A 62,946-nucleotide genomic window follows, 5' to 3' on the forward strand; every position below is an offset into this window, starting at 1 on the left:
TTCCTGTCTGTCAGGGGGTTCTGTTTCCTGTCTGTCAAGGTGCTCTGTTTCCTGTCTGTCAGGGGGTTCTGTTTCCTGTCTGTCAGGGGGTTCTGTTTCCTGTCTGTCAAGGTGCTCTGTTTCCTGTCTGTCAGGGGGTTTTGTTTCCTGTCTGTCAAGGTGCTCTGTTTCCTGTCTGTCAGGGGGTTCTGTTTCCTGTCTGTCAGGGGGTTCTGTTTCCTGTCTGTCAGGGGGTTCTGTTTCCTGTGTGGCTCTGCAACAATTCTATAATGTTGTTTCAATTGTCTTCTGATGTGACTACAATTAACACATGAAATACATCATCATAATCTTACATTACATGAAATACATCATAAACATACATTACACATTACCATAATCATGTATTACATTAAAGCGTCCCACATCCTCAGAATCCCAAATTTCCACTAGAACTACAGCATATATGTCAACCACATCAGCCCTTACACTAACCTTCACACCAAATGGCTTGATGAAAATTTACGTGGGGATTTGAACCTGGGACCTCTGAACTACCTCTATTTGCCCCATGTTGTATTTGAGATTGTGTTAATACACTGTCTGGCAGTAGAAGGGTTTGATGCACTTTTGATATGATGTTTTTCAGCTGCATCGTAGTTAAGATACTGTTGTTGTTGTTGTTATTATTGTTGCACTGTGTCTTGTAGCTGAGATGTTACTTTACACTGTGTCTGGTAGCTGATATGTTACTTTACACTGTGTCTGGTAGCTGAGATGTTACTTTACACTGTGTCTGGTAGCTGAGATGTTACTTTACACTGTGTCTGGTAGCTGAGATGTTACTTTACACTGTGTCTGGTAGCTGAGATGTTACTTTACACTGTGTCTGGTAGCTGTGGTTACTTTTCACTGCGTCTGGTAGCTGAGATGGTACTGTACACTGTGTCTGGTAGCTGAGATGTTACTTTACACTGCTAATGCAAACTGTTAGTGTATTTACTGTGTATGAACTTTGTGTGTGTGTGCTACCTGCACCCCCAGTATTCCAAACACGATGAAGAATGCACAGCAGATGAGGACGATGTTTCCTATGGGCCTGAGAGATGTGATGAGAGTCTCCACCACCAGCTTCAGACCTGGAGCTCTGCTGATCACCCTGGAAACACACAGATATGTATAAACACATACATACACACACATATAAACCCCCCCCTCTCCTCGCTACCTGAGGGGGCGCAGGGTGCGCAGCAGTCGCAGGACTCTGAGGATTCCCAGGATGCGGTTGCCCCCGGCGGATGCTATGGAAACCAGGATGTCCAGCAGGGACACCAGCACCAGCACGCCATCCAGAACATTCCAGCTGCTGCTCAGGTACCCACCCTCACCTGGGGAGAACCCCAGAGCTACCACCTACACACACCAAGAACACAAACACGCAAACATGCACAAACACCATATATACACACACTCATACACAAATACCATGAACATACACACACAACATTTGATAAATGTATCTTCTAATATCAAAAAATATTAATGAGATTTAGAGATAAAACAGAAGAGATGCTTATAGGTGAAACAGAATGAGAAGTTTGGAGACATTAAATTATGTCATTGATAATCTAAAAAGAGATTTGAGATGAATCATAATAATCTGAGATGTTTTAGTCTTTACCTTGACAGTCATCTCTGCTACGAAGATCACAGTGAAGATGCAGTTGGACACACTCAGGAACACTCTTTCCTAAACACATATACACACACACATACATATACACACACACATATATATATACACACATATATATATACACACACACACATATAGCATGTGTACTCACAAAGACACACACATATACATAGACACACTACTATAGATACTGTGTCTGTGTGTGTGTGTGTGAGTGTGTGTGTGTGTATGTGTGTGTGTGTGTGTGTGTGTGTGTGAGAGACAATATGTAAGTGTGTATATGTGAGAGAATGTGTTTGTGCATGTGAGTGTGTGTGAGAGTGCATGTGTGTATATCTGTATGTGTGTGTGTCAAAGTGTGTGTGTGTGTTACCGTGCTGTGGGGCTGGATGTGGGGTCTCTCCAGAGCGATGGTGATGCAGTTGAGGAAGATGAAGAGGAGGGTGACATGATCAAACATCTTGTGACTGATCACCCTGTGACACCACACTCGGAACCTGACACACACACACAGAAGGGTGACATGGAAAGGTGTGTACATGTGTGTGTTCACATGTGTGTGTGTGTTCATGTGTGTGTAGGGTGTGTATGGTGTGTGTGTGTGTACCTGTGCTGGGGAGAGAACACATAGAGGGAGCAGTCTTCGTGGTCTCTGCACCACTGAGGCTTGTATGGCTCCAGCTTCATCTTCAGCTTGGTACACACACTCTGGAACACACACACCACACACATCATGCCCACACAGATACAAACACACACACCAAACACCCCCCCACACACCCACACAGACACAAAGACACACAGACACATGCACACAGACCACATACACACACACACAGTTGAAAAACTTAATAAACACATCTATACATTTTTTACATGTCCATAAACTAAACACACTCACCTCCTCAACCTCCTCTTCCTCCTCCTGATCGTCATAATAACGTGGCGGTTGGGGCAGGTCGCCGTGGTAACACTCTGCAAGGTGATGGGCTGTCCCATTGCAGTCCGGGGGGTGGAGCATGGGCACCTGCAGATACTCTGATTGGTCGAGAGACGGCTCTCGCGTGCTGTAACTGGACCAGCCAGACCATGCATCCTCTGACAGCAGAGACTCTCTCTCTCCTGATTGGCTCCTTCTCTGGAGGCTGGACCAACTGGAGCGACGACTGTCCCACTGAAGCAACAAAAGTCAATATATATATATATATATATATATATTAATATTTGTATTATTTTTGTTGTCTATATATGTGTATACACACATAAACAGTACTTACACAATACATACACACATACATTCACACATATATACAATAGATACACACATTTGTGTGTGTGGATGTTTGTGTGTATGCGTGTGTGCTGACTTACCGGAGATCTTGGCTCTAAACCATTAATCTCTGCGGAGATGATGCTGGCACGTCGTGATTGGCTGTGATTGGTGGTGGGCGTGGCAGCAGTGTGCATAATAAGTGGCGGAGGCCGTGGCGACGGGGTCGGGGGGCGGGGCATGGATGCGCGGGGGTTGAGGAGGCCATTAGGGGCCAGCATCATCATCTGGAGCTTGAGCTCTGAACACACACACACACGCTTATATACAATGTGTACATACAATGTGTTATATATGTGTGTGTGTGTGTATAAGTGTGTGTGTGATATCTGATATAAATGTTTGAGTATACCTGCTTCATGCAGCTCCCTCATCTTCTCCTCCTCCTCGTAGCTCAGAGACTGTTTATCTTCATCTGATTCAGTCCTACTGGCATCTCCCTACAACACATCACCATCACCTTCATCATCATCACCACCACCTTCATCATCATCACCACCACCTTCATTATCATCACCACCACCTTCATTATCCTCACCATCACCTTCATCATCATCCCTACCACCTTCATTATCCTCACCACCACCTTCATCATCATCCCTACCACCTTCATCATCATCACCACCACCTTCATTATCATCACCACCACCTTCATTATCCTCACCATCACCTTCATCATCATCCCTACCACCTTCATTATCATCACCACCATCTTCATTATCATCACCACCACCTTCATTATCATCCCTACCACCTTCATTATCATCACCACCACCTTCATCATCATCACCACCAACTTCATTATCATCACCACCACCTTCATTATCATCCCTACCACCTTCATTATCATCACCACCACCTTCATTATCATCCCTACCACCTTCATTATCATCACCACCACCTTCATTATCATCCCTACCACCTTCATTATCATCCCTACCACCTTCATTATCATCACCACCACCTTCATTATCATCACCACTAGAGATGCTCCGATCAGGTTTTTTGGTGCCGATCACCGATCACCGATCACTGAAATCAGTATCTGCCGATCCGATAATACCGATCACCGATCACGGTGTCGATTGAAGCATTCTATTTATTGTGTAGCATTATTTATTAAATTAATTATTCTTAACAACATTGGTATTGTATTTTAAGTATTTATATTACAAGACGAGAGAGTATCATGAATTGACAACCATCCGTTCTATTGCAGGGAACGTGCAACATTCCTGTGTAGAAGCTCTCTCGCTTACTATAAAATGTGTAAATAATATTAAATAATAATAAAAATATAAATCTTTAAATAAAAATCACAACAATAGAATCACCTGTGCAACATTCCTCTCTCTAGAGGCTCTCAAGAGAACTTGGAGCTTATACAGTAACTTTCCTGTGGAAAAATAATACAAACTTAACTGCAACATATACAGGCTATAGCCAAATATCCAATATGTTTCAAGTCAGTCAGTTTCAAGTCAATTTGTCTGCATTTAGGAGGAGATAACAGACAGAACTAGAGAGGGTACAATTTCTGGGGAAATTGTAGGGTGTGCTTGCTTGCGTTGGTTGCACAGGGGTCCGTTTTATAATGACATTTTTACAACTGATATTTCTGTATATTTTATATAAAAATGCATAGGACCTACTTATTATTTATAAATATTACATAGATTTAAAAGCATCTTTTTTTTGCTGCTCATTTACAACTCAAAATACGAGTGAAGTGTAGAATGAAATGTCTTCTCATTTCCCCTGCAAGAGGCAGCCTCATAGCTGAATCAAAACGAAGAAATTTGGCAGACCGGTGTTAAAATTGACCTAATCTCTATGACTTAAACGTCCTTTTAAGTTTTCCCTTCTCGTGATATTTTCAGGCATTTAGTTCCCTTCTCGTGATATTTTCAGGCATTTAGCCTACTCATATTGCATTCATTCATTAATAAAGAACCCCCTTTGAAGATTATTCGCCTTATATAGCCCTGTGTGGAGAAGCTGCCCCGTAAATTGTACTACTACAGTACAGTACTAGACTACTGCTGTGTTCGTCTTGGTAGCGATTGCATTGGTTGAATTGGATTTAACGTTCCGTTGTACGGTTTAGGCTGAAATTAATTATTTTCATGAACAGATTGACAAAGTTTAGGCTCGGGCAACAGAGGCTAATGTCATGATGCTAATACTTCAGTGAAATAGTAGACTACTGTTTCCGAAAGTAGACGTACTTCCTTAATAAAATCAGCTGATATTGTACATTACACATCACAATTGTGTGTAATATCACAAAGTAAAATTAGTAAATAGTTATCACCCTGGATTCTTTGCTTGTGGCGTTTCTGCAGCTGCCTTGCAGTAAAGCAGTTAGCTTAGCTATCTCCCAGAAGTTAACGAGCTGCTAAACTAATGTTCTGCTGGAGGTAGTCACGCGAGTTTTCGTGACGTTAGTGACGTAAGTAGCGTCATTGACTGTGGCTAGCAAGTTAGCCACCGTTAGCTTCACTTTTCGCCACAAAAACGTAATTTCCACTTAAACCATGCAACGGAACGTAAATCCCAATAGAAGCAACTCAATCGCTACCAAGACAAAACTTTTGACACCTAGGTTGTCTATGTAGGCCAAATATTGACTGAGTTTTAGGGGGGCAAAAAGAATAATAAAAATAAAAAGAATAATAATATATATGTGAGAGAACAAAGGTTGTGCCCTTGCCGAAGTCAAAGCACACCCAATAAAGATAAAAGGTGCACAGGAAGTCAGCAATTAAACAAAAAAACAAAACATGTATATCTATCTGTATAGTGTCCCACTCACTCTCACATCCTTTACTCACTCTCTCACTTCATGCACTCACTCACTCACTCGGAGAGGGGGCATACTAGAGTATTCAAACCTTACTTCTGATTAAGCAGCATCACTGGAAGATTAGCCTTGATAAATATAAGCAACCTGTTTCTCTTGTCATCTAAAATATGTCCTGCTGTGCTGAAAAGTCGCTCGCTATCTACACGTGTGCAAGGTGCGGAGAGGAAGACTCGTGCTGCTTGTGCGAGAGCAGGAAAGAGGTCTTTATTGGCCTTCCAAAAAGCAGTGGATGTCCGTGACTGTTTTCGTTCGAATGCGGGTCTCACAGAGTAACGTCGCACATGTGCGATTCTGAAAATTCCAACCGACTATTTTCCGATAGGCAAAAACAATGACAAACGCTATAGTATGGCTTCAAAATGTACAATTAGAGGCAACTACAAACAAGTAACACTAGCAGGTAGTAGCATTGCTACGAGTATTATGCTAGGTTGCTAGGTAACGGAAGCTAACTAAAGCTAGCTAGCTTCCGTTTTGGAAAACAAACTCTGGTGGAAGGGTCGGAAATATTTAGAACTCACGCATCTAAAGGTTAAAGAATCATTTCTTACCATTGGCGGCCTGAAATGCCTATCTAACGTTTTGTTGAAACGTCTCTGATAGTAGTTCTCGCAGATATTATGTCATCTGATCGGCCATGTTTGATCGGCCGTTTTGAGAACGCCGATCAAAACCGATAATGGGAATATCGGCCGATATGGATCGGCGCCGATCAGATCGGAGCATCCCTAATCACCACCACCTTCCTCCTCTCCCTGCAACACACACCCTCATCACTCACAGATCTACAGAGGAGGGAAGAGAGATCTACAGAGAGGAGAGATCTACAGAGAGGAGAGGGCTCCTGGTAGCCCTCCTCACCTCCTGGTAGCCCTCCTCACCTCTTGGTAGCCCTCCTCACCTCAGCCTGGAAGCCCTCCACCAAGATGGCCACCAGCAGGTTGAAGAGGACGTAATTCCCGAAGGTCATGAGAGCTACGAAGTAGAGAGCAGCCAGGGGAGAGGTGGAGGCCATGCCGTTATACAACACCACATTCCAGTCCTCCTGAGTCAGGATCTGCAGGGAACATCATCATCACCACCACCATCACCACCACCATCATCATCATCCTCATCACCATCATCATCATCACCATCATCCTCATCATCATCACCATCAAGGTGAGTGTGTGTGTGTGGGAGAGTGTACCTGGAACACAGTGACGATGGCCCAGAGCAGAGAGTCGAAGTTCTTCCTGTCTGGCAGCGTCTCTCCTGAGTCCTGCTGAAGGCCGAACTTACAGCCAAACAGGTGCATCCCCAGGATGCTGGAACAAACACACACGTGAAGGCCATGGAGATGGCCAATCAGATTAACTTCCTACTTCTTAGCCAGATGAACCAGGTGTGGTGTGTGTGTGTACCTGGAGGATGTGTGTGTGTGTGTGTGTACCTGGAGGATGTGTGTGCGTGTACATGGAGGATGTGTGTGTGTGTACCTGGAGGATGTGTGTGTGTGTGTACCTGGAGGATGTGTGTGTGTGTACCTGGAGGATGTATGTGGGTGTACCTGGAGATGTGTGTGTGTGTGTACCTGGAGGATGTGTGTGTACCTGAAGGTGAAGATGAAGAGCATGAGCAGCATGCAGAAGGTGGCCACGTTGTCCATGGTCCTGACTAGCACCAGCAGCTGCCTCCTCAGAGCGGGCAGGAACCTGACCAGCTTCAGCACACGCAGGAGACGGAACGTCCGCAGCACTGAGAGCCCTCCGTCCGCCTGGCCAGCGATCTCACATACACTGCAACACACACACACAGTCAGTACACACACATATAGGTTAGGATACACACACTAGCCATCCGGTCATGAAGGTGATGCCTAAGGTACCTGATGATGACCACCACACTGTCAAAGGTGTTGTAGGGGTTGGTGAGGTAGCCGCAGGGTCCTAGAGCCAGCAGCTTCAGCAGCATCTCCAGGGAGAACACGCTGGTGAACACCATGTTACTGACCTCCAGGATTAAGGTTAGCTCCTCAGGCTGCACACACACACACACACACACACACACCACTCTGGTGAACACCATGTTACTGACCTCCAGGATTAAGATCAGCTAATTACACACACACATACACTCTCTCGAAAGGACACTCTCTCTGTCAGCATACACACACGTGCCCCTTCAAACAGCTCACACACAGTGTGCAGGACACCTGACTGCAAGTGTTGATTGGAAAATGAATCACATGATTAACACCCTTTAAATAATACCCACGACACACACACACACCAGATACCAGACACAAACCAGACACACACATATACACTCAGACAGCTCACACACACACACCAGACACATCACACACACACACCACACACACACCAGACACACACACCAGACACCACACACACACCAGACACACCACACACACACACACACACCACACACACACCAGACACACCACACACACACACCAGACACAGTCACCCACCCTACCTGCTGGTGGTGCTCTATGCCCATACTCAGAGTGTTGATGAGGATGGCGATCATGATGCCTCTGTTGAAGTATCTGCTGTTGACCACAACCTGTAGAGAGTCCTGCAGCTCCGCCCACACACACACACCGCGGCCCGCCACTGGCCCAGAGTCCTGTCCGTCAGCACGCCTGCGGCTGCTGATTGGCTCAAGAGCTTCGTCTCCCGGCTCCGAGTCGGCATTGTCGCTGTTGCTATGCTGGTTGTCATGGAGGCAGTAGGGACATGGCAACAGCTGTCCTGGCAGCTCCCCTGGCAACGCCAGGTTACCCACACACACACCTGTAAGACACCTGGGGAGGTTAGCATACACACACTAACACACACACTAACACACACACACTCCCCATGAGGTGACTGTGTAAACAGACTGATGTCCCCACAAAGATAGGATTACCAGAACACACACACTAATACACACACACACACCGGAGAGCTCACCATGCTCCAGCACCAGCTGAGGCAGTCTGTCGTTGTCCTGCCTCTGGCCACGCCCCCTGCTGGTCATGTGACTGTAGACACTGGAAGGGAAGATTCCGGGGTAGTTGAGGCCCCGCCCTGTGTGGCTGGCCCTGCCCAGATGATGATGATGAAGGTGGAAGACATCCATCGGAGGGGCATGCCCTGAGTGCCGGTGGGCGTGGCCGTTCACCTCTCCGGCCCCACCCCCTTTGGAAGGCTCTGCACTGGCGAGTGTGTTTCTACGACAGCCGCAAGGGACAAGTGTGAGCAGGCGGGCCAGGCGGCGCATGGTGCGGCGCAGCAGGTGAGCCAGGTAGCGGAGTGTCTCCTCGTAGCAGGACCCTGGCTCCCGCTCGCTGGCCAGCGTGGATGCGTCAGAGCGGTACCTCCGAGCGCTGCGCTCCGAACGCATCAGCGCACTCTCTCGCTGCTTCGTCTCTGAGAACTGGGTCGCTATGACAACCAGGCACAGGTTGATCATAAAGAAGGAGCCTACCTGGAGAGACAGGAAGTACCTGTCATACACACACCTGAGATACAGGAAGTACCTGTCATACACACACCTGAGATACAGGAAGTACCTGTCATACATACACCTGAGATACAGGAAGTACCTGTCATACACACACCTGAGATACAGGAAGTACCTGTCATACACACACCTGAGATACAGGAAGTGAAATACTACTCACACCTCCCGTTTACTCATACAATCGGTACAGTACTCTTGAAGTATTTGTGTAGTATTTGTGTAGTCCTCTGGTACTTACGATGATCAGGAAGATGAAGTAGATGAAGTTGTAGAAGGAGTGAGCGTCCATCACATAATACATGATGTCCACCCAGCCCTCCAGAGTGATCACCTGGAACAGACACACCTGTCAGGACTACCCATAATGTCTACCCAGCCCTCCAGAGTGATCACCTGGAACACACACACCTGTCAGGACTACCCATAATGTCCACCCAGCCCTCCAGAGTGATCACCTGGAACACACACACCTGTCAGGACTACCCATAATGTCCACCCAGCCCTCCAGAGTGATCACCTGGAACACACACACCTGTCAGGACTACACATAATGTCCACCCAGCCCTCCAGAGTGATCACCTGGAACACACACACCTGTCAGGACTACCCATAATGTCCACCCAGCCCTCCAGAGTGATCACCTGGAACACACACACCTGTCAGGACTCCCCATAATGTCCACCCAGCCCTCCAGAGTGATCACCTGGAACACACACACCTGTCAGGACTACACATAATGTCCACCCAGCCCTCCAGAGTGATCACCTGGAACACACACACCAGTCAGGACTACACATATAAATACATACACACACACCTGTCAAGGTGATCCCTAAAACACACACACACCTGAAAGATGGCGATCCAAGCATATCCAATGTTGTCAAAGTTGATGGCTCCTTTGTGAGGATTCAGGTTTCCAGGGCGACACACGTTATAGAACTGGAACCAGTTTACACAGCCTCCTATTGGCTCTGCCAGCCCAGACCCCTCCCCCTCCTCCCTAGGGAAGGTGGAGTCACCAGGCAGCCAGCAGGAGGCCCCGTCCACACGGCGGCGAGGAACGTCGGAACAGCGAAGCATTCCGTTCTCCCGATTGGTGGAGCAGATGAAGGGAAGATCCTCTGACTGCTCTGGACGGTAGTACGAGTTCAGGAAGGACAGATTATACATCCTGGAGGACACAGACATGGAATGGTGACGCAGTGTGTGTGTGTGTGTGTGTGTGTGTGTGTGTGTGTGTGTGTGAGAGAGAAAGCGCACAAGCATGTGTGTGTGCACGTGTCAGAAGTGATAGAATCTGACATGATGGAGGTGATGAGTGAATACTAGTGACAGGAAGATTAGCAGCTTGGTCAGTTCTGTCACACATATATACAGAACACACACACAAATACACATGTACAAACATACAGAACACACACATACACACACATACATACAGATCACACACACACAAACATACACAACACACACACACAAACATACAGAACACACACAAACATACAGAACACACAGACACATGCACACACATCCTAGGCTTTCACCTGAATGGGTGGCTGGCACTCTCTCAGACTTGCAGCTGATTGGATACTCACATACGGATGTCCTCCCCCATGAAGCAGCGGTTCCTCAGAAGCCCCGCCCACAGCTGCACGCCCACAATGCCGAAGATGAAGAAGATGAAGAAGCAGAGCAGCAGCACGTTCCCCAGCATGGGCAGAGTGTCCAGCAGCAGGGTCACCAGGATACGCATGCCTGGAGACACACACAGAGAGACACACCATACACATACCACACACACAGAGACACACACATATATACATATGTGACCAAATATATGATACGTTATTCAGAGAAAGGAGTGTGTGTTTGTGAGAGTAGGTAGAAGTGCTCACTGGGAACTCTGTTGATGGCTCGTAGTGGGCGGAGCACCCGGACGGTCCTGATAGCTGATAGGCTGACGTTGTGTCCGTCAAGAGAATACTCCAGCATCCTGAGGGGGGGGGGGGAAACCAGCATGACATCATCACACCATCTACTAACCCTAACCCAGCGTGACATCATCACACCATCTACTAACCCTAACCCAGCGTGACATCATCACACCATCTACTAACCCTAACCCAGCGTGACATCATCACACCATCTACTAACCCTAACCCAGCGTGACATCATCACACCATCTACTAACCCTAACCCAGCGTGACATCATCACACCATCTACTAACCCTAACCCAGCATGACATCATCACACCATCTACTAACCCTAACCCAGCGTGACATCATCACACCATCTACTAACCCTAACCCAGCATGACATCATCACACCATCTACTAACCCTAACCCATCTACAGTCATCATAGCTGCTTACATCTCGTAGTTTTAAATTATATGATATACAGTATATATTACATATCTTTCAATCCACAGCTGTTGTTATTATACAGTTTAATTTCCATGATTTAATGTAATTTGTCATGCTTGACAAGAGTAGTAAAAATACATACATGTATACATACACACATACATACATGCATTCAAACACACATACATGCATACACATGTACATGCATAAACACATACATGCATGCACACATACATGCATTCAAACACACATACATACATACATACATGTAAACATACATGCACACACATGTACATGTCTGAAGCTGTCTATTTCAATCATTTGGTTGAAGTTGAAGCATGGACCCCACAACCCTTCTGTGACATCACCAGTCCTCTGGTCTCCTAGGAGACGACAGTGTTTTGGCATCTCTGGTCTCCTAGGAGACGACAGTGTGCTTGACATTCCGTCACACACCCTGACATTCAGCTGGCATTAAACATGTGGTCAACCTTTACACACACGCCTGAGTGTGTGTGTATGGTTTGTGTGTGTGTGTGTATGTGTGTGTGTGTAGGGTGTGTGTAGGGTGTGTGTGTGTGTAGGGTGTGTGTGTGTGTGTAGGGTGTGTGTGGGTGTATGTGTGTGTGTGTGTGTGTGTGTGTGTGTGTGTGTGTGTGTGTGTGTGAGACACTGACCCCACCATGACGATGAAGAAGTCCAGCCGGTTCCATGTGTCGCCAAGGTAACCCTTCTGCCCCATCACCCCCAGAGCCAGCATCTTGACAACCATCTCCACAGCGAAGAACATAAAGATACCATCGTCCAGCGCCTGGGACATAGCCACAAACACCATACACACACATACTGGGGTAACCTATGGTCGGAAAATGTTAAATAAAACACACTTGTAGATGTGAAGTGAAAGGTTGTGTGGTCAGATATTGTGTGTGTGAGTGTGTGTGCGTGTACCTGGAGCAGAGTGCAGTGTGTGGAGAGGCAATGTGTGTGAGTGTGTGTGTACCTGGAGCAGAGTGCAGTGTGTGGAGAGGCAGTGTGTGTGAGTGTGAGTGTGTGAGTGAGTGTGTGTGTACCTGGAGCAGAGTGCAGCGTGTGGAGAGGCAGTGTGTGTGAGTGTGTGAGTGAGTGTGTGTGTGTACCTGGAGCAGAGTGCAGCGTGTGGAGAGGCAGTGTGTGTCGTCGCAGGGCTGGAACATCCCCAGAGTCACACAGTTCAGCAGGATGACCAGCATGCTCACACGCTCAAACCAGGTGGTCAGGGGTCAGGTCAAGGGTCAGCAACATCAGCCTCAACCCACGCACAAGGTATAGTTATACACACACACACACACACACACAGACACAGACAGACACACACACACACACATACACACCATCTCTTCACACACACACAGACACACACACACAGACACACACAGACACACACACACAGACACACACAGAGAGAAGTGATCCTCAGTAGTCTGTATCCAAAGCTCTATTCATAAGCCAAGGACAGAGAACAGAGCTATGACCAAACACACACACACACCGCCACTCATAGATGCACACATACACCACACACTCATAGATGCACACACACACACACACTCATGGATGCACACACACAATCATGGATGCACACACACACACTCATGGATGCACACCCACACACAGGACACAGTAGGTGTCCTACCCGGACACAGACTCTCAGGGGGCAGACCATTTAATGAGTTCAATCCCTAATCACCCTACAGAGAGATAGAGTGTGTGTGTGTGTGTGTGTGTGTGTGTAACAGACCAAACAGAGAGTAATCCAATTTCTTCCTGTAGAAGAGGTTGTCATGGGAACACTCGTCTCTCACCGTGGGAACAGACTCAAGATTCCATCCTACCCACAATACTACACTGCATCCTGTCTGGACCTCAAACACTCCCCACTACCTACTCCCTAGCTCAATACAACAGCAAAAAGCTAAGAATGTTCAACACACACACATGCTGATGGAACATGGGAACGCCTGCCCCACAGCATTCTAGGAGAGGGGGGGTCAAGGCCAGGTGTGTGTGATGGATGAGAGGGGATGTTACCATGGTTGCCCCATTACTCAACATCACCACGGAAACGCACAGGAAACATCCTCTCCCCTCTTCTGTTCATTCGTCTGTCTGTGTCACTCCATCCCTCCCTCTCTCTCTCTCTTTCTCTCTCTCTCTCTCCTCTCCTCCCCCTCTCTCTCTTTCCTCTCCTTCATCCCTCCCTCTCTCCTCTCCTCCCTCTCTCCTTCTCTCCTCCATCCCTCCCTCTGTCCTCCCCCTCTCTTGCTCTCTCTCCCCTCTCCTTCATCCCTCCCTCTCTCCTCTCTTCTCTCTCTTGCTCTGTCTTTCCTCTCCTACATCCCTCCCTCTCTCCTCTCCCCCCTCCTTCTCGCTCTCTCTCTCTCCTCTCCATCCCACCCTCTCTCCTCTCCTCCACCTCTCTCGCTCTCTCTCTCCTCTCCTCCATCCCTCCCTCTCTCCTCTCGTCCCTCTCTCCTTCTCTCCTCTCCATCCCACACTCTCTCCTTTCCTCCCTCTCTCTCTCTTCTCTCCTTCATCCCTCTCTCTCTCCTCTCCTCCATCCCTCCCTCTCTCCTCTCCTTCATCCCACCCTCTCTCCTCTCCTCCATCCCTCCCTCTCTCCTTCATCCCATCCTCTGTCCTCTCCTCCCTCTCTCCTTCTCTCCTCCATCCCTCACTGTCTCCACTTTCTGTACTGTCTTTTCTACTCTTCTCCTTGTCAGAAAGCTAAAGGTGAGTTAGCAGACCACTGGAGTTTAAGTAACAGATTTACAGGCTTTACACATCCAAACACAATCCTCCCTCTTCCTCTCTGTACCTTTGAATGATCAAATAAATGTATACTGTAAAGCTTTTAAACAGAAATATAACACTAGTGAGATTTATATTTTGGTTATTTTTCTCTCTACCTCCCTCCCCTCCTCCTCCAGCTCCTCCCCTTCCCCCACCCTCTTAAAAGTGATGAAGGTCAGCCAGACAGTATTAATCAAATCAGATAATCTCTCTGTCATCTACCTTCACCCTGGGTGGCCGTACCAGGAAGTGTAGCCTCTTAGGACCATATATGAGTGTAGGTAATTACCACATGGACACCTCATTAGCATATCAGGACACACAGAAACACCCTAGCTTTCACCTCAGCAGCCTGGTCACGACCACCCGGACCAGTGTGTTGGTGTGTGTGGTTTATGTGTGTGTAGGTGTGTGTAAGAGTGTATAAGTGTGTGTGGGGTGTGTGTGCGTGTGTATGAGCATGTGTAGGTGTGTGTAAGTGTGTGTGTGCATGAGTGTGTGGGTGGGTGGTGTGTGTTGTTTGAGTGTGTGTGAGTGTTTGTGTGTGTCAGAGTGATGTCATAAGGTAGCCCTTCTGTCCTGCTCCAGTAACAGTAGTTCTACTCCAGTAACAATAGTTCTACTCCAGTAACAGTACTCCAGTAACAATAGTTCTACTTCAATAACAATCGTTCTACTTCAGTAACAATAGTTCTACTCCAGTAACAATAGTTCTACTCCAGTAACAGTACTCCAGTAACAATAGTTCTACTTCAGTAACAATCGTTATACTCCAGTAACAGTACTCCAGTAACAATAGTTCTACTCCAGTAACAATAGTTCTACTTCAGTAACAATAGTTCTACTCCAGTAACAGTACTCCAGTAACAATAGTTCTACTTCAGTAACAATCGTTATACTCCAGTAACAGTACTCCAGTAACAATAGTTATACTCCAGTAACAATAGTTCTACTTCAGTAACAATAGTTATACTCCAGTAACAGTACTCCAGTAACAATAGTTCTACTTCAGTAACAATCGTTATACTCCAGTAACAGTACTCCAGTAACAATAGTTCTACTCCAGTAACAATAGTTCTACTCCAGTAACAATAGTTCTACTCCAGTAACAGTACTCCAGTAACAGTACTCCAGTAACAATAGTTCTACTCCAGTAACAATAGTTCTACTCCAGTAACAGTACTCCAGTAACAATAGTTCTACTCCAGTAACAATAGTTCTACTTCAGTAACAATAGTTATACTCCAGTAACAGTACGCCAGTAACAATAGTTCTACTTCAGTAACAGTAGTTCTACTTCAGTAACAATGGTTATACTCCAGTAACAGTACGCCAGTACAATAGTTCTACTTCAGTAACAATAGTTATACACCAGTAACAGTAGTTCTTCTCCAGTAACAGTACGCCAGTAACAATACGCCAGTAACAATAGTTCTACTCCAGTAACAATAGTTCTACTCCAGTAACAGTACTCCAGTAACAGTACTTCTACATTTACATTACATTTATATAAATGATGTTATAATTGTATAATTATGATTACTAACACCCTCCATCTACCTCTCCTCTATCCTTCTCTCTCTATCCCTCTCTCTCCAACAGTTGCTGTAAATTCACATTAATGTTCCCTGTACAATATCTACTACAAACACTTCTCTGCAGGAGCCAGAGGGAACACACACACCTTCCAACGGACACTCTCTCTCTCACACACACCTGCTACAAGACACAAACCTTCACGCACACACATTCTCTCACACTCTCACACACACACTCTCTCTCTCTCTGCCAAACAAGAAAAAGCAGGCCATCAGGGTAGCGCTCCACTGTTGCCTAGCAACCAGGTGATTCCTCTGAAAAAACTTCTCCCTGGGATATTCCCTTGATTAACAATGTGTGTGTATATGTGTGAGAGTATGTGTGTGTGCGTGAGAGAGACAGAGTATGTGTGTGTCTTTAGTGCTGACGCAGAGAGGCTTTGATGTTCCACGATGCGACCATGGAAACAGCCCTGCAGGAACAACAGGAACTCTGGCATTTGTAGTTTTATTTTCTTCTTGATGTAGTTTTTATTTATTCAGCAATTATGTATTTATATTTCATGGAGTGTACAGAGTGCTGACAATGGCCTACACAGACTCACACGCTTCACTCATGCACAGTACTAACAAGTACAGACAGAGGGACGGAGAATAGAGGGAGGGAGAAGGAGTGGGATTAGGAGAAGAGAGAGGGGGGGGTTAGCAGGAGAAGAGAGAGAGGGGGGGGTTAGGAGGAGAAGAGAGAGAGGTTAGGAGAAGAGAGAGAGGGGGGGTTAGGAGGAGAAGAGAGAGAGAGGGGTTAGGAGAAGAGAGAGAGAGAGGGGTTAGGAGGAGAAGAGAGAGGGGGGATTAGGAGAAGAGAGAGAGAGGTTAGGAGGTGAAATGACGCTTGTTGCCAGGGCAACTGCTCCTGTTAGAGATGCAGATGACAGGCAACTGTAACCCTGGAGATTCATTAGCCACCGTCACTATGGAAACGCCCAATAAGAGAAACATTTTACTTGTATTTTTCCTGAGGATGATGACAGGATATGCCTCCTGAACCCAACACACACACGTGTCTGTTTCTGCTAGAGCCAATGTTTAGCCACTCTGTAAACATCTAAAAACAAGGTGAATTCTGGGAATACCAGCTTGAGCCACTTAATGATACACAGTACATCTGTCTCTCTCACACACACACACTTACCATCTATCAGTCTGTCTGTCTCTCTCACACTCAAACATTTGCTGTGTCTGCAGCACAACTCCTAGAACTTCTAGAACAGAAGTGCTCCAGTAGAACTCCTAGAACAGTAGAACTACTACATTAACTGTGATAACAAAATAAATAATAGAACAGCAGAACTCCTAGAACAGTAGAACTGCTACATTAACTGTGATAACAAAATAAATAATAGAACAGTAGAACTCCTAGAACAGAAGTGCTCCAGTAGAACAGTAGAATCCGGACAAAGTTGATGATCTGTGATGTTATATTGGCCCAAGAGGTCCCGCCCCTGGGTTTCTAATCAGCCAATCACTGGACAAGTACAGGAGCTCATAAATCTGTTACATATCTCTCCCTCCTCTCAATCTATGTTTTTCTCCTCCTCTCCATCTCTTCCCTTCCATAAGTGCACACACTCACACATACACACACTCTAACTCTCTCTCTCTCTCCCTCCCCAATTGCCATAAACTCTCTGGACTGGAACACAGCGTGGGTTGTGGAGGTCTTGCAAGGATTCTTTATGTCACACTCACACACTCACACTCACTAACACTCACACTAACACAAGGGTTCCAGGTAAAGGATATGGATGGCAGACGGCCAGCAGACACCAGCAGCGCGGGCGGGAGGTCTGGGTCAGACGGAACAGGACCACGGGAGCCAGGGTCGGGTACGGGAGCTCTCCGGCGCCCTCCTCCTCTCCCGGGATCGGCACCCGCGCCCCCTCCCCCTCCTCAAGCCCCACCGGATTCGCTCGCGAGTATCTCTCCTCGCCATCAGTCATGACCGCAAGGCGGGCAGCACGAGCCTATACGGGAAACCGTTGTTTAGTGCACGAGCATTTACGAACGACGTTGAGGCTCCAGTTCCTGCTGAGTGACTTGACAGTGGCGCAAGCCAACAGAAACAGCTGAAGTTGTTTCGTTTCTGCTCAATCAATAATGTTAGTAAGTCGCACGCTCACTTTTTTCTACAATACAATAAACTGTGACTGGACATAATCTAACTCCGGACAAGACATGATTGAAACCATTACCACACGGAGCCCTACAACCCCCTTCAGAGATAATCTTATATCTCCTCGAACACCCGCAACCCCCAGTAACACTGAACACGGAGGAGAAGTGAGAGGATGCCGAGACCAGTACTCAGACTCACTGGAAAGAGAAAAAACTGAAACTTTGCAGTCACGTTACCAGAAAGGTGGTTCTAGAGAAGAGTCCATCCGCGAGTTTCACTCCCGCCTGGTCATGCGACCCAAACTCCCCTAGCCCCGGTATTCCAGATGCGTGAAGACGTTTTTCCCGATACCCCTTCCTGTCTTCCCGCTGTTTCTGGGTTTGCGGGAGCAAAGAGGCAGTTCCACTCCCGTCACGCGCTGAACACACCCAGACCGAGAAGCACAGCAACTTTACCAGAGACACAAACAAACACAGGCTCCTCTTCCGACTTTACTGGGGACATGAATAAACACAGGCTCCTCTTCCGACTGGGCAGGAGCGGATGTGTTCCCCGCGGCAGCTTGGCTTGCTCTGATAGCGCAAGGTACCAGAGTTCAGGCGCACTGGGGGAAGAGAAGCACGTGACTGCACTCTTCTTTCTCACCTCCCGGAGCTCGCTCCGTGTTGACTAAACATGAATCTCGCTGGTCTCTCGGTCCGCACACAGAGGTCAGAAAGCTCGGCGACGCGAGCGGTTGGCGGGGGGCGTCTTAAAGCAAGATGACTTCTCCTCGCACTGCACGGCGCTATCATAACCCGGTACACTGCAGATTTCATCAAACATTTAGAAGATTTGACAAACACGGTTAATGTCCAGTGCAGAGAGGAGACAGACACGCCCCATACACACACGCGCTCACACACTTTAAAACACACTCACACACTCTAAAACACACTCACACACCAAGGAAACAACCAGGCAAAGCTGGAGCTGTTTTATAATTAAGCTCCACTCCTGTCTCTGTATGGTAAAGGGGTGGGGGGAGGGCGCTGTTGGTCTTTCAGGACTTTGTTCATCTTGTACTCCTCCTCTCTCTCGTCTCCTCTCTCTCTCCTCCTCCTCCTACCTCTCTCCTCCTTCCCTCTCCTCCTCCTCTCTCTCCTCCCTCTCTCCTCCTCCTCCCTCCCTCTCCTCCCTCTCCTCCCTTTCCTCCCTCTCCTCCCTCTCTCCCTTCACATCAGTGTGGCTGCAGTTCAGTCTTTCTGCATGTTCTACTCACACTCATGAAGCTGTGATCACTTCCTCACCCTGTCCCTCTGTCCACACACATTCACACACCCAGGCCTGTGTTATCGATGGGTGATCACTATCTAGGCCAGGCTCCATTACCGGGGTCTGATAGGCTGGCCTGGAGCCTGTTGCTATGGTGACCAGTACATAATGTAATCCATGAGGAAGGGTTTTATACCACGGACCTGACCTGAACACACACACACATACAGACACTCACACTGTTGTAACTGTGTCAATCAGTGATCAATAGCTCTAATCAGTCATTTCCATCACCATGACGACAGCTTAGTGTAATCTAAACTATTCACACACTCTCACACACAGTCTCTCTCTCTCTCGCTCTCTCTCTCTCTCGCTCTCTCTCTCTCTCTCTCTCTCTCTCTCTCTCTACCACACTACTGTACACCTCTCTCACCCTAACCCAGTGGTTTACAACCCTGGTCCTAAAGGACCCCCTGCCCTGCATGTTCTAGATGTTTCCCTGCTCCAACACATCTTATTGTAATGAATGTTCGTCATCAGGCTTCTGCTGGGCTAGATAACAACCCAGTCATTAGAATCAGGAGTATTGGAGCAGGGAAACATCTAGAACATGCAGGACAGTCACCCCTGAGGACCAGGATTGAACACCCCATATCTAACCTTTTTAGGGTAGGGAACAAAGGACACCACTAACCCTAACTCTCTTCTCCCTCACTAGACGGTGTGTGTGTGTGTGTGTGTGTGTGTGTGTAAGACTTAAGGTTTTGTGGAGGAGCAAGAGACAAAAGAAGAGAGAGAGACAAAGAGAGGGAGATGAATAAAGTTGCCTCGCAACATTTGGCCTTGACCACTGGAAATGATGTAATTCTTTAAAAGACCAGACACACAAACACCTCGACAGACACACACACACTGACAGACACACACAATCTGGCAAACACACACACACCCCAACAGACAGACACACACACTCTGCCGGCCAGAGAGAGAGACAAGGTTGGTAGGGTTAGAAACTGACACCAGGAGATTATGCAGATCATAAAGATCAACATGAACACAATCTGCTGTTTCATTTTTAGTCAGACTTTTGATTCCAGAAGTGCATACACACACACACAAAACACAAAAGTGCTTTTGTGCTTTTTCTGTTACGGGAAATAACTGAAAAAGTTATCTTTGTTATCTTCTGTGAATACCTCCACTAACCCTAAACACCAGTATTCTCTACCCCTCTACCCTCCACCTTTCTACCCTCTACATCAGAATCAGAATGGGATTTATTCGCCATGAAAGTTCTACCCTCTCTACCCTCTACCCTCCACCTCTCTAACCTCTACCCCTCTACCCCTCCACCTCTCTAACCTCTACCCCTCTACCCCTCCACCTCTCTAACCTCTACCCCTCTACCCCTCCACCTCTCTAACCTCTACCTCTCTAACCCTCTACCCTCCACCTCTCTACCCCTCCACCTCTCTACCCATCCACCTCTCTACCTCTCTACCCCTCTACCCTCCACCTCTCTAACCCTCCACCTCTCTACCCTCCACCTCTCTACCCCTCCACCTCTCTACCCTCCACCTCTCTACCCCTCTACCTCTCCATCCTTCCATCTCCCCTCTTCCTCTCCAGCCCTCAACTCCATCCTCTATCCCTTCAGGGAGTCTTAAAAGGAGGAGGGGGAAGGGGGAAGGGGAATCTAAGAATAACGGCAGCAGTGAGTTACACTCCATCTTTATTGTTGTTAAGTCTCAGTCAAGTGTAGAACTCCCCCTGGTGGTCAGGCCTCATTACTGCAGCTCTCCCTAGTGGCCAGGCCTCATCCTTTGTTAATTGTCAAACACAAGATAACGTAGTGAGTCCCCAACAGTGCAGACAAGTTAAACGCAGGGTAGGTAAGCCACACATGAACACGCTTCCAGTCCCACCTTAATGGCATAATAAAACCCCTTTATTATGTAACTAGTACTAACCCTAACCCTTTATTATGTAACTAGTACTAACCCTAACCCTTTATTATGTAACTAGTACTAACCCAAAACCTTTATTATGTAACTAGTACTAACCCTAACCCTTTATTATGTAACTAGTACTAACCCTAACCCTTTATTATGTAACTAGTACTAACCCTAACCCTTTATTATGTAACTAGTACTAACCCTAACCCTTTATTATGTAACTAGTACTAACCCTAACCCTTTATTATGTAACTAGTACTAACCCTAACCCTTTATTATGTAACTAGTACTAACCCTAACCCTTTATTATGTAACTAGTACTAACCCTAACCCTTTATTATGTAACTCCAGTACCTCCTGATGGCCTTAACCTTAATGACTGGTCATGTTTATTACATTCCTGCGACACCCACAGATATAGGACTGATTTCATGTTACTGTCAGATCTTTAGATGTACTGGGCTATCAGGATGTGAAATTTATTTCAGCAAATATGATAAAAAGTGCTTCTCAACAACATTAATTATCCCGCCTTTAACCTAAAATATATATTTTTTAAATATAAAATATCTAGAAAGTTAGACTAGAACACAGAAATACACACAACCTGATCTCACACACAAATACTCCACACACCCGTATAACACACACACAAGAATTTCAGTTAGTGTGTGTGTGTTTCAGAAAGGAGAGTTCATTTCCGTTAGTGTGTGTGTGTTTCAGAGAGGAGAGTTCATTTCAGTTAGTGTATGTGTGTTTCAGAAAGGAGAGTTCATTTCAGTTAGTGTGTGTGTGTTTCAGAAAGGAGAGTTCATTTCAGTTAGTGTATGTGTGTTTCAGAAAGGAGAGTTCATTTCAGTTAGTGTGTGTGTGTTTCAGAAAGGAGAGTTCATTTCAGTTAGTGTATGTGTGTTTCAGAAAGGAGAGTTCATTTCAGTTAGTGTGTGTGTGTTTCAGAAAGGAGATGTGTGTGTTTCAGAAAGGAGATGTGTGTGTTTCAGAAAGGAGAGTTCATTCCAGTTAGTGTATGTGTGTTTCAGAAAGGAGAGTTCATTCCCAGCTTTGTGTCAAACTGCAACTTCTGTCTCTTCTGGTACCGGACTCTGAGTCTGCAACACACACACAGAAGGTCCTGAACATGCTAAAGATGGGATGTCTGAAATACAAGATAAAAAATGGGAGGTCTGTCCATCCTAGTGTGTGTGCAAGTGTGTGTGTGGTGTGAGTGTGTGTGTGTGTACCTGATCTCGTGAAGTTTGATGGCTTCGTTGATGCAGAGAAGGGGGGGCAGCCAGAGCCCCCCCAACAGCCACGTCTCCATGGCAACGTCCCCCAGGGAAAAGGGGGAGAGGTCAGACCCTAGAAGCCGGGGACCCGTAGTCACGGTGATGTGGAGAAGGGGTCTGGGAGGCCAGTAGGACAGGGTCAGATAGTGTGTCTGCCTGTATGAGGTGTGTGTGTGTGTGTGTGAGTGAGCGACAGTGTGTAGTGTAAAGTGTATAGTGTATAGTGTACAGTGTACAGTGTACAGTGTACAGTGTACAGTGTACAGTGTATAGTGTACAGTGTATAGTGTACAGTGTACAGTGTACAGTGTACAGTGTACAGTGTACAGTGTACAGTGTATAGTGTATAGTGTACAGTGTATAGTGTATAGTGTATAGTGTATAGTGTATAGTGTATAGTGTATAGTGTACAGTGTACAGTGTATAGTGTATAGTGTATAGTGTATAGTGTACAGTGTATAGTGTACAGTGTACAGTATAGTTTAGTGTCTCACAGCAGCAGCAGTGTTAGGGTCCAGTAGTGGTTCTTCAGGGGACTCTGCTTCCAGAGGGGGGCGGAGTGATGCACATGACTCAGAGATGTACACACTGTACACACCCACACACAAACATGCACACACACACAATTTGACAAGACATGCATGTCATAAACTGTAGACTACAGAAACAAATATGTGAATAAAAAAAAAAAAAAAATGTATTTTTTTGTATTTCTACCTGTGTGTGTAGATGTGTGTGTGTAGATGTGTTTGTGTAGATGTGTGTGTGTAGATGTGTGTGTGTCTTACTAGCAGTGAGCAGAGTAAAGAAAGATGTGACATGCTGGGCCAGAGAGAGACCATCTGATTGGAGACCAAACCAGTCAGGTGACCAGGAAGAAGAATTGCTGCAGGAGACAAGTAAGTAGCTAGTTATCTCTGGGGACAGGGTGTGTGTGTGTGTACCACTGGGGACAGGGTGTGTGTGTGTGTGTGTACCACTGGGGACAGGGTGTGTGTGTGTACCTCTGGGGACAGGGTGTGTGTGGTCTCAGGGCAGCGTGGACGCAGAGACCATGCAGAGTGATGGTGAAGCAGGCCAGGAGGATAAACACACTCAGGCCAAACCTGCCAAGAAAACACACCACAAACACACGCTGGGTCTGCACACACACTCATCATACACACACACACACAGACATTCACACACACATGCACACACACACATACATTCACACACACACATGTTTAAATAAAATGTAATCAAACTTTTTTTATATAGCGCATTTCATACCAGGAGGCAACACAATGTGCTTCACAGAGGGAAAGAAAGGGGGGGGGGGCGGGGGATACAAACACTTGACACTCATTTTCCACAGGGAGGCAAAACACCAGGGGCCTCATGTATAAGATTAGCAGAACACCAGAGATAGGGTTATCCTCATGTATAAAGAGTTGATTCCAGTGGTGGAATCAACTCCCCACCTCCATCAGAGATACTGACTGTCTCTCCACCTTCAAGAAAAGGCTCAAGACGCACTTGTTCCGGGAGTACAACGGTACTTAGGAATGGTTCGCTTGACCCGATGTTAGTTTCCTCAAGGATCACAATGACTCTTGCTTAGAGACTTGTTGCTCTTGTGGTTAGTGGTAACTGATTTAAATTTTTGTTCTCGCTGTGATATATTGTTTTTATTACTGTTGCTTGCTTTTTTCCACAGGTACACTTGCACTTATAGCGATTCATGTTGTTTAATTGTAACTTGTTTAACTACATGCTCTTATGGTTCTTCCCTTTGGCACTTACTTTGGTTGTTCACAATGTGTGCTTCATGTTTTGGCTACTCGCAATGTTTTTGGCTATCTTGTTGTTATGATCAGTGACCTATGCACTTTGTAAAGCTTTCTCTTGGAAGTCGCTTTGGATGAAAGCGTCTGCTAAATGAATAAATGTAAATGTAAATGTAAAGAGAACACCAGAGATAGGGTTATCCTCATGTATAAAGAGAACACCAGAGATAGGGTTATCCTCATGTATAAAGAGAACACCAGAGATAGGGTTATCCTCATGTATAAAGAGAACACCAGAGATAGGGTTATCCTCATGTATAAAGAGAACACCAGAGGTTAGGGTTATCCTCATGTATAAAAGATTGTGTCATGGTCATAGTTGTCACAGTTGAATAAGGACAGTTCGGTGGGGTAGAGAGGTAGTGGGTAAAATGGACATACAGTGAACCTCAATGTCCAATGACAACTCTTTCCTATGCAAATCTCACAATTTGAAACTGCCACTGTAAAACGGTTGGTTTCCAAAAAGCCGCATTTGTGACATCACAAATGTGGCTCCACCTTTTTTGGCTATGGTCTGTACCTCTGTCACACCCCAAAATGTAGTTAAGCTAAGACACTAGTTTAGTTGCGCACTGCTCTGTGTATTTTCACAGGAATTACAAAGAAGAAAATTTGGAAGTTTTTCAAGGATATTGAAATTGGACCACGGTCGTAAATGCCGTGTTCCAGGCTGTACTGGGAATGCTGACACTGTTCAGAGTCTTCCCAAGGAACCAGACACTCGACTGGCATGGCTGATGTTTGTCTATGAGAAGATAGAAGGGTAGGTAGAGGGTAGATAGGGGTAGGTGGGGGTAGTCAGGGGTAGTAGGGGTAGATAAGGGTAGGTAGAGGGTAGATAGGGGTAGGTGGGGGTAGTCAGGGGTAGTAGGGGTAGGTAAAGGGTAGATAAGCGTAGGTAGAGGTAGATAAGGGTATGTAGAGGTAGATAAGGGTAGGTAGAGGTAGATAAGGGTAGGTAGAGGGTAGATAGGGGTAGGTGGGGGTAGTCAGGGATAGTAGGGGTAGGTAGAGGTAGATAAGGGTAGGTAGAGGGTAGATAAGGGTAGGTAGAGGGTAGATAGGGGTAGGTGGGGGTAGTCAGGGATAGTAGGGGTAGATAAGGGTAGGTAGAGGGTAGATAAGGGTAGGTAGAGGTTGATAAGGGTAGGTAGAGGGTAGATAAGGGTAGGTAGAGGGTAGATAAGGGTAGGTAGAGGGTAGATAGGGGTAGGTGGGGGTAGTCAGGGATAGTAGGGGTAGATAAGGGTAGGTAGAGGGTAGATAAGGGTAGGTAGAGGTAGATAGGGGTAGGTAGAGGTAGATAGGGGTAGGTAGAGGGTAGATAAGGGTAGGTAGAGGTAGATAGGGGTAGGTAGAGGTTAGATAGGGGTAGGTAGAGGGTAGATAAGGGTAGGTAGAGGGTAGATAAGGGTAGGTAGAGGTAGATAGGGGTAGGTAGAGGGTAGATAGGGGTAGGTAGAGGGTAGATAAGGGTAGGTAGAGGGTAGATAAGGGTAGGTAGAGGTAGATAGGGGTAGGTAGAGGGTAGATAAGGGTAGGTAGAGGTAGATAGGGGTAGGTAGAGGGTAGATAGGGGTAGGTAGAGGGTAGATAAGGGTAGATAAGGGTAGGTAGAGGGTAGATAAGGGTAGGTAGAGGGTAGATAAGGGCAGGTAGAGGGTAGATAAGGGCAGGTAGAGGGTAGATAAGGGTAGGTAGAGGGTAGATAAGGGTAGGTAGAGGGTAGATAAGGGTAGGTAGAGGGTAGATAGGGGTAGGTAGAGGGTAGATAAGGGTAGGTAGAGGGTAGATAAGGGTAGGTAGAGGTAGATAGGGGTAGGTAGAGGGTAGATAAGGGTAGGTAGAGGTAGATAGGGGTAGGTAGAGGGTAGATAGGGGTAGGTAGAGGGTAGATAAGGGTAGATAAGGGTAGGTAGAGGGTAGATAAGGGTAGGTAGAGGGTAGATAAGGGTAGGTAGAGGGTAGATAAGGGTAGGTAGAGGGTAGATAGGGGTAGGTAGAGGGTAGATAAGGGTAGGTAGAGGGTAGATAAGGGTAGGTAGAGGGTAGATAAGGGTAGGTAGAGGGTAGATAAGGGTAGATAAGGGTAGGTAGAGGGTAGATAAGGGTAGGTAGAGGGTAGATAAGGGTAGGTAGAGGGTAGATAAGGGTAGGTAGAGGTAGATAAGGGTAGGTAGAGGGTAGATAAGGGAAGGTAGAGGGTAGATAAGGGTAGGTAGAGGGTAGATAAGGGTAGGTAGAGGGTAGATAAGGGTAGGTAGAGGTAGATAGGGGTAGGTAGAGGGTAGATAAGGGCAGGTAGAGGGTAGATAAGGGTAGGTAGAGGGTAGATAAGGGTAGGTAGAGAGTAGATAAGGGTAGGTAGAGGGTAGATAAGGGCAGGTAGAGGGTAGATAAGGGTAGGTAGAGGGTAGATAAGGGTAGGTAGAGGGTAGATAAGGGCAGGTAGAGGGTAGATAAGGGTAGGTAGAGGGTAGATAAGGGCAGGTAGAGGGTAGATAAGGGTAGGTAGAGGGTAGATAAGGGCAGGTAGAGGGTAGATAAGGGTAGGTAGAGGGTAGATAAGGGCAGGTAGAGGGTAGATAAGGGTAGGTAGAGGGTAGATAAGGGTAGGTAGAGGGTAGATAAGGGCAGGTAGAGGGTAGATAAGGGTAGGTAGAGGGTAGATAAGGGCAGGTAGAGGGTAGATAAGGGTAGGTAGAGGGTAGATAAGGGCAGGTAGAGGGTAGATAAGGGTAGGTAGACGGTAGATAAGGGCAGGTAGAGGGTAGATAAGGGCAGGTAGAGGGTAGATAAGGGCAGGTAGAGGGTAGATAAGGGTAGGTAGAAAGAGTTACCTTCCTCGGCAGGCCATGCAGGTTTTTCCCAGTGGGAAGCGTCATTATGGAACTGTCAAATGGCTTTCCCAGGAGAGACAAACTGCAAACACATACACACACACAAACAAACATACACATAGACACACACAACACACACACACATTAGTTAACTATAATAATTTAAAGAAGTGTGTGGGTTGGTGTGTGTGTGTGTGTGTGTGTGTGTGTGAGTATGTGAGTATTTGTACCTGAGACTGTGTGTGTGTGAGTATGGGTACCTGAGTATGGGAAAATAGAAGCAGGACAGAGAGAGGATGTCTGTGGTTCCCAGAGGAGGGGGAAGCTGACACACACACCCCAGTACCTGAAACACACACACACCCCAGTACCTGAAACACACACACACCCCAGTACCTGAAACACACACACACCCCAGTACCTGAAACACACACAGACCCCAGTACCTGAAACACACACACACCCCAGTACCAGAAACACACACAGACCCCAGTACCTGAAACACACACACACACACCCCAGTACCTGAAACACACACACACACCCTTGTACCAGAAACACACACAGACCCCAGTACCTAAAACACACACACACCCCAGTACCAGAAACACACACACACCCCAGTACCTGAAACACAGACACACACCCTAGTACCAGAAACACACACAGACCCCAGTGCCTGAAACACACACACACCCCAGTACCTGAAACACACACACACCCCAGTACCTGAAACACACACACCCCAGTACCTGAAACACACACACTCCAGGACCTGAAACATACACTGTAGTGTCCTCTACTAAGTAACTTCCATTGAAGCCGTAGGAGTTTTCAATAGTTCAGTATGTTTATTAAACGTAGGTGTTGTCACAAAAGAAATGATAAAGTAAACGATGCAAATAAAACAGATAGAAGCACCATGAGCCTGCTAGCGTCTCTAAACCATGCGCCTGCTAGCGTCTCTAAACCATGCGCCTGCTAGTGTCTCTAAACCATGCGCCTGCTAGCGTCTCTAAACCATGCGCCTGCTAGCGTCTCTAAACCATGCGCCTGCTAGCGTCTCTAAACCATGCGCCTGCTAGCGTCTCTAAACCGTGTGCCTGCTAGCGTCTCTAAACCGTGCGCCTGGTAGCGTCTCTAAACCGTGCGCCTGCTAGCGTCTCTAAACCGTGCGCCTGCTAGCGTCTCTAAACCGTGCGCCTGCTAGCGTCTCTAAACCGTGCGCCTGCTAGCGTCTCTAAACCGTGTGCCTGCTAGCGTCTCTAAACCGTGTGCCTGCTAGCGTCTCTAAACCATGTGCCTGCTAGCGTCTCTAAACCGTGTGCCTGCTAGCGTCTCTAAACCGTGTGCCTGCTAGCGTCTCTAAACCGTGTGCCTGCTAAAGTCTCTAAGGTTTCACCATTCCACACGTCAGGCTCTCACCAAACACAATGCTCAATGCCTTTTTCTAGTAAGTAGTCACCTCCTAATTAACACAGGTGAGGCGACAACAATCAATCATTCTAGGTGTCAATACTTGGTACCTAAAACACACACACACACTCCAGGACCTGAAACACACAGACACACTCCAGGACCTGAAACACACACACATAGATACACACATACTCGCCTCTGTATATGTATATGTGTGTGTGTGTGTATGTATGTGTGTATATATGGGTGTGTATGTATATGTGTGTTACCTGTATGAGGACCAAGTACAGCTGACACTGAAGTAGGAAAAGGAAGCATTTCCTAATACCAGCAGTAGTGTGACGTGCCTGTATAGACACACATTCATTCACACACACACACACACACACACACACACACACACACACACACACACACACACACACACACACACACACACACACACACACACACAGTATGAGGTTTGAGAGAGTGGACAGATGCATGTTTATATGTGGGGCCTATACCTGTTTGAAGAGCTGTAAAAGAGTGAGGTTTGTGTGTGTGTATGTGTGCAAGTGCGTTTATGTGTATGTGTGTGTGTAACCGTGTACCTGTCTGATGAGCTGGATGAGAGTGAGGTTTGTGGGGCTGAGGTGCAGAGAGCAGGACAGCCCACAGAGAGCGCTGGACAGGCTGGAGAGAGAGGGGGAGGAGGGGGAGGAGGGGGAGGAGAGGGAGGAGGGGGAGGAGAGGGGAGGTGACGGTGGCCTCATAGGGGCAGGTGTTTCTGTTTCTTTTAGTGTTTCTGGTGTTTCTGCACTTCCATCAATCGGGCAGCAGGGAAGGAGGGGCTCGAGACAGATACTAGAGCAGGAGAGGAGAGAGGGTTTGGGTTAGAGAGAGAGGAGAGGAGAGAGGAGAGAGGAGAGGGTTAGGATTAGAGAGAGAGGAGAGAGGGTTAGGGTTAGAGGGAGAGGAGAGGAGAGAGGGTTATGGTTAGAGAGAGAGGAGAGGAGAGGAGAGAGGGTTATGGTTAGAGAGAGAGGAGAGGAGAGAGGAAGGGGGATGGAGTAGAGGAGAGAGGGAGGGGGAGGAGAGAGGGAGGGGGAGGAGAGAGGAAGGGAGCAGAGGTTGAGTAGGAGGGAGCACCCTGACTCCACCCTGACTCCACCCTGACTCCACCCTGACTCCACCCTACCTGATGTCACTCTGGAGGAAGACGTTGTTGTTGTTGATGTTCTGACTGCTGCCAAGACAACACACCACCTCTCCATAGTCCTGCATCACCTTTACCATCTCACACACCGCTACACACACACACAAACACACATACATTACAATATGCTGTGATGAGATTGGTCATGGATCAGGGGTCAGGGTCTGGGTTACTCTGTGGGGTGCAGTCTGTGAAGAGAGGAACCAGGAGAGGAACATTGTCGATGTTCTCCAGATGAGGACGCACGTTCTCTATCCCTCTAGGAAGCTTGGCCTGCAGACACAGTACATTACACAGTGTTTGTGAGAGTATGTGAGTGTGTTTGTGTGTGTGTATGTGTGTATGTGTGTCTTACCCTGTTCAAGTCCTCCATTATATATGCCCCTTCTTGGTCCAACCTGAGGTCGTCTCCGCCCACTGATCTTTGCTCATCCAGGAGACACACCTCTGAAGGGTCAGAGGTCAGAGGTCAGCAGCCAGCTACAGCATGCAGATATCTCTTTCTCACTCACCTCCCTCCCTCTCTGTTTCTCTTACCTTCCTCCTCTCTATCTAACCCTCTTTCTCTCTCACCTTCCTCCTCTCCTCTCCTCCCCCTCTCCTCTTCTCTGCTGGACAGGGGGTGTCCCTCCCTGTCTCTCTCTCTCTCTATCTCTCTCTCTCTCTCTCTCTCTCTCTCTCTCTCTCACCTTCATCCTCTCCTCCCCCTCTCCTCTTGTCTGCTGGACAGGGGGTGTCCAGAGGGAAGCTACGTTCTGATTGGAGGGAGATGTGGCAGTTCCAGCCAGTCTCCAATCCCATCTTCTCTGCAAACACCTGCAAAATCCAATCATAAATCAGATTGCCTCTTGCAACAACCAATAACACATAAGTTCACAACAGCACACTCAACTATATGCAGAGCTAAATATTTCAGTCCAGAAGGATCTGATCTTGGCTATAGCCTTGATGCTAGACCCTACTTGCTTCGGGGGGAATGTCCCTGTACTTACTGTAAGTCGCTCTGGATAAGAGCGTCTGCTAAATGACTAAATGTAATGTGTAGATGTGAGTGTGTGTGAGTGTGTGGATGTGAGTGTGTAGATGTGAGTGTGTGTGTGTGTGTGTGTGTGTGTGTGTAAGAGTGTGTGTGTGTAGATGTGTGTGTGTGTGTGTGATCACCTTGCTCTTGATCTCCTGCTCAGTAGAGAAGTAGACCAGGCGGATGCATGCGGAGTCCAGCCCAGACACCAGCCTCACCATCACAGGACGAGCACCAAACACACTGGACACTGCACCCAGAAACACCTGGCCTGCAGGAACACACACACACACACACACACTCATACACACACACACACATACAGTACATATATGTGTGTGTGTGTGTGTGTATATGGGTGTGTGTATTTGTGTTACCTGACAGCTCAGGTGAGTCCAGGTTGTGTGTGGGGGGAAGCTCCAGACAGGTGCTGTCCAGGTGAGGATGGAGGTGTGTGTCTTCATTAGGGTGTGTGTCGTGGAGAGTGTGTTGTGTGTCCAGCAGCGGTTTGAAGGACAGGGTCAGACACTGGCCGGACACACAGGAACGCTCGTAGAAATCTAGAACCTTCTTCCTGGGAGACACAGATATGGATGTAGCTCTCTCTCTCTCTCACACACACACACACACACACCTCTACATGCATCTACACGTAGACTAGTATCACACACACACCTCTACATGCATCTACACGTAGACTAGTATCACACACACACACCTCTACATGCATCTACACATAGACTAGTATCACACACACACCCACACACTTCTTCTCTCTCTCCTACCTGTCGGCGTCGGTGAGAGGCTGCAGCTCCTCTCCGTCCCAGACCTCTGAGCAGCCGGCCAGGATCAACTCAGCAGAGCCGTACGAGAACACACACTCTGACCCTGGAGAAGAACACACACTCTGACCCTGGAGAAGAACACACACTCTGACCCTGGAGAAGAACACACACTCTGACCCTGGAGAAGAACACACACTCTGACCATGTACAGTGTGTGTGTGTGTGTGTTACCTCATAGTGTGTGTGGGTGTGTGTTACCTGTGAGAGTGTGTTGGACCTGTAAGGCAATGAGGTGTGGGAAGGGCAGCCGACCAGCCAATGGTGGGCGAGGGGGCATGTTCTGTGTGGAGCAGGGGGTTGTGGGTAGGAAGTAGGCTGCAACACTCTTCCTTCTCTGGAACACCTGCTGAGCTGATGGACAGAACCCTGCACACACAGACATACCATACACACACACCGTACACATGAACATACACACACACAATGGATTGGTATAACAATGTAAAGTTGAATTATTTATGTTTTATATAACATTAACAATACAATTATATCTAACTACAAAGACAGGAATATGTGTGCAAGTGGTTGTGTGTCTGTCTGTGGCTCAATTATCTGTATGATATGAAATTCATCAGGTGTATTGCTCTGAAGTTGTTTGGATGAGCGGTTTGTTGTCCAGTATGTTTCCCTCATGGCAGGATACTCTCAGTCTAACAAGCACCACACCAGCAGTATTACAAATGTACAGTGTTATCATTGATGTGTTTTCCTCCTAATTACCCAGAATCCTTGGCAGCTCCCAGACTCCCCAGGGGGGCGTTGCCTCCAGGTGCTGGGGCCGGGCCTTCTGGGTCAGGTGATCAAAAAGGCGGAGCATCACTGGCAGGGTGGAGTGGCCACAAAGCATCATTGCCAATCCCATTGGTCTGAGAGAGGAGGTGTGTCTACACCAGGACGAATCATCAAACACCACTCTAGAGTTCCCGCCCCTTCCTCTGGACATGGAGAGCACCTCCACCTGGGACAAGCAGGGAGGGAGGGAGTGTGAGTGAGTGTGTGTGTGTGTGAGTCTGTGTGTGTGAGTGTGTTACCTGTGTGTGCTTCTCCTTCCCACAGGCCTGTTGTGTGTGTTTGCTGAAGAACAGAACCTTGTCTGGGTTCGGACTGGGCCAGGAGAGAACCCCCTGCTTATCCACACAGCACAGCACCTACACACACATCACAAATACCCCACTCACACACAGGTAACACACTAGTCCCTGTTTGTATGTTAACACAATCACTCACACACACTCACAGTGACGGAGCCCAGGCTGTGCAGCAGACTGGAGGTGAAGCAGAGAGCTGCATGGCGTCCTCGCAGGACACACACACACTTCCTGCCTGTTTCACGCATCATTTCCTGTTATAGAAACACAGCATATAAAAACACTGTGATGTGTGTGTATGTGTACCTACCTGTTCCATAAAGCCAGTTTACCCAATAAGCCAGGCATATGTCAGTTAGTCTGACTCATTTACAGTTGATTCGGTTCCATAAAGCCAGTTTACCCAATAAGCCAGGCATATGTCAGTTAGTCTGACTCATTTACAGTTGATTCGGTTCCATAAAGCCAGTTTACCCAATAAGCCAGGCATATGTCAGTTAGTCTGACTAATTTACAGTTGATTCGGTTCCATAAAGCCAGTTTTATGTAGTTTGAACTTGAGTATGACAACTTATGCTGTGAAACTAGCCTGGTCCGGGGGCAGGATAACTGTCAGGCTTAGCCAGGCTTAGCCTGTGTTGTTGCTGAACCAGACGTTCCTGTAACACTGAACCAAAGGGGAAAACGATGAAACTTGATGAACAATGATTTCAGAATAATACAAACCTACACAGCCTATGTTTTACTTATATTGTAGTTTTGTGAAATCAAACGATTGATGCTACATAAAATATGTTTTGATCTACATTACCCCAATACAATGATGATAGCTACATAAATCATTTATGATTGCAAAACAAACCTAAATCCATGCCTCTATCCTCCATCTTCCTAATACGAAAACTATGTTAAAAAGTTATTGGTTAATTTTAGGCTATTTATTAACTATGTAAAAAAAGTCAGTAAAGGTAAGTAAAGGTCGATAGAAAAGGACCTCAACCCACGTATTGTTCATGTCAATCACAGCGTGTCATTTTGATGAGGGGGTGGATGAGGGAGCTGTCATAGTACACCTTAAAGAGAACGTTCTTTCTGGAAGAAGTCATGTGGCCGTGAACATGTAGCTTTGCCGTGGGGGATCGATATGATCCCTGTTCTACCTCTTGGGCTGGTTAAGAATATGGGGCACACGCAATTATCTTGACTTCTTGAATCTGACTTGAATTAGTCGGATTGCGTGAACTAGAATTTGCCTTTATGGAACCGCTTTAGCCCCGACTGACTTGTTAGGGTTAGGGTTGTTAGGGTTGTTAGGGTTAGGGTTGTTAGGGTTGTTAGGGTTAGGGTTGTTAGGTTAGTTCAAGTCCCAGCCTTATGGAACACGCCCCTGGTATGTGAGGGTGTGTGTGTGTACCTACCCACCAGTTCTGTTGTGTGTGTACCAGCTGGTTGAGAACCCGCACCTCTCCATACACATTCACCAGTAACCATAGCAACGGGAAGGTGAGGGGCAGCAGGGGTAAAGTCCCATTCACCTGAGGAGCAACCAACAAGATTAACAACAATAAGAATATTAACAACAATAAGAATAAGAATCATATTATTAACAATATTAATGATAATAATAATGTAAAGTTATAATAATAATAATATTATTGGTTGTTAATACTAATGTTAAGATAGAAAAATTATAATGATACTGTTAAGAAAGTACAATAATCGTACTGATTACAATAGGTACAAATGGTTAGAATAATAAAAATGAATGTCAGTTAATTCATGTTGCTAATGTTAGAACATGCATACGTGCATGCATATGTCAAATAATAGTCCAATGTAACTTTTAACTACAGTGTGCCGACAATATACAGAATTTATCTAGTATAACATTTTGAACACAAATATTCAAACCAGAAAATAGAACGTTTTTACTATAGAAACTTATAAAGAATGAAAATGTGTGTGTGAATGTGTGTGAGAGTGTCTGTGTGTGAGTGTGTGTGTTATGTGGGTGTGTGTGTGTGTGTTATGGAGGTCTATGTGTGTGTGTGTTACTGGGGTCTGTGTGTGTGTGTTACTGGGGTCTGTGTGAGTGTGTGTGTATGGAGGTCTGTGTGTGTGTGTGTGTTACTGGGGTCTGTGTGTGTGTGTGTGTTATGGAGGTCTGTGTGTGTGTGTTACTGGGGTCTGTGTGTGTGTGTGTGTTATGGAGGTCTGTGTGTGTGTGTTACTGGGGTCTGTGTGTGTGTGTGTTACTGGGGTCTGTGTGTTTGTATGGAGGTCTGTGTGTGTGTGTTACTGGAGTCTGTGTGAGTGTGTGTGTATGGAGGTCTGTGTGTGTGTGTTACTGGGGTCTGTGTGAGTGTGTGTGAATGGAGGTCTGTGTGTGTGTGTGTGTGTGTTACTGGGGTCTGTGTGTTTGTATGGAGGTCTGTGTGTGTGTGTTACTGGAGTCTGTGTGAGTGTGTGTGTGTGGAGGTCTGTGTGTGTGTGTGTGTGTTACTGGGGTCTGTGTGAGTGTGTGTGTATGGAGGTCTGTGTGAATGTGTGTGTATGGAGGTCTGTGTGAATGTGTGTGTATGGAAGTCTGTGTGTGTGTGTGTTACTGGGGTCTGTGTGAGTGTGTGTGTATGGAGGTCTGTGTGTGTGTGTATGGAGGTCTGTGTGTGTGTGTGTGTGTATGGAGCTCTGTGTGTGTGTGTGTGTGTTACTGGGGTCTGCAGCAGGGCCACAGGCCAGGGTCCAACTCCTGGAGATCCCAGCAGGAAGCGCAGCAGGTTTAGCAGTAACAGCAGAATCTGCAAACAGCTGAGATTAGCTTTGCATCATCAACACAAGTAGAGCAGACATTTAGCTTGTAGCTTAGCATAATCAATACAAGAAGAGCAGAGACTTAGCTTGTAGCTTAGCATAGTTACTAGAGTCAGGGGGGCAAGGCCTCTCTCCAGCAGCGTCTGCACGGCGAAGCGCTCGTTATCCAGGACAGAGACAGGACGCTTCTGAGCATGCTCCAAACAGCGCCTGGAGCACAAGGGATACGTCAGAGAGTAGAGTAGAACAGAGTTAAGAGGAGTAGAGCAGAGCAGAGTAGAGCAGAACAAAGTAAGAAGCAGGAAACAGGAAGTCTCACATCACGGTCTCCAGAGTGGGGGTCTTAGTGACCCTGAACAGCTGTGGTTGGAGGAGACGCTGTGGGCGGGGCCTGTGGCTGCCCAATGGGGAGAGGGGAGAGGAGGCGTGGATGAAGACGTCGCTACGTGATAGGACCACATGTTCCTCTTCCTGTAATGATGGAGACCATTAAGCAGGGCAGAGCTTTGTCTAGGACTAGGGTTGGGATTGGTTGCCATGACAACTGTTACCTGGATACCACGGAGTTCCGTGGGGGCGGGAAGGCCAGGTCTCAGGGCGATGATGTCACCCTCTACCAGGAGACTGACAGGTAGGTTGACCAATTGGCCGTCTCTGTACACCCACTGCAGCGACACAGCCTGGGAGGGCGGGGTCAGCAGATTGCAGTAGCCTTGAGACCAATCAGGGACAGGCTGGCTCAGAAGCTCTATCAATCACAACAGGTCATTGCTTGTAACTCTGCTCACATCCAAACTACGAGCACAACTCTTCATTCAAACTGGTCAGATTGTTCCTTACTGACTGGCTCTGACTGGTACTGACAGTGCCTTGTACATACAGTAGGATGATTTATTACCCTCTATAGTGATTATTATGGTCTGTATTCTTCTGGGGATTTCCTCTCCTCTGAGACTCTGTTGTGCAGCCATGGCAATAGTTCCGACCAATAGGAGGAGCCACAGAGCAAAGCAGCCTATCAGAGCAGATCCATCACTGCAAGAAAAGCTAGTGTTAGAGGACATCATGTGAGTGTGTGTGTGTGTGTGTCTGTGTGTGAGTGAGTACCTGTGCTGCAGCAGTGTGTGTGTGAGTGAGTACCTGTGCTGCAGCAGAGTGTGTGTGAGAGAGAGTACCTGTGCTGCAGCAGAGTGTGTGTGAGAGAGTACCTGTGCTGCAGCAGAGTGTGTGTGAGAGAGTACCTGTGCTGCAGCAGAGTGTGTCTGAGAGAGAGTACCTGTGCTGCAGCAGAGTGTGTGTGAGAGAGTACCTGTGCTGCAGCAGAGTGTGTGTGTGAGAGAGTACCTGTGCTGCAGCAGAGTGTGTGTGAGAGTGTACCTGTGCTGCAGCAGAGTGTGTGTGTGAGAGTACCTGTGCTGCAGCAGAGTGTGTGTGTGAGAGTACCTGTGCTGCAGCAGAGTGTGTGTGAGAGAGAGTACCTGTGCTGCAGCAGAGTGTGTGTGTGAGAGAGTACCTGTGCTGCAGCAGAGTGTGTGTGAGAGAGAGTACCTGTGCTGCAGCAGAGTGTGTGTGTGAGAGAGTACCTGTGCTGCAGCAGAGTGTGTGTGAGAGAGAGTACCTGTGCTGCAGCAGAGTGTGTGTGAGAGAGTACCTGTGCTGCAGCAGAGTGTGTGAGAGAGTACCTGTGCTGCAGCAGAGTGTGTGTGAGAGAGTACCTGTGCTGCAGCAGAGTGTGTGTGTGAGAGAGTACCTGTGCTGCAGCAGAGTGTGTGTGACCAGCAGCACGGCAGCAGAGAAAAGAGTGAGCAGAGCTGCAGGCCAGTGGAGAGAAGACCAGCGCACCGACACCTGCAGGAAACACTGGAGGACACATGGAGGGTCAGGGTGTGTGTGTGCAGAGTGGAGGTGTGTGTGTGTGTGTGTGTGTGTGTGGGTGGGTGTGTACCTGTACAGTAGGCTCCACTCCCAGCAGCAGAGAGATCAGCTGACTATGGAGTTTCTTCAAAGCCTCCACAGACGAGAGACCAGGAGAACACACACCCTCACTCTGCTCACACACACACACCATACACACAACACACACACACACACACTCATACACAAAACCATACACACACACCATACACACACACTCATACACAAACATACACACACACACACCATACACACACACATACAAACACACACACACACATACCATATACACTCCACACATGCATACCATACACACACATACACACAAGCACATTCACACACATACACACACGTACACAAATATATATAGGTCGACCAGGAGGAAGTACGTACATCATGGGATTGTTTTCATAATGAACCTTGATGAAAATGACGAGGAAGATATAGAAAATAACACACTCACCATCTCACAACCTTCTCTTCTCCCCTTTCCTCACCTCTCTCCTCTCTTCTCTCTTCTCTCCTCTCTCCTCTTCTCTCCTCTCTCCTCTCTCCTCTTCTCTCCTCTCTTCTCGTCTCTTCTCTCCTATCTTCTCTCTCTTCTCTTCTCCTCTCTCCTCTCTTCTCTTTTCTCTCTCCTCTTCTCTCCTCTTCTCTCCTCCCTCCTCTTCTCTCCTATCTTCTCTCTTCTCTCCTCTCCTCTCTCCTATTCTCTCCTCTCTTCTCTTCTACTTCCCTGCTCCTCACTACATTCAGGTAATTTTCTGTGTGTCATTGTGTGTGTGTGAGTGTGTGAGAGGAGAACTGTCAGTTCCAAATGTTTGCTGCTCTGTGCCTGTCAAACACAGAACTATTTTCTCTCTCTCTCCCCGTTTCTGTCTCTCTCTCCCAATTCAATATGCTTTATTGGCATGAATGTTCAGGTTAAACAATGTTGCCAAAGCAGACCACAGTAAAGGTACAACATATGTAATTATAACCGTATCATCACATACAAAAACGCACACACAAACAAGCACGCAACACAACAAAACAGACACACAAACAAGCACACAACACAAAAAAACACCCACAAACAAGCACGCAACACAACAAAACCCACACACACACGCATCTTCCGATCTGCTCTCAGACTCTCTCACACACATGTGGAACGCAAGGTGTGCAGTCTAATGAACACAGCTGTAGTTAATGGTTAGATCAGAAAACTGACAAAGGTTGTGTGTGTGTGTACATAGCTGTGTGTTCAGTGTGTGCATGTTCAGTGATTGTGCGTCCAGTGTGTGTGTGTCCAGTGTGTGTGTGTGTGTCCAGTGTGTTTGTGTGTGACTGGTGTGTTATTTTCTCACTATGATGACAGTATGTAAGGCCACATTAATCTGATGTGTCAACATCAGCTGACACCTCTTTCTCTCCCTCCCCTCTCCCTCCCCTCTCACTCCCTCTCTCTCTCTCTCTCTCTCTCTCTCTCTCTCTCTCTCTTTCCCCTTTCTCTCTCCCCTCTATCTCCCCTCTCTCTCCCTTCTCTCTCTCTCCTCTCCCTCTCTTTTTCCCCTCTCTCTTTCCCCTCTCTCTCTCTTTCTCTCTACTGTCTCTCTCCTCCTTCTCCTCCCACTGCTCTTTCCTCTTGCTCCTCTTTTTGCTCTCTCTTACTTTTCTCTCTCCTCCCCCTGCTCTCCGTCTCCTTGTTGTACCCTCCTCTCTCTCCTTCCTATACTACACATGGCTGTACTTTTCAGCGGGTAACAGGCTATGAACGGACAAGGTGAACTAGCTGAAAGCAACACTAAAATATAGCATCTATACTCACCAAATCACTGAAGGTCAACGTGTTTACGAAGACATCATGTTAAGTAGCACATCCTAAAGCAAGGATACACAATATACATTTGACATGCTATCGATGTGTCCAAAATGTGAGCTCTGGATATTGATACCTGTATTTACAAAAAGTAACTTCAATATATTCAGCTGTTTAATTCAGGTGTTTGATCTGTTATGAGAATTAATGCAAGTCCAGACATGACCATCTCTCAGTAGCCCTGCTACCCTACACCTCAGCATGGCCCTATAGATGTGGATCACACCTTCAACCTTTCTGTGTGTGTGTATGGTGTGTGAGTGTGTGTGTGTATGGCGTGTGTGAGTGTGTGTATGAGTGTGTACTGTGTGAGTGTGTGTATGAGTGTGTACTGTGTGAGTGTGTGAGTGTGTATGGCGTGTGTGAGTGTGTGTATGAGTGTGTACTGTGTTAGTGTGTGTATGAGTGTGTACTGTGTGAGTGTGTGTATGGTGTGTGTGTGTGAGTGTGTGTATGAGTATGTACTGTGTGTATGGTGTGTGTATGAGTATGTACTTTGTGAGTGTGTGTATGAGTGTGTACTGTGTGAGTGTGTGTGTTGAAGTCACGGTGGTTTGTCGTCTGTGTGAGTACAGACCTGCACTTCATGCCCGGTGACACCATCGACCTGCTCCACCGCTGACTCCAGGCAGTACAGGACAGGCATGCTAACAGGTCAGGGGGAAAAGACGGTGAGAAGGATACAGCGAACCCCCAACCCTTGAAGGAAATGTATTTACATTTAGTCATTTAGCAGACGCTCTTATCCAGAGCGACTTACAGTAAGTACAGGGACATTCCCCCCGAGGCAAGTAGGGTGAAGTGCCTTGCCCAAGGACACAACGTCATTTGGCAGAGCCGGGGATCAAACCAGCAACCTTCTGATTACTAGCCCGACTCCCTCACCGCTCAGCCACCTGACCCCCCCATGTATACATTTTAAAGTTAAACGCATCAATCTGGTGCACTTTGAGAGCAAAATTAAGATTAAGCTTGCTTTCTGACGGGCATTTCGTTCTGCAGTTCGGCAGTGTTCACTTTAGTTCGGTTCAGTTGTCGACGGACTGCTCAGTGTTGGAGACTTTGAAAAAAAAACTCTCCCCACTCTGCCTCTGATTGGCTGTGAGGTTTAGGCATTAGGAGTGACGATTGGTTCCAGAGCTAGTTGTAAAGTTGCGAAGCACGGGTAAAATGCTGTGTTGCCCACGGCCATGACCCCTTCCTCAAAAAAATATTTTCTCATTGGATCTGCACAAATCATGTAGGTTACCCATTTCGGTTTCAAAAAGGTGAGTTTCACCTACAGTTGAGGAGTTTGCATGCCTGTGATTCCCAGTAACCGAGTGGGACCAGTCTGTCCAACTGCTGTCCACCAAGACCTGTCAGTCACTCCTGGTCCCTCCCCCTGTGCTCCTACTGGTCGACACATCTGTCAATCACTCCTGGTCCCTCCCCCTGTGCTCCTACTGGTCGACACACCTGTCAATCAAAATCCAGATCAGTGACAGTCAAGTTATTCATGAAGAGGGAAGAGGAGAGAGATAATGGCCGGGTTTCCCAGATTCTTTAAGAAGCTCTTAACGTTAAGAGCTTGAACGTTCCTAAGAAGCTCTTAGCGTTAAGAGCTTCTTAACGAATCTGGGAAACCCGGCCACTGTTGATACATGACATCTAGGTGTGAGTCTTATTGTGTCACCGTCTGTGTCAATAAAGAGAAACGCTTCCTTGATCCAAATATTCTTAACTTTATTGATAAAAACACGTGAACAAACACAAACAATGAGTATTAACTAAGACTGGAGGAATTATGTCAAAGCACACTAATAATCTATCAGATGAACACAACTATTCATTACGGTAAAGTGTGTAGTATATAGTATATAGTGTGCAGTGTAGTATATAGTGTGCGGTGTGTAGTGTAGTATATAGTGTGCGGTGTGTAGTGTAATATATAGTGTGCAGTGTGTAGTGTAATATATAGTGTGTAGTGTGTAGTGTAGTAGTGTCGTGTATAGACTCAGGCAAAGTATGCATAGAGGAAGATGTTGATGCAGATGAGGAGGAGGGCGTTGGCACAGCAGAACCTGGACCAGAACACACTCTCCCTCACGCTAGGAACTCTGGGAGATGGAGTTTCTTCCTCCTGGCTGGACACACACAGACCCACCGCCCGGCCACAAGTCACCCTGCGAACCGCCTCCGAACCTGACAGGAGATGACAGGAGGACAATCGGAGTGAGAGAGGAGAGGAGAGGAAAGAGGGGAAGGGAGGGGAGGGGAGAGAGCAGAGGAGAGGAGGGGAGAGCAGAGCAGAGGAGAGCAGAGGTGGAGAGGAGACGAGAGAAGAAGAGAGGAGAGGAGGGGAGAGGAAAGAGGGGAAGGGAGGGGAGGGGAGAGAGCAGAGGAGAGGAGAGGAGGGGAGAGCAGAGCAGAGGAGGAGACGAGAGGAGAAGAGAAGAGAGGAGAGGAGGGGAGGGGAGAGCAGAGGAGAGCAGAGGAGGGGAGGAGACGAGGGGAGACGAGGGGAGGGGAGAAGAGAAGAGAAGAGAGGAGACGAGAGGAGAGGACAGGAGGGGAGAGGAAAGAGGGGAAGGGAGGGGAGAGAGCAGAGCAGAGGAGAGGAGGGGAGGGGAGGGGAGGGGAGGGGAGAGCAGAGCAGAGCAGGGGAGGAGACAAGAGGAGACGAGAGGAGAAGAGAAGAGAGGAGAGGAGGGGAGAGCAGAGCAGAGGAGGGGAGGGGAGGGGAGGGGAGAAGAGAGGGGAGGGGAGGAGACGAGAGGAGAGGAGACGAGGGGAGTCTCACCCTGGTGGGGGTGCTGGCTGACAGAGGACATCTTCTGCAGGGGGATCTCTCTCTCCACCTCCTCAGAGATCGTCCACCACGTTAGGTTACGCAACTGACACACACACACACACAGGGGTGTTCAGAGTGTTGAGTGTTGAGGTGTGTGTATTTAGTGTGTGCGTGTTCAGTGTGTGTGTTGAGGTGTGTGTATTCAGTGTGTGCGTGTTCAGTGTGTGTTCAGTGTGTGTTCAGCGTGTGTGTGTTCAGTGTGTGAGTGTTCAGTGTGTGTTCAGTGTGTTGAGATGTGTGTGTATTCAGTGTGTGAGTGTTCAGTGTGTTGAGGTGTGTGTTCAGTGTGTTGAGGTGTGTGTGTGTTCTGTGTGTTCAGTGTGTTCAATGTGTTGAGGTGTGTGTGTTCAGTGTGTGTGTGTTCAGTGTGTTGAGGTGTGTGTGTGTTCAGTGTGTGGGTGTTCAGTGTGTTGAGGTGTGTGTGTGTTCAGTGTGTTGAGGTGTGTGTGTTTGTGTTCAGTGTGTTGAGGTGTGTGTGTGTTGAGATGTGTGTATGTGTTCAGTGTGTTGAGGTGTGTGTGTGTTCAGTGTGTTCAGTGTGTTGAGGTGTGTGTGTGTTCAGTGTGTTGAGGTGTGTGTGTGTTGAGATGTGTGTATGTGTTCAGTGTGTTGAGGTGTGTGTGTGTTCAGTGTGTTCAGTGTGTTGAGGTGTGTGTGTGTTCAGTGTGTTGAGGTGTGTGTTCAGTGTGTTCAGTTTGTTGAGGTGTGTGTGTTCAGTGTTCAGTGTGTTCAGTGTGTTGAGGTGTGTGTGTGTTCAGTGTGTTGAGGTGTGTGTGTGTTCAGTGTGTTTAGGTGTGTGTGTGTGTTCAGTGTGTTGAGGTGTGTGTTCAGTGTGTTCAGTTTGTTGAGGTGTGTGTGTTCAGTGTTCAGTGTGTTCAGTGTGTTGAGGTGTGTGTGTGTTCAGTGTGTTGAGGTGTGTGTGTGTTCAGTGTGTTTAGGTGTGTGTGTGTGTTCAGTGTGCTGAGGTGTGTGTGTGTGTGTTCAGTGTGTTGAGGTGTGTGTGTGTTCAGTGTGTGCGTGTTCATGTGTGTTCAGTGTGTGAGTATACCTGCTCCTCCGTGGGGGGGGGGGTGAGCAGGGACACAGGTATCACCACGGCGACAGTGAGTCCACAGAGCAGGATGGCGAAGTGCAGGTAGTGTACGCTGCGCAGCACGGACGGGGCGGGGTCAGGCACGCCGCAGCGCGGGGGCGGGAACGCAAACTCCAGCACCATTCGACAAACCCCCACCCCCAGCCCCACCATCAGACCCCAGAATGCCCCCTACACACACACACACACACCACCATCAGGCCCCAGAATGCCCCCTACACACACACACACACACACCACCATCAGGCCCCAGAATGCCCCCTACACGCACACACACCACCATCAGGCCCCAGAATGCCCCCTACTCATCTCTCTCTCATCTTCTCTCTCATCTTCTCTCTGCCTGTCTCTCATCTCTCATCTCCTCTCTCATCTTCTCTCTGCCTGTCTCTCATCTCTCTCTCATCTTCTCTCTGCCTGTCTCTCCCTCTCTCCCTCTCTCTCTCTCTCTCTCTCTCTCTCTCTCTCTCTCTCTCTCTCTCTCCCTCCCTCCCTCCCTCCCTCCCTCCCTCCCTCCCTCCCTCTCCCTCTCCCTCTCCCTCTCCCTCTCCCTCTCTCCCCTCCAATCATTCTGCCAGTCTGTGTGTGTGTGTGAGTCAGCATATAATAGAGATATATGTGACACACACACTCACACACACACACACGCACACACACACTCACATGCTCACACCCTCTCACACAAACACTATCATTGTCGACTACAGCTTCCCAGTCTAAAAAATCAAGTAATAAATTATTAAACCACTTATTCAACATGACTCACACACACAGACACAGCTTGATGCACACACACACCTGAACCCAGAACTAGTATGGAGAACAGACATCTCAAGTGGGTGTGTGAGTGTGTGTGTGTGTGTGACCTGTTCGTTGGTCCTCCTCCAGAACACAGCCAGGGTGAAGATGGCAGTGACGGGCGGAGCCAGGTAGCTGGTCACTGACTGGATGTAGACGTAGAGCTGTCCGCTATTGGCTGACTGGAGGATGGGGATCCATACCACACTGATGACCACCAGGATCACCGTGACGATCCTGATCACAACATGACCACAGCATCAACACAACCATGACCCCACCACCCTGACCCCTGCCCGCCACCCTGACCCCTACCTGCCCACCACCCTGACCCCTACCTGCCCGCCACCCTGACCCCTACCTGCCCACCACCCTGACCCCTACCTTCCCATCAGCCTGACCTCTACCTTCCCACCAGCCTGACCTCTACCTGCCCACCACCCTGACCCCTACCTGCCCACCACCCTGACCCCTACCTGCCCACCACCCTGACCCCTGACCCCTACCTTCCCACCAGCCTGACCCCTGACCTCTACCTGCCCACCACCCTGACCCCTGACCCCTACCTGCCCATCACCCTGACCCCTGACCCTACCTGCCCACCACCCTGACCCCTACCTACCTGCCCACCACCCTGACCCCTGACCCCTACCTGCCCACCAGCCTGACCCCTGACCCCTACCTGCCCACCAGCCTGACCCCTACCTGCCCACCAGCCTGACCCCTGACCCCTACCTGCCCACCAGCCTGACCCCTACCTGCCCACCAGCCTGACCCCTACCTTCCCACCAGCCTGACCCCTACCTTCCCACCAGCCTGACCCCTACCTGCCCACCAGCCTGACCCCTACCTTCCCACCACCCTGACCCCTGACCCCTACCTGCCCACCAGCAGCAGCTCCCTCTCTGAGGCGCGGGGCCGATACTTCTTCCAGATGTCCATGGTGAACAGGGTGCTGCTACTGTTGAAGATGGAGGTCAGCGATGACATCAGCGCCGCCATCATCACCGCGATCATCAGGCCTCGCAGCCCTGCACATACACACACACATGCACCACACACACGCATGCAAGGCACACACACATACACACATGCATATTAATACTGCTGTAGAGCTGTACAGAGGGCTGCAGAATCAGTTATGCTACAGGAGGGGTTGAAGGTCAGGGGTCTCACCGCTGGGCATGAGCTCGATGACTAGCTTGGGGAAGGCAATGTTGGAGCAGCCAACCTCCGCTCCACACACACGCACACACTCCTCTGGGTCCACGCAGCCTACAGAGTCTAGACACACACACACACCGTGTTAAACATGGAGCATGCCAATTTTCATCCAGCAGCTAGTAGTGAGTCCCATGTGCTTCCTCTCATATTCATCCAGCAGAGGTATGAGACTGGGTGGTTCATCCAGCAGAGGTATGAGACTGGGTGGTTCATCCAGCGGAGGTATGAGACTGGGTGGTTCATCCAGCAGAGGTATGAGACTGGGTGGTTCATCCAGCAGAGGTATAAGACTGGGTGGTTCATCCAGCAGAGGTATGAGACTGGGTGGTTCATCCAGCAGAGGTATGAGACTGGGTGGTTCATCCAGCGGAGGTATGAGACTGGGTGGTTCATGATCCAGCGGAGGTATGAGACTGGGTGGTTCATGATCCAGCAGAGGTATGAGACTGGGTGGTTCATCCAGCGGAGGTATAAGACTGGGTGGTTCATCCAGCAGAGGTATGAGACTGGGTGGTTCATCCAGCAGAGGTATGAGACTGGGTGGTTCATCCAGCGGAGGTATGAGACTGGGTGGTTCATCCAGCAGAGGTATGAGACTGGGTGGTTCATCCAGCGGAGGTATGAGACTGGGTGGTTCATGATCCAGCGGAGGTATAAGACTGGGTGGTTCATGATCCAGCGGAGGTATGAGACTGGGTGGTTCATGATCCAGCAGAGGTATGAGACTGGGTGGTTCATCCAGCAGAGGTATGAGACTGGGTGGTTCATCCAGCAGAGGTATGAGACTGGGTGGTTCATCAGCCCACCATCCAATGGTTACATCCACACTGGAAACACACCTGTTCTCTCTGGCTGTTTAGACGTGTGTTTACATGAGACCTTGTGTTTGTGTCATTTGTACATTTCTGTACAGTTTACCTTAAGTGAAGCACTTAGGTCAACTGTAGGTTGTTTTAACCCTTGTGTTATCTTCGGGTCATTCTGACCCATCAGTCATTGTGACCCACCTTCGTATTGCGACAAATTTACCTCATACAAAAACAAAGTGAAGCATTTTCTTTTAACTGTCGGGCTGTCTCAGACCCCCCACATTGGAATGGTTAAAAGAAAATTATTTTTATTTGTTTTTGTATTGGGTAAAATTGGGTAAACACAACGATGGTTCGTTATGAACCTTTGGGTCATGTGACCCGAAGGCAGCACAAGGGTTAAACTATGCCATTTAAATAAAGTAGTCAAATACTGTAAGAATGAACACTTGAATTTCCTTCGAAATTCCTACATTTAATCTGTTTTTGTGTGTGTATGGGGGGGTTGTGCTGGTGTTGAGTATGTGTGTCCGCATTCTAGGGCGGAGTCTGTTTTTCTCTCTTCCTGACCAGTAACCACCGGACACTCCGCCCTCGAGCCCCCGGTACTTTCTCTTCCCGAGTTCACGAGTCGAACTGAAGCTCAGGGGCGACAATTCGCTACCGTAACGACCGTCTGCACCTCCTTGGAATACAACTGGATGATATCGCGTTCACGATTAACGAATTACACTGATCGAAACTATGTTAAAAAAAACGTTTGATTCTATTATTCTTATAGAGACATCTTGCTTATTTCTTTCGAGTAACAGAGATGTTCAACGGAAACGCGAGTCAAAATGACTGAACTACTTTTAGAAGTCGTTACTGGAATTTGTGAACTTGCTAGTCGCGTCAGAAACGGGTTTTGGTGCTTCTCCCTTTAACGATTTTTGTTCCTCTTTTGTGACTGACACATTCTCCCTCCTCTCTCTTTCCCCGCGGACACAGACACTACGCTTTTGTGCCCCGGAGCTAAAGCTAAACGGGCCAGGAAAACGGTCATGTGATAGGTGTGGCAGAGGGTGGGAAAGTTGTCTCCTGCCTCACCTGTGTGTGTGTGTGTGTGTGTGTGTGTGTGTGTGTGTGTGTGTGTGTGTGTGTAATATGAGAAATGGGTTGCGCCCAGAGTTGTATGACACACACAGCGGCGCATCAGTCATTAAACGCTGATTATTCGATGAGGGCGCAGGACAGATTCGTTCATTCAGACTCAAGTTTTTTTTAAACTGAGAAACACGCGGAGTATTCTTGGAGACAAAATGACCGTTGAACTTTTTATTATTGATTAGTTAGTTTGGGAGATTATATCGGTTAGTCGTGTCTCGCGATCATGGCTCTGTCTCAGCTCCAGTGTTTGGACGAGAACCACGTCAACTGGCGCGTGAGCGAGAGCAAACCGGAGTTCTTCTACAGCGAGGACCAGCGGCTAGCGCTCGAGGAACTCATTTCCCGGGGACGCGAGGCCTTTACCGAATACCTCAGCAAACACGGCATCCGCGAGTTCCTCTCTGAACCAGAGGTGGAGAGGCTGGCGCGCACGGCAGAGGCCTACCAGCCCGGTAGTGACAATCAGAGGGCTGAAACGGGAGCAGGACCGGGAGATGACGGGGGCGATGGCGCTGTCTCATTACAATACTGGCCCGACCGTTCTGAGAATTCTATACCGGACCTGGACTTGGGTTGGCCCGACGCGATCTCGTACCGGGGAGTGACGAGGGTCCATGTGCACACGCAGCCGCCCATGGACGGAAACATTCACATCAAAGAGGTGGTGCGCAAAGCTATTGCGCAGGCTCAGAAGGTAACTGACGTTGTCTCCTGTTGTGACAGTCTGAGTCAGCATGATTCAGTTGTCTGTTTGTCTGTCTGTCTTCCTGTCGGTCGAACTCCCCTCCTCCCCCACCATCTGTCTCCTCTCTCTGTCTCGCCCCCTTTTTCTCTCTGTCTCTCCTCTCTCTCCTTTGTCTAATCTCTATGTCCTCTCTCTCTCTCTCTCTCTCTCTCTCTGTCTCCACCTCTCTCTCTCTTTCCCCTTCTCTCACTCTTACTCTCTCCCTATCTCTCTCTCTCTCCACCTCTCTCTCTCTCTCTCCCTCTGTCTCTCCCTCTGTCTCCCCCTCTGTCTCCCCCTCTGTCTCCCCCTCTATCTGTCTCTCTTTCCTTCTCTCTCATAAAACACGCCTGGGCGTGAAAAACCCCAATCAACATGTGACACACCACACACACACACACACACACCACAGTAAGAAAGTAAGAGCCAGAGCTAAACCAGTTTGCTGTGTGAGATGTGGTTCCTGGTGGATCTGGGTTTACCATATCCAGTTCCATGGTGTGATGTGTGTGTGCTTGCAGGTCATAGCGGTGGTGATGGATGTGTTTACAGATGTGGACATCTTCAGAGACCTGCTGGATGCGTGCTACAAGCGTAGGGTGGCAGTGTACATCATCCTGGACTCTGCTGCTGTACCCTGCTTCCTGCTCATGTGTGACCGGGCTGGCATGCACACAGGACACCTGAAGGTACACACCACACACACACACACACCACACACACACACACACACACGTAACACAAACACACATACAGCCTGGAAGCCACAGGAACATTCAGCACATTCCATTCAGGACTGCAGCCAATTAGACACAGCAACATTTATGTTCTCACACTCACACGTGCACTAACACACACTCTCACACACACACTCCCTCCTACTTTCCAAAGTTCTATTGCATCCTGGGAGATTTGCCTCCACTCAGTTACCCAGCATGCAGTGGGCCACCTGGCCACGCCCGTATCAAAGGCACCGAAACAAGCACTGGAGGGTGCTTCTTACACACACGCACACACACACAAACGCGAGTTCGTCCACACACACCTATAGAGCATGTGGTTGAAACATTCTCTTCTGGGAAATTGCTCCCTCTCTCTGTCTCTGACTCCTTGTCTCTCAGTCTCCCTTTCTCTGTCTCTCACTCTCCGTCTTTGTCTCTCTCTGTCTCTGTCTGTCTCTCGCCTCCCATCGGTCGCTCACTCTTTACTTCTCCCTATGTTTATATCTATCTCTTCAATCCACTCTCTCTCCGTCTCCCTCTTTACATCTCTCTTTCTCTCTTACATTTACATTTAGTCATTTAGCAGACGCTCTTATCCAGAGCAACTTACAGTAAGTACAGGGACATTCCCCCGAGGCAAGTAGGGTGAAGTGCCTTGCCCAAGGACACAACGTCATTTTGCACGGCCAGGGAATCGAACCAGCAACCTTCTGATTACTAGCCCGATTCCCTAACCGCTCAGCCAGCTGACTCCTTTACATCTCTCAGAATCAGAATTCGGTTTATTCGCCATGTATGTTACACAAACATGGAATTTACTGTGGCAGGAAGGTGCAAACAATAAACATATACGGATCTTTAATTAAGTAAAAAGTACAATAATTTAACTAATTCTAAGAACTAAACACTTACAACAACGAAAAAAAAAAGAATATTAATGTCTCCCTCTTTACATCTCTCCCTCTCTCTTTACCTCTCTCCCTCCCCTCTCCTTTCCTGTCTTCCTCCCCTCTCCCTCCCATCTTCCTCCCCAAGAACCTGCGCGTGCGCTGCAATGGAGGGGTGGATTTCTACTCTCGCTCTGCCCAGAAGGTCCGCGGCTCTCTCAGCCAGAGGTTCCTGTTCCTGGATGGAGACAAGGCCATCTCTGGCTCCTACAGGTGAGACAAGGCCATCTCTGGCTCCTACAGATGAGACAAGGCCATCTCTGACTCCTACAGGTGAGACAAGGCCATCTCTGGCTCCTACAGGTGTGTGTGTGTGGAGACAAGGCCATCTCTGGCTCATACAGGTGTGTGTGTGTGGAGACAAGGCCATCTCTGACTCCTACAGGTGTGTGTGTGTGGAGACAAGGCCATCTCTGACTCCTACAGGTGTGTGTGTGTGTGGAGACAAGGCCATCTCTGACTCCTACAGGTGTGTGTGTGTGGAGACAAGGCCATCTCTGACTCCTACAGGTGTGTGTGTGTGGAGACAAAGCCATCTAGGACTCCTACGTCTGTATGTTTGGAAATCAGACTCTAGTGAGTACTTAAACCTGTCTCTGACCATCCAATCAGGTAAAGGTCCTGTATCTAACCAGCCAATCAGGTAAAGGCTGTGTATCTAACCAGCCAATGCTGTCCCCAGCTTCACGTGGTCTTCGTCCCGGTTGGACCGCCAGCTCGTCACGGCGATGAGCGGCCAGGCGGTGGAGGCGTTCGACAAACTGTTCCGTGACCTCTACCTGACCTCCAGGAGCGTATCTCTTTCCAAGGTGCAGCTGGGGGAGAAGCCTGCCCCTGAGCCTGCCCTCTCCGCCCCCACCCCTCCCCCACCCTTGGCAACCGTTGCCAGGAAACTCATCAACCCCAAGTACGCCTTGGTTACAGCCCACGCCAACGCTAGCCCCGCCTCCTCCGGCAACCTCAGCAGCAACAAGAACTCCACCTCCCAGAATGCAGTGGGGCTCCTGGTCAAGGGGCGTGTCCGGGAGCCTGTGGAGGCCCCGCCCCTCCATCCCGGCCTGGCAAATCTGGAGAAGGCGTACCTGGTGGCGTACCTGCCCACCTGGCCGGAGCCCGATCCCGCTGGGGATGTTATTGGGTTCATAAATGTGCGCGGGGGATCACGGCCCCTCCAGGCTCACCTGCAGAGATCCCAGCAGTTTGAGACGAGTCAAGCCGTACGCTTCAGTTCCCCCTTCAGCCCCCCCGCACCCCCAGAGCTGCCTGAAGTAGCCCTGCCCCGCACACACACCGCCACACACACCGCTGACACACACACTGCTAATACACCCCCCCCCCCCCGCCCCCCCAGAGCTGCCTGAAGTAGCCCTGCCCCGCACACACACTGCCACACACACCGCTGACACACACACTACAGATACACACACCTCTCCAGACACACACACTACAGATACACACACCTCTCCAGACACACACCCTACAGATAAACACACCTCTCCAGACACACACACTACAGATACACACACCTCTCCAGACACACACACTACAGATACACCTACACACACAGAGTCTGACACACACACCGCCAGCCCACAAGCCCCTCCGATCCCCAAACCACGCACAATGCAGTTGCTCATAAGCCCCGCCTCCTCCCTGCTGCGTGGCCAACCACAAGTCGCTGTGGTCCCTAGGCCCGACAGCCAATCAGGATCACCGCCTGCCTCAATCAGGCAATCAGGGTCAAACCCTGCCTCAGTCAGCCAATCAGGATCACAGCCTGCCTCAGTCAGCCAATCAGGGTCAAAGCCTGCATCAGTCAGCCAATCAGGATCACAGCCTGCCTCAGTCTGCCAATTACCAGCCCAGAAGCTCCCCGACAGACATGGTGGGCTCCATGACAGCGATGATGCCAGCAGCACCAGGGTCCTGTGTGACCAGACCGTCACCAGCGCCTCCACCGTCTCCACCGCGTCAGACGAGTACTATGAGTGCAACGAATCAGAGCCCAGCGAGGAGGCCTCTCACGGGGTCACCACGGGGTCGGGGCGGGACCGGCTGGGTCATCGCCACGGAGACGGGGTCAACATGATGGCACGCTTCTCCCAGAGCATGCTGGACCTGCGTCCTCAGAGACAATCAGACAACCTATCACAACAGAGGACCGGCCAGACTCGCCCACTGCAGTACAGGCACATAGGACAGGTGAGGGACACACACACACACACATGCACATACACACACACACATACACTCACACACGCATACACTCACACATGCACACACACATGCACATACACCCACACACACACATACACTCACACATGCACATACACACACATACACTCACACATGCACACACACACACATACACATGCACACACACACACACACACGCACACACACACACAAACATGCACACACACACATGCATAAAGATGTACACTCACACACACAGACAGGATTCCTAGCGTGTGATAGAGGCCATAGGGGTTGGGTGTGTCTTGGCTGTCAGGGCATGCCACTGTTTACACTAGTCAGCCCTGCCCTGTGTGTGTGTGACTGTCTGCATGTGGATGTGTGTGTGTGGTGTGGATGTGTGTGTGGTGTGGATGTGTGTGTCTACATGTGGATGTGTGTGGTGTGGATGTGTGTGGTGTTGATGTGTGTGTGTGTGTGTGTGTGTCTACATGTGGATGTGTGTGAAGTTGATGTGTGTTTGAGTATGAGTGTGTGTGTGAAGAAAAGTATGAAACACAGAGACTGTTCGAGCACTAGTTTATCAAATACACCAGTACTGCAACAGGAAATGACATGTTCACCAGTACTACAACAGGAAATTACACATTGACTGGGACAGAAGTTTGAGTCAAAGATAAGAACTTCAAACCTCCCCCTGGTCACAGTGTAGTCAGAGCAGGGTGAACGGTGTAGTCAGAGCAGGGTGAACAGTGTAGTCAGAGCAGGGTGAACGGTGTAGTCAGAGCAGGGTGAACGGTGTAGTCAGAGCAGGGTGAACAGTGTAGTCAGAGCAGGGTGAACGGTGTAGTCAGAGCAGGGTGAACAGTGTAGTCAGAGCAGGGTGAACGGTGTAGTCAGAGCAGGGTGAACAGTGTAGTCAGAGCAGGGTGAACAGTGTAGTCAGAGCAGGGTGAACAGTGTAGTCAGAGCAGGGTGAACAGTGTAGTCAGGGCAGGGTGAACAGTGTAGTCAGAGCAGGGTGAACAGTGTAGTCAGAGCAGGGTGAACAGTGTAGTCAGGGCAGGGTGAACAGTGTAGTCAGAGCAGGGTGAACAGTGTAGTCAGAGCAGGGTGAACAGTGTAGTCAGAGCAGGGTGAACAGTGTAGTCAGAGCAGGGTGAACAGTGTAGTCAGAGCAGGGTGAACAGTGTAGTCAGAGCAGGGTGAACAGTGTAGTCAGAGCAGGGTGAACAGTGTAGTCAGAGCAGGGTGAACAGTGTAGTCAGAGCAGGGTGAACAGTGTAGTCAGAGCAGGGTGAACAGTGTAGTCAGAGCAGGGTGAACAGTGTAGTCAGAGCAGGGTGAACAGTGTAGTCAGAGCAGGGTGAACAGTGTAGTCAGAGCAGGGTGAACAGTGTAGTCAGAGCAGGGTGAACAGTGTAGTCAGAGCAGGGTGAACAGTGTAGTCAGAGCAGGGTGAACAGTGTAGTCAGAGCAGGGTGAACAGTGTAGTCAGAGCAGGGTGAACAGTGTAGTCAGAGCAGGGTGAACAGTGTAGTCAGAGCAGGGTGAACAGTGTAGTCAGAGCAGGGTGAACAGTGTAGTCAGAGCAGGGTGAACAGTGTAGTCAGAGCAGGGTGAACAGTGTAGTCAGAGCAGGGTGAACAGTGTAGTCAGAGCAGGGTGAACAGTGTAGTCAGAGCAGGGTGAACAGTGTAGTCAGAGCAGGGTGAACAGTGTAGTCAGAGCAGGGTGAACAGTGTAGTCAGAGCAGGGTGAACAGTGTAGTCAGAGCAGGGTGAACAGTGTAGTCAGAGCAGGGTGAACAGTGTAGTCAGAGCAGGGTGAACAGTGTAGTCAGAGCAGGGTGAACGGTGTAGTCAGAGCAGGGTGAACGGTGTAGTCAGAGCAGGGTGAACGGTGTAGTCAGAGCAGGGTGAACGGTGTAGTCAGAGCAGGGTGAACGGTGTAGTCAGAGCAGGGTGAACGGTGTAGTCAGAGCAGGGTGAACGGTGTAGTCAGAGCAGGGTGAACGGTGTAGTCAGAGCAGGGTGAACGGTGTAGTCAGAGCAGAGTGAACGGTGTAGTCAGAGCAGGGTGAACGGTGTAGTCAGAGCAGGGTGAACGGTGTAGTCAGAGCAGGGTGAACGGTGTAGTCAGAGCAGGGTGAACGGTGTAGTCAGAGCAGGGTGAACGGTGTAGTCAGAGCAGGGTGAACGGTGTAGTCAGAGCAGGGTGAACGGTGTAGTCAGAGCAGGGTGAACGGTGTAGTCAGAGCAGGGTGAACGGTGTAGTCAGAGCAGGGTGAACGGTGTAGTCAGAGCAGGGTGAACGGTGTAGTCAGAGCAGGGTGAACGGTGTAGTCAGAGCAGGGTTAACAGTGTAGTCAGAGCAGGGTGAACAGTGTAGTCAGAGCAGGGTGAACAGTGTAGTCAGAGCAGGGTGAACAGTGTAGTCAGAGCAGGGTGAACAGTGTAGTCAGAGCAGGGTGAACAGTGTAGTCAGAGCAGGGTGAACAGTGTAGTCAGAGCAGGGTGAACAGTGTAGTCAGGGCAGGGTGAACAGTGTAGTCAGAGCAGGGTGAACAGTGTAGTCAGAGCAGGGTGAACAGTGTAGTCAGAGCAGGGTGAACAGTGTAGTCAGAGCAGGGTGAACAGTGTAGTCAGAGCAGGGTGAACAGTGTAGTCAGAGCAGGGTGAACAGTGTAGTCAGAGCAGGGTGAACAGTGTAGTCAGAGCAGGGTGAACAGTATAATTATGCACCAAAATTTCAGCCAAGAGAAAAAAGGCAAAATATGAGCCGAAAATATGAGCCAAAAATATATGCCGCCCCTAAGTGCTGAGATTTCACTCTCGTTCGACTTAGCCATTATCACAGCACCGAAGTAAAGTTTCAGTTTGGATATTTATGCATTTAGCAGACGGTTTTATCCAAAGCGACTTCCAAGAGAGAGCTTTACAAAAGTTTTACTGATCATAACAATGAGATAGCCCCAAACATTGCGGGTAGCCAAACATGATGCATACATTGTGAAAACCAAATAAGTCCCAAAGGGAAGAACAATATTTGCCAGATATTCCCCCATTACTTTTCCTTACACCGGCTAACAGCAGTTAGGGATCGTCAACAAGGAACAAGTTGTTAAAATGTCAATATCTCTTTATCATCTGAGTGTGTTTGTGTGAGTGTGTACCTGTCAAAACGTGTACCTGAGTGTGTGTGTGAGTGTGTACCTGTGTAAATGTGTGTGTGTGCGTGTACCTGAGTGTGTACCTGAGCGTGTGTGTGTGTGTGTGTACCTGCTTGTGTGTGTGTGTGTGTGTACCTGAGTGTGTGTGTACCTGAGTGTGTGTGTGTGTACCTGAGTGTGTGAGTGTGTACCTGAGAGTGTGTGTGTACCTGGGTGTGTGTGTGTACCTGGGTGTGTGTGTGTACCTGAGAGTGTGTGTTTACCTGAGAGTGTGTGTGTACCTGAGTGTGTGTGTGTACCTGAGTGTGTGTGTGTACCTGGGTGTGTGTGTGTACCTGAGTGTGTGTGTGTACCTGAGAGTGTGTGTGTACCTGGGTAGAGAGCCCGGCTCACCATGCCAGGGAGGATGATGAGGATGAAGGGCAGCATCTTCAGGTAGGAGGCCAGGATGGAGGCTCCCTTCACATGGCTCAGGTTCTTAGCAGACAGGGACCTCTGGACAATCACCTGCACACACACACCATGCACACACATAGTAAGACATTTGTGTGTATGTGTAACCCTAACAGTGTGTGTGTGTGTGTGTGTGTGTGTGTAGTTGTTCCAGAGCTCCAGGTCTCCAGGAAGGGACGGCAGGTCGAGGGGCGGAGCCAAGGTGGTCATTGCCAAACCAGGAAGCTTTCACCGCCCCCTCAGAGCAGCAGGCCCTGTTATTGGTGGACACCGCTACTGGCAGGGCCAATCCCTGCAGACGGACCGTGGATGGTTGCCCCTGGATACGCGCGGCAGCCGGTCGCCAGGCCGACACAGCCCCGCCTCTAAGAGGAGTGGTCTCTCCTCTGGCCACACATCCCCAGCGCGCCCAGCCAATCAGACGGCCCTGCAGGGCTGGTCCTTTTCTAAACTGACCAATCTGAAGCACCTGAGGGGGCGGGACCAGGGCGGTGCCTCGTTGAAGAAGACGTCACTAGGCAACAAGGATGCCAGCTAGCGTTGGCTGGAAGGTTGCTGAGCAACAGGAGTCAGGTGGCTGAGCGGTGAGGGAATCGGGCTAGTAATCCGAAGGTTGCCAGTTCGATTCCCGGTCATGCAAACTGACGTTGTGTCCTTGGGCAAGGCACTTCACCCTACTTGCCTCGGGGGAATGTCCCTGTACTTACTGTAAGTCGCTCTGGATAAGAGCGTCTGCTAAATGACTAAATGTAAATGTAAACAGTGTTGTGGTGTTAAATCTGAATGTGATTTTGTTGGGGCGTTGCTATGGCATCAATATGGCGTCGATAAGACGTTATTGGTGAATTTGTACAATAAAAATGTGTTCATCTAGCAAATGCTTTTAGCAAAAGCATTGCACGGGAGGGATTTGAACCTACAACTTCTAGATTTGAAGTCCAATGCTCTACCCTCTGAACTCTCATGTCTTTGGTGTCAGTTTGAGTTTTCTTGCTGATAGATGTCCCTCCCAGGCTACTGTACTGGCCGCTGACAATGACTGGCTCCTGGTAATATGGGGGCGGGGCTTACATGTTGATCTGACAAAAGGTTGCTGAATAAAATGACTTTATTGTATACCCATCTGGTGTGTGTGTTAGTGTGTGTAAGTGTGAATGAGTACATGGTCAGGTGTGAGAGTGTACCTGGTCGGTGCACCAGTACCAGGTGGCCAGGATGGTGAGCCCCAGGGTCATGCCAGGCCAGGGCAGGTCTCCGCTGGAGGCGTCCCTGAACAGGTGCATGGCGTCGGCCCGGGGAAGGTGGCAGCTGCTGTTGGGGATGACCTTGGAGGGCACGGCTGCAGCATACACACGCTCCAGGTTACCATATCCACCGATCTTGTTAAAGGCTGCAAATACACACACACACAGACACACGTCATTGGGGTGTGTGTATACATGTGTGTGTGTGTGTATATGTGTGTGTGTACCTGTGATGGTGAGGATGATTGCTCCTATGATCATAATGAAGGTTTGCAGAGTGTCTGTATAGATGACTGCTGCCAGCCCACCTGGAGCAGAGGGGGAGGGGAGGGGAGGGGAGGGGAGGGGGAGAGAAGGAGGCAAGTTAGTTTTATGAACATAAAAAGACAATCTTGAAATGAGTCTTTTCACTTTTTGTTTGTGAACATCTGTGTTTATTTCTGCAGAATTCCTCTCATTGTCCCACCTGGCACCTGATTGAGACCAGCCAGGTGACTCTAGAATGTAATCTCATTGTCCCGCCTGGCACCTGATTGGTTCTAGAGACCAGCCAGGTGACTCTAGAATGTCATTAGTGCTCCATAGAGCCGGACACATCCACTTCAGGATCCATTTAATGAGTGAGACAAATGATTACATCATTATTATAATCATCCATAACCTATTATAACATTATTATTATAATTATCCACTAGACCGTTAGACCTCAAAGAAATCTGTGTTTGCATCATTCCGTGTGTGTGTGTGTGTGTGTGTGTGTGAGAGTGTGTACGTGCGATGGTGTACAGAGCATGTGTGTGTGAGAGTGTGTACCTGCGATGGTGTACAGAGCATGTGTGTGTGTGAGAGTGTGTACCTGCGATGGTGTACAGAGCGTGTGTGTGTGAGTGTGTACCTGCGATGGTGTACAGAGCGTGTGTGTGAGAGTGTGTATCTGCGATGGTGTACATTTACATTTAGTCATTTAGCAGACGCTCTTATCCAGAGCGACTTACAGTAAGTACAGGGACATTCCCCCGAGGCAAGTAGGGTGAAGTGCCTTGCCCAAGGACACAACGTAATTTGGCACGGCCGGGAATCGAACTGGCAACCTTCAGATTACTAGCCCGATTCCCTAACCGCTCAGCCACCTGACTCCCCCACAGAGTCCAGTGTACAGAGCATGTGTGTGTGTGAGTGTGTGTGTGTGTGTGTGTGTGAGAGAGTGTGTACCTGCAATGGTGTACAGAGCATGTGTGTGTGTGTGTGTGTGAGAGAGAGTGTGTACCTGCGATGGTGTACAGAGCATGTGTGTGTGTGTGTGTGTGAGAGAGTGTGTACCTGCGATGGTGTACAGAGCATGTGTGTGTGTGTGTGTGTGAGTGTGTACCTGCGATGGTGTACAGAGCGGTCACCAGCAGCATGAGGACAGTGGACAGGTAGAGGTTCCAGCCCAGACACACCTGGACGAACAGAGCTCCAGAGTATAGGTCTGTCTGGAGACACACACATGCTGGATGAGAGTGTGAGTGTCAGTGTGTGTGTGTGTGAGTGTGAGTGTGTGTGTGTGTGTGTGTGTGTGAGAGAGTGTGTGTGTTCTTACTGAGATCTTGGTGAAGACAGACAGCATCAGAGAGAGGACAGACAGGTAGGTACGGATCCTCTCTCCTCCAAATCGGCGGCCGAGATACTCAGGCATGGTCACAATCTAACACACACACACACACACACAGCCAGGGTGTGACTCCCTACAGTGGAATGTCCAGGGTGAGGTTTCTGGAAGGTGATTCTAGCTCCACCTGATGAACAAGCCTTGACAGGATAGACAGTCCTGCAGGAGGGGTGTGGTGTGTGTGTGAGTATGTGTGTGTGTGTGTGTGTATGCACGGGTGTGTGTTTCTGTATATGTGTGTGTGTCTAGACAGATAGACACTTTATTAATCCCTGAGTGGGATTATGACATCACATGGAAAAAATATCACAAGAATAGTAAATAACATCAGGTACGGAACAAATATGGAGCCTGAAATACAAATCATACAAAGTATACGCTATACATATACATACACAGCATTATAAGTACTGCTACTGTAAATATATAATGTTCTATAAACACTACTTGTATAAATATATATATTCTGTCCTAGAAGAATCACTACTGTGGATGATTCCTGTCAACCCTACTCACCCCTGATGACACATAGACAGGGACGAAGACCCAAGCCAGAGCCAGCAACACATAGGTAGCCTGGGAGAGGGAGGAAGAGGAGGAGGGGAGGACAGGAAGAGAGTAGTGGAGGAGGTGAGAGGAGTAGATGAGACAGGAGAGGAGAATGGGAGAGGAGGAGAGGAGAGGGGAGGGGAGGAAGAGGAGGAGGGGGAGGACAGGAAGAGAGTAGTGGAGGAGGTGAGAGGAGGAGAGGAGAATGGGAGAGGAGGAGAGGAGAGGGGAGGGGAGGGGAGGGGAGGGGAGGGGAGGGGAGGGGAGGGGGAGGGGGAGGACAGGAAGAGAGTAGTGGAGGAGGTGAGAGGAGGAGAGGAGACAGGAGAGGGGAGGAGACAGGAGAGGAGAATGGGAGAAGAGGAGAGGGGAGGGGAGGAGACAGGAGAGGAGAATGGGAGAGGAGGAGAGGAGAGGTAGGGGAGGGGAGGTAGGGGAGGAGAGGTAGGGGAGGGGAGGAGAGGTAGGGGAGGGGAGGAGAGGAGAGGAGGGGAGTAGAGTAGAGGGGAGAGGTGAGGAGAGGAGAGGGGAGGGAAGGAGAAGGGGAGAATAAAAGACCAGATCAGAAAGGAGTTAGTAGTGTGGGTTAGGGTTAGTCAGGTACTCTGGTACTATTCTGGTACCTAGTTACAACTCAGGTACTCTGTCTCCACCTACCACTTTGCTGCTGTCATTACACACCTCATCTGACTTTTTCATGTGAGTGTGTGTGTGTGTGTACCTACGTTCCACTCAAAGCCGGCCACAGCAATTCCCCCAGCAGCTCCAGTCCCTGCCAGCCCGATAAAGAGACCGGACCCCTCGGAGCTGGCAAACAGAGACGCCCCGATCTACAAACACACACACACACACACATATACACACACACATATACACATATACATATGGAGAGGATGTGATTCACTGACCACTGGTGACATTGGCTGTAATAACCCCTGTGTGGTTAACCCCTGCATGTATGGGTCAGGGTTAACCCCTGCATGTATGGGTCAGGGTTAACCCCTGCATGTATGGGTCAGGGTTAACCCCTGCATGTATGGGTTAGGGTTATACCCTGCATGTATGGGTTAGGGTTAACCCCTATGGGTCAGGGTTAACCCCTGCATGTATGGGTCAGGGTTATACCCTGCATGTATGGGTTAGGGTTAACCCCTATGGGTCAGGATTAACCCCTGCATGTATGGGCTAGGATTAACCCTAGTACAACCCTTAATCTACTCCATTAGGATTGACACAACACTTTACGAAATCCCCCCAAAATCATTTTTAAAATGCTGTTAAAAAATCTGTTTTGAAAATTGATTTAAGTTAAGTGAGTAGCATTTTTAGAAACACACACAGATATGAACACAGTCTTACCGGCCACCAGGCCATGTCTCGCCCGGCCAGGAAGTATCCACTCAGGGTGTTTCTGCTCACCCTGCAGGAGGACTAGACACACACACACACAGAGCAGGGTTACACACACACAGAGCAGGGTTACATACACACACACACACACACACAGAGCAGGGTTACATACACACAGAGCAGGGTTACATACACACAGAGCAGGGTTACATACACACACACAGAGCAGGGTTACACACACACAGAGCAGGGTTACATACACACACACACACACACAGAGCAGGGTTACATACACACACACAGAGCAGGGTTACATACACACACACAGAGCAGGGTTACACACACACACACACACACACAGAGCAGGGTTACACACACACAGAGCAGGGTTACATACACACACACAGAGCAGGGTTACATACACACACACACACACACACAGAGCAGGGTTACACCAACACACACACACACAGAGCAGGGTTACATACACACACACACACACACAGAGCAGGGTTACACACACACAGAGCAGGGTTACATACACACACACACACACACAGACCAGGGTTACACCAACACACACACACAGAGCAGGGTTACACCAACACAGGGAGCAGAGTTACCCAGATACCAACAGCCAGGTTGAGCAGGAAGTAGGCAGCAATGACAATGATGTCAGACACGCTGAAGGACTGGGAGAGAGCGAAGAACTGGGTGGTGGAGTTGGCCATGCTGACACACACACACACACTCTAACACACACTCACTCTAACACACACACACACTCTGACACACACACGCACTCTAACACACTCTGACACACACACGCACTCTAACACACACACACACGCACTCTAACACACTCTGACACACATACACACACTCTAACACACACACTCACAGGATCCACACACACACTCTTAAACGGTATTTAACACACTCTTGCAAAGTTAAATGCTGTGCACACAAACTCTTAAACACAGAACATACACTCAAACACAGATTGCTATTAATCTTGGTTTCTTACACTACCGACACACTGTAACTAGTAACATACACTGACTAGCAATCTGACACACTGTAGCTAGTAACATACACTGACTAGCAATAACTAGCTAAATACACTGACTAGCAATCAAACACACTGTAACTAGTAACATACACTGACTATCAATCAAACACACTGTAACTAGTAACATACACTGACTAGCAATCTGACACACTGTAACTAGTAACATACACTGACTAGCAATCAAACACACTGTAACTAGTAACATACACTGACTAGCAATCTGACACACTGTAGCTAGTAACATACACTGACTAGCAATAACTAGCTAAATACACTGACTAGCAATCTGACACACTGTAACTAGTAACATACACTGACTAGCAATCTGACACACTGTAACTAGTAACATACACTGACTAGCAATCTGACACACTGTAACTAGTAACATACACTGACTAGCAATCTGATACACTCTAACTAGCGGTCTCAACGCCCAATGGCAAAACACTCTAAAACTGAACACAGACACTGAACACTCACTGAAACACACAAAATAAACCTACCGCATGGCACATTTAATGGACACCGCAACACACACACACACATTACTTATTACACTGCACTGACATGTTCATAGACACCATCAAACTCCATCAAATCATCAACACACACAATCCCCCACCTACCACACACTACATGCGTAAATCGTCCACACACCAAAAGCTTGAATCTTCCCCCCACACACACACACACACACACCACCAGGCAGGTCAAAGCCCTCTCTGACTGATGTCCACACCTGGGAGAGAGACAGAGGCAGTCCTGAGTGTGTGTGTTTGTGTGTGTGTGTGACTGGGGGCAGTTCTGAGTGCGTATATTGATGATTAAACACATCAGTTTAATGTGGCGCCTGTGTTTGAGAGAGGGTGTGTGTGTGTGAGTGAAAGAGTGTGTGTGTGAGTGAAAGAGTGTGTGTTTAAGAGAGAGAAGCAGTGCTGACACAGACACATACAGCTAATGGAGCGTAACTGAGTGTGTGTGTGGTGTGTTCATGTAAGTAGAGTGAACCTTAGCCCATCACATAATGCCCTGAGAACAACACACACCATATACACACATACCATAGACACACACACCATACACAAGGGTAAATTATTCTCTTTTACTAAAGACAGAAGTAATCAGAGTCCAAATCCAACTTCACAGGAAAATCACACACTCCCTCAGCAGTGAACACACACACACACACACTCCCTCAGCAGGGAACACATACACACACACACTCTCTCGACAGGGAACACACACACACACACACACTCCCTCAGCAGGGAACACATACACACAGATGTGGAAGGATTAACATTGTTGTGCTCATGTCTCTATAACATTGGTGTGCT

At 48.5% G+C, this 62,946-nt stretch overlaps 5 protein-coding genes across 5 annotated transcripts in view; 1 reads left to right on the forward strand and 4 right to left on the reverse strand.

Annotated features, from left to right (window-relative positions):
- cacna1hb (calcium channel, voltage-dependent, T type, alpha 1H subunit b) overlaps positions 1-12,997 on the reverse strand; it is a 24,182-nt gene extending 11,185 nt beyond the window's left edge. Inside the window, 20 exon segments of the mRNA XM_067258983.1 lie at positions 1,012-1,138; positions 1,208-1,392; positions 1,661-1,729; positions 2,049-2,172; positions 2,283-2,383; positions 2,577-2,856; positions 3,036-3,246; positions 3,358-3,445; positions 6,773-6,928; positions 7,061-7,178; positions 7,464-7,649; positions 7,739-7,890; positions 8,350-8,669; positions 8,829-9,345; positions 9,620-9,712; positions 10,231-10,555; positions 10,980-11,139; positions 11,280-11,377; positions 12,428-12,561; positions 12,890-12,997. Of these exon segments, the coding sequence (XP_067115084.1) occupies positions 1,012-1,138; positions 1,208-1,392; positions 1,661-1,729; positions 2,049-2,172; positions 2,283-2,383; positions 2,577-2,856; positions 3,036-3,246; positions 3,358-3,445; positions 6,773-6,928; positions 7,061-7,178; positions 7,464-7,649; positions 7,739-7,890; positions 8,350-8,669; positions 8,829-9,345; positions 9,620-9,712; positions 10,231-10,555; positions 10,980-11,139; positions 11,280-11,377; positions 12,428-12,561; positions 12,890-12,982 (3,537 nt within the window). The 5' untranslated portion in view covers positions 12,983-12,997.
- Positions 12,998-22,544: 9,547 nt separating this feature from the next.
- LOC136965010 (endoplasmic reticulum magnesium-transporting P-type ATPase-like) lies at positions 22,545-32,796 on the reverse strand. Its single transcript, XM_067258984.1, has 17 exons — positions 32,670-32,796; positions 32,148-32,315; positions 31,890-31,992; positions 31,482-31,678; positions 31,245-31,375; positions 30,773-30,899; positions 30,439-30,530; positions 30,257-30,356; positions 30,066-30,174; positions 29,479-29,560; positions 29,155-29,232; positions 27,727-27,812; positions 27,467-27,548; positions 23,799-23,935; positions 23,583-23,701; positions 22,750-22,867; positions 22,545-22,617 (listed from the first exon to the last, which is right to left on the reverse strand). Exons 1-17 carry the CDS (start codon positions 32,794-32,796, stop codon positions 22,545-22,547), a joined length of 1,929 nt encoding a protein of 642 aa, XP_067115085.1.
- A 1,397-nt stretch (positions 32,797-34,193) lies between these two features.
- On the reverse strand, positions 34,194-36,819 carry LOC136965011 (endoplasmic reticulum magnesium-transporting P-type ATPase-like). Its single transcript, XM_067258986.1, has 7 exons — positions 36,747-36,819; positions 36,400-36,596; positions 36,168-36,319; positions 35,956-36,058; positions 35,749-35,835; positions 34,480-34,572; positions 34,194-34,205 (listed from the first exon to the last, which is right to left on the reverse strand). The coding sequence occupies exons 1-7, from the start codon at positions 36,817-36,819 to the stop codon at positions 34,194-34,196; spliced, it is 717 nt and encodes a 238-aa protein (XP_067115087.1).
- Positions 36,820-41,332: 4,513 nt separating this feature from the next.
- slc5a10 (solute carrier family 5 member 10) lies at positions 41,333-60,613 on the reverse strand. Its single transcript, XM_067258914.1, has 14 exons — positions 60,547-60,613; positions 59,913-60,017; positions 59,155-59,214; positions 58,570-58,674; positions 58,357-58,462; positions 57,215-57,295; positions 56,928-57,133; positions 55,662-55,797; positions 45,524-45,631; positions 45,228-45,378; positions 44,416-44,584; positions 43,505-43,720; positions 42,406-42,499; positions 41,333-41,807 (listed from the first exon to the last, which is right to left on the reverse strand). Exons 1-14 carry the CDS (start codon positions 60,559-60,561, stop codon positions 41,620-41,622), a joined length of 1,740 nt encoding a protein of 579 aa, XP_067115015.1. The 5' UTR covers positions 60,562-60,613; the 3' UTR covers positions 41,333-41,619.
- Positions 47,357-51,433, forward strand: fam83gb (family with sequence similarity 83 member Gb). Its single transcript, XM_067258915.1, has 4 exons — positions 47,357-48,223; positions 48,775-48,942; positions 50,011-50,135; positions 50,605-51,433. The coding sequence occupies exons 1-4, from the start codon at positions 47,753-47,755 to the stop codon at positions 51,281-51,283; spliced, it is 1,443 nt and encodes a 480-aa protein (XP_067115016.1). The 5' UTR covers positions 47,357-47,752; the 3' UTR covers positions 51,284-51,433.
- Positions 60,614-62,946: the final 2,333 nt, after the last annotated feature.

This window comes from Osmerus mordax, chromosome 21, assembly GCF_038355195.1.
Source record: "Osmerus mordax isolate fOsmMor3 chromosome 21, fOsmMor3.pri, whole genome shotgun sequence".
NCBI lineage: Eukaryota > Metazoa > Chordata > Actinopteri > Osmeriformes > Osmeridae > Osmerus > Osmerus mordax.

Bases quoted from the DNA above. Each gene is read 5' to 3' on its own strand.
- LOC136965010 (XM_067258984.1), bottom strand. From the start codon at position 32,796: ATGCTTTGTGGCCACTCCACCCTGCCAGTGATGCTCCGCCTTTTTGAT. The intron at 31,679-31,889 runs GTAGGAGAGAGA...TGTGTCTCCCAG, and splicing joins CCTCTCACCGACGCCGACAG to GAAGAAGGTTCTAGATTTCT. The intron at 30,357-30,438 runs GTAAGACACACA...CTGTGTCTGCAG, and splicing joins TAATGGAGGACTTGAACAGG to GCCAAGCTTCCTAGAGGGAT.
- fam83gb (XM_067258915.1), top strand. From the start codon at position 47,753: ATGGCTCTGTCTCAGCTCCAGTGTTTGGACGAGAACCACGTCAACTGG. The intron at 48,943-50,010 runs GTACACACCACA...TTCCTCCCCAAG, and splicing joins TGCACACAGGACACCTGAAG to AACCTGCGCGTGCGCTGCAA. The intron at 50,136-50,604 runs GTGAGACAAGGC...TGCTGTCCCCAG, and splicing joins GCCATCTCTGGCTCCTACAG to CTTCACGTGGTCTTCGTCCC.
- LOC136965011 (XM_067258986.1), bottom strand. From the start codon at position 36,819: ATGGCTGCACAACAGAGTCTCAGAGGAGAGGAAATCCCCAGAAGAATA. The intron at 36,597-36,746 runs GTAATAAATCAT...TGTGATTGATAG, and splicing joins CATAATAATCACTATAGAGG to AGCTTCTGAGCCAGCCTGTC. The intron at 35,836-35,955 runs GTAACTATGCTA...AGCTGTTTGCAG, and splicing joins GCCTTGCCCCCCTGACTCTA to ATTCTGCTGTTACTGCTAAA.
- slc5a10 (XM_067258914.1), bottom strand. The intron at 45,379-45,523 runs GTGAGACCCCTG...GTGTATGTGCAG, and splicing joins CATCGAGCTCATGCCCAGCG to GGCTGCGAGGCCTGATGATC. The intron at 44,585-45,227 runs GTAGGGGTCAGG...TGTTGTGATCAG, and splicing joins GAGCTGCTGCTGGTGGGCAG to GATCGTCACGGTGATCCTGG.